Source organism: Eleutherodactylus coqui, chromosome 1, assembly GCF_035609145.1.
Source record: "Eleutherodactylus coqui strain aEleCoq1 chromosome 1, aEleCoq1.hap1, whole genome shotgun sequence".
NCBI lineage: Eukaryota > Metazoa > Chordata > Amphibia > Anura > Eleutherodactylidae > Eleutherodactylus > Eleutherodactylus coqui.
This window is the reverse complement of record NC_089837.1, coordinates 222,403,200-222,475,288: the sequence shown is the minus strand read 5'-3', so window position 1 is coordinate 222,475,288 and position 72,089 is coordinate 222,403,200. Positions and strand designations below refer to the sequence as shown.

Genomic DNA, 72,089 nt, shown 5'->3' with positions numbered 1-72,089 from the left:
TTGCATTGCCCATCACAGCTGAGGTAATAAATTCATGTTTAATGCAGGTGGGCTTCGGCCCACACTGCATGCCGCAGTCAGACTGGGGTTCTTTAGAAGTGGACACATGTAGTTACAACTCCCTGTGGACCCACAGCATGGGTGGCTCCCTGGAACCCACCGGCGGTACATAAATATATCCCATTGCATTGCCCATCACAGCTGAGGTAATAAATTCATGTTAAATGCAGGTGGGCTTCGGCCCACACTGCATGCCCCAGTCAGACTGGGGTTCTTTAGAAGTGGACACATGCAGTTACAACTCCCTGTGGACCCACAGCATGGGTGGGTGCCAGGAAGCCACTGGCGGTACATAAATGCATCCCATTGCAGTGCCCAACACAGCTGACGTAACGTCAGCTGTAATGCACGTGGGCTAAAAATTAATTTGATTACACTGTAGGTGAGGGCCCCCAAAAATTGGTGTACCAACAGTACTAACGTACCTCAGAAAAATTGCCCATGCCCAACCAAGAGGGCAGGTGAAACCCATTAATCGCTTTGGTTAATGTGGCTTAATTGGTAACTAGGCCTGGAGGCAGCCCAGTTAAAATAAAAATTGGTTGAGGTCAAAGTTTCAACGCTTTAATGAGCATTGAAACGTATAAAAATTGTTTAGAAAAATTATATGACTGAGCCTTGTGGGCCTAAGAAAAATTGCCCGTTCGACGTGATTATGTGAGGTTTCAGTAGGAGGAGCAGGAAGAGGAGGAGGAATATTATACACAGATTGATGAAGCAAAAAGGTCCCCGTTTTTGATGGGGATAGAGAACGATGCTTCCATCCGCGGGTGCAGCCTACGTATTGCTTAGGTTTCGCTGCTGTCCGCTGGTGGAGAAGAGAAGTCGGGGGAAATCCAGGCTTTGTTCATCTTGATGAGTGTTAGCCTGTCGGCACTGTCGGTTGACAGGCGGGTACGCTTATCTGTGATGATTCCCCCAGCCGCACTAAACACCCTCTCTGACAAGACGCTAGCCGCAGGACAAGCAAGCACCTCCAGGGCATACAGCGCGAGTTCAGGCCACGTGTCCAGCTTCGACACCCAGTAGTTGTAGGGGGCAGAGGCGTCACGGAGGACGGTCGTGCGATCGGCTACGTACTCCCTCACCATCCTTTTACAGTGCTCCCGCCGACTCAGCCGTGACTGGGGAGCGGTGACACAGTCTTGCTGGGGAGCCATAAAGCTGTCAAGGGCCTTAAAGAGTGTTGCCCTGCCTGTGCTGTACATGCTGCCTGATCTCCGCGCCTCCCCTGCTACCTGGCCCTCGGAACTGCGCCTTCGGCCACTAGCGCTGTCGTATGGGAATTTTACCATCAGTTTGTCCGCCAGGGTCCTGTGGTATAGCAACACTCTCGAACCCCTTTCCTCTTCCAGTATGAGAGTGGAAAGGTTCTCCTTATACCGTGGGTCAAGCAGTGTGTACACCCAGTAATCCGTAGTGGCCAGAATGCGTGTAACGCGAGGGTCACGAGAAAGGCATCCTAACATGAAGTCAGCCATGTGTGCCAGGGTACCTGTACGCAACACATGGCTGTCTTCACTAGGAAGATCACTTTCAGGATCCTCCTCCTCCTCCTCTTCCTCCTCCTCAGGCCATACACGCTGAAAGGATGACAGGCAAGCAGCATGTGTACCCTCAGCAGTGGGCCAAGCTGTCTCTTCCCCCTCCTCCTCATCTTCCTCCTCCTCCTCACCGCGCTGAGATATAGACAGGAGGGTGCTCTGACTATCCAGCGACATACTGTCTTCCCCCGGCTCTGTTTCCGAGCGCAAAGCGTCTGCCTTTATGCTTTGCAGGGAACTTCTCAAGAGGCATAGCAGAGGAATGGTGACGCTAATGATTGCAGCATCGCCGCTCACCACCTGGGTAGACTCCTCAAACTTTTCAAGGACCTGGCAGATGTCTGCCAACCAGGCCCACTCTTCTGAAAAGAATTGAGGAGGCTGACTCCCACTGCGCCGCCCATGTTGGAGTTGGTATTCCACTATAGCTCTACGCTGCTCATAGAGCCTGGCCAACATGTGGAGCGTAGAGTTCCACCGTGTGGGCACGTCGCACAGCAGTCGGTGCACTGGCAGATTAAACCGATGTTGCAGGGTGCGCAGGGTGGCAGCGTCCGTGTGGGACTTGCAGAAATGTGCGCAGAGCCGGCGCACCTTTCCGAGCAGGTCTGACAAGCGTGGGTAGCTTTTCAGAAAGCGCTGAACCACCAAATTAAAGACGTGGGCCAGGCATGGCACGTGCGTGAGGCTGCCGAGCTGCAGAGCTGCCACCAGGTTACGGCCGTTGTCACACACGACCATGCCCGGTTGGAGGCTCAGTGGCGCAAGCCAGCGGTTGGTCTGCTCTGTCAGACCCTGCAGCAGTTCGTGGGCCGTGTGCCTCTTATCTCCTAAGCTGAGTAGTTTCAGCACGGCCTGCTGACGCTTGCCCACCGCTGTGCTGCCACGCCGCGCGACACCGACTGCTGGCGACGTGCTGCTGCTGCTGACACATCTTGATTGCGAGACAGAGGTTGCGTTGGAGGAGGAGGAGGAGGGTGCTTTAGTGGAGGAAGCATACACCGCCGCAGATACCAGCACCGAGCTGGGGCCCGCAATTCTGGGGGTGGGTAGGACGTGAGGTCCCAGGCTCTGACTCTGTCCCAGCCTCCACTAAATTCACCCAATGTGCCGTCAGGGAGATATAGTGGCCCTGCCCGCCTGTCCTTGTCCACGTGTCCGTTGTTAAGTGGACCTTGGCAGTAACCGCGTTGGTGAGGGCGCGTACAATGTTGCGGGAGACGTGGTCGTGCAGGGCTGGGACGGCACATCGGGAAAAATAGTGGCGACTGGAAACTGAGTAGCGCGGGGCCGCCGCCGCCATCATACTTTTGAAGGACTCCATTTCCACAACCCTATACGGCAGCGTCTGCAGGCTGATGAATTTGGCTACGTGCACGTTTAACGCTTGAGCGTGCGGGTGCGTGGTGGCGTACTTGCGCTTGCGCTCAAACACTTGCGCTAGCGACGGCTGGACGCTGCGCTGACAGACATTGGTGGATGGGGCCGAGGACAGCGGAGGTGAGGGTGTGGGTGCAGGCCAGGAGACGGTAGTGCCTGTGTCCTCAGAGCGGGGTTGGCTCTCAGTGGCATGTTGGGGCACAGGGGGAGAGGCAGCGGTGCAAACCGGAGGCGGTGAACGGCCTTCGTCCCACCTTGTGGGGTGCTTGGCCATCATATGTCTGCGCATGCTGGTGGTGGTGAGGCTGGTGGTGGTGGCTCCCCGGCTGATCTTGGCGCGACAAAGGTTGCACACCACTGTTCGTCGGTCGTCTGCACTCTCAGTGAAAAACTGCCAGACCTTTGAGCACCTCGGCCTCTGCAGGGTGGCATGGCACGAGGGGGCGCTTTGGGAAACAGTTGGTGGATTATTCGGTCTGGCCCTGCCTCTACGCCTGGACACCGCACTGCCTCTTGCAACCTGCCCTGCTGCTGCCCTTGCCTCCCCCTCTGAAGACCTGTCCTCAGTAGGCGTAGCAAACCAGGTGGGGTCAGTCACCTCATAGTCCTGCTGCTCTTCCTCTGAATCCTCTGTGTGCTCCTCCCTCGGATTTACTGCCCTTACTACTACCTCACTGATAGACAACTGTGTCTCATCGTCATCGTCCTCCTCACCCACTGAAAGGTCTTGAGACAGTTGCCGGAAGTCCCCAGCCTCATCCCCTGGACCCCGGGAACTTTCCAATGGTTGGGCATCAGTCACGATAAACTCCTCTGGTGGGAGAGGAACCACTGCTGCCCAATCTGAGCAGGGGCCCAAGAACAGTTCCTGGGAGTCTGCCCGCTCCTCAGAATGTCTCATTTTCATGGAGTGAGGAGGCTGGGAGGAAGGAGGAGCAGCAGCCAGAGGATTCTGAGTTGCAGCAGTGGACGGCGCAGAACTGTGGGTGGACGATAGATTGCTGGAAGCACTTTCTGCCATCCACGACAGGACCTGCTCACACTGCTCATTTTCTAATAAAGGTCTACCGCGTGGACCCATTAAATGTGCGATGAATGTGGGGACGCCAGAAACGTGCCTCTCTCCTAATCCCGCAGCAGTCGGCAGCGATACACCTGGATCAGGAGCTCGGCCTGTGCCCACACCCGGACTAGGGCCTCCGCGTCCTCGGCCGCGCCCACGTCCTCTAGGCCTACCCCTACCCCTCAGCATGCTGTATTACCAGTAATGCAGAAACAGAACGCTGTAATTAAATGTGCCACTTATTGGCCTGTGGTTGGAGGCTTCGCTTACGGAACGCCAGGAAATAATTTGGCGCAAGCCTGCTGTAACACTTAGCTGGCTGCGTATGATTTTGTAGAACTACTACACCCAGCACACACAGACCCAGAACACTGAGCACAGTGACAAGCAGGCCAAATAGATTTTTTGCCCAATATTTTTTAGAAAAGGCCCACTGCCTATATTCAATGAATATGTCTTCTGTCCCTGCCTCCACACTTCTGTCCCTGGAGTATGTCACAGAACTGCAGAGTGTTGCACTATGGACTGCAATACAGCAGTGATTTCACAGCCTAGACAGAGCCAGGAAATAATTTGGCGCAAGCCTGCTGTAACACTTAGCTGGCTGCGTATGATTTTGTAGAACTACTACACCCAGCACACACAGACCCAGAACACTGAGCACAGTGACAGGCAGGCCAAATAGATTTTTTGCCCAATATTTTTTAGAAAAGGCCCACTGCCTATATTCAATCAATAATATTAATATGTCTTGTGTCCCTGCCTACGCACTTCTGTCCCTGGAGTATGTCACAGAACTGCAGAGTGTTGCACTGTCAACTGCAACACAGCGGTGATTTCAGAGCCCAGACAGAGCCAGGAAATAATTTGGCGCAAGCCTGCTGTAACACTTAGCTGGCTGCGTATGATTTTGTAGAACTACTACACCCAGCACACACAGACCCAGAACACTGAGCACAGTGACAGGCAGGCCAAATAGATTTTTTGCCCAATATTTTTTAGAAAAGGCCCACTGCCTATATTCAATGAATATGTCTTCTGTCCCTGCCTCCACACTTCTGTCCCTGGAGTATGTCACAGAACTGCAGAGTGTTGCACTGTGGACTGCAATACAGCAGTGATTTCACAGCCCAGAGCCAGGAAATAATTTGGCGCAAGCCTGCTGTAACACTTAGCTGGCTGCGTATGATTTTGTAGAACTACTACACCCAGCACACACAGAACCAGAACACTGAGCACAGTGACAGGCAGGCCAAATAGATTTTTTGCCCAATATTTTTTAGAAAAGGCCCACTGCCTATATTCAATGAATATGTCTTCTGTCCCTGCCTCCACACTTCTGTCCCTGGAGTATGTCACAGAACTGCAGAGTGTTGCACTGTCAACTGCAACACAGCGGTGATTTCAGAGCCCAGACAGAGCCAGGAAATAATTTGGCGCAAGCCTGCTGTAACACTTAGCTGGCTGCGTATGATTTTGTAGAACTACTACACCCAGCACACACAGACCCAGAACACTGAGCACAGTGACAGGCAGGCCAAATAGATTTTTTGCCCAAATTTTTTTAGCAAAGGCCCACTGCCTATATTCAATCAATAATATTAATATGTCTTCTGTCCCTGCCTACGCACTTCTGTCCCTGGAGTATTACTGCAGGGCGCAATGCTCTGCACGGCCGATATACCAAAAAAAAAAAAAGGTGCAACACTGCAAAAAGCAGCCTCCACAGTACTGCACACGGTTAGATGTGGCCCTAAGAAGGACCGTTGGGGTTCTTGAAGCCTAAAATACTCCTAACGCTCTCCCTGCCTAAGCACTTCTGTCCCTGGAGTATTACTGCAGGGCGCAATGCTCTGCACGGCCGATATACCAAAAAAAAAAAAATGTGCAACACTGCAAAAAGCAGCCTCCACAGTACTGCACACGGTTAGATGTGGCCCTAAGAAGGACCGTTGGGGTTCTTGAAGCCTACAATAACTCCTAACACTCTCCCTTTAGCAGTTCCAACACGATAGCACTTTCCCTCAGCTATGTCAGAACGCATCTGTGGCGAGCCGCGGGAGGGGCCGATTTTTATACTCGGGAGACACCTGATCTCCCCAGCCACTCACTGCAGGGGGGTGGTATAGGGCTTGAACGTCGCAGGGGGAAGTTGTAATGCCTTCCATGTCTTTCAATTGGCCAGAAAAGCGTGCTAACATCTCAGAGATGAAAGTGAAAGTAACCCGAACATCGCGTGGTACTCGTTACGAGTAACGAGCATCTCGAACACGCTAATACTCGAACGAGTATCAAGCTCGGACGAGTACGTTCGCTCATCTCTAGTGATGATCCTTATCAGCAGCGCAGGCTGATATCTTAGCCAGCAGCGCTGATAAGAGTCTCTCAGCTGGTATCCTGCTGGCAGTTCTCAGTTGGACACCAGCTGAAAGTGCAGAGAAGAAAGCAGCTGTATACAGAAGATAGCGCTCCTGCTGTTTTCAGTATACAGCAGGAGCCTTTATTTTCACATTAATAAGCTCTTAATCATACATTTTTAAAATTTAGACCTAAACCTGTCAAGAGAGAAAAAATTCCGTGGGGTACTTCGGATCTTCAATGTTCTTTTCTTCTAGACGACAAATGGCAGAAAATGCTCTTGAAAATCTCCTCCTATAAAGAAGGCAGTTTCTATAAGACCAAGTGTGAGAATCCTAGGAATGATGACATCATGTATTCCAGCAGTCCCCTAGGCTCAGACTTATTCCAGAGTTTTGTAAAAAATAATTTTATCCTGATAGGACAAGAAAATCCTGTCACTGAATCAGAAAGTATTAGTCACATTGGAAGTCAAAAATTCCCTTCTTCGGTGGCAGAAGCATTCAAATCTATTCAAATGGATAGAATGGATCCAGGAACCAGTTTTGACTATAACCATGAATCCAAGCAAAGAAGTTTTGGTGGGCTCAGTTTTTGGTCAGTATCTCCAAGCAACATGACCTCAAAAGATTGGAGGCAAATCCTCCAATTATCAAGAATTGAGGGTCGTTTGGGAAGTTTTAAAACATTTGGAGAATCCTCAGAATCATCATGTGAAAATATTTTCTGATATTACTACAGTAGCTTTTCTTCTACATCAAATAGGAACTCTCCCTCCAACATCTTGCAAAGCAAATCATCACTTGGGCAGAGAAAATAATCTGTTCTCTGTCTACAGTCCGTCTAAGAAGGGTAGAGAATGTTACAGCGCATTACCTTAGCCATCAAAGAATAGAGCAAGGGGAATATATACCCTAAGCAGAAAATATTTTTAGATGAGGTCTTCCCCAGATAGATCTCTTTGCTTCCAGGAAGAATACCAAAACTTAGCAAATCTCACTTTACCCGGAAGATCTCAGGAATAGAGGCCCTGCCTTGGACCTGGGACATGGATCTGGCCTATGCTTTTCCCTGATTTCCTGTAATTCCTCTGATTCTGAGGTTCTGAGGAAAATATATAAAACAAGACCACTATCATTTTAATAGTCCCATGAAGTGGAGCTGGTTTGTTATTAAATCTAGCGCTAGAGTCTGTTATGTGGTTTCCTCCTCGAAAGGATCTTGTTCATCAAGTTCCAATTTTATATCCAAAAGTGGGGAAATTACAACTGTTAGCCTGGATCCTGAGAGGCAAATGTAAAGATCTAGAGGTCTTTTAGATCAGGTAATGATGTTTCAAAAAAAGGAGGACACAAGTTACTTTCAGTATTAATAAAAAATATTGGACAAACTTCTGTAACTGGACTGGGCTACAAAGTAGAAAACTTAAAGAAACTCCATATTCCAACAATTCATGAATTATTACAAAAGGTTTTAGAGAAGCTTAAATTGCAGCACATTAAAAGTCCAGCTGCTGGCTTTATCTAGTTTCTATGATATTTCCCTAGCTGAAGATTCCTTAGTTAGTTGTTTCATTAAAGTGGCATACAGGATGAGACCAGCAAAGAAACTGGATATAGTCCTCTGGGATCTCAATATGGCTCTCTTAGGATTAACATCTTCCCCCTTTGAACCTCTAGAGTCAACAGAAATTTAGTATTTATCCTGAAAGGCTGTATTTTTAGAAGCCATTATTACTGCTCGTAGGGTGGGTAAAGTATTGGTCATATCCATTAAGGAGGCTTTCATGAAAATCTTGGATGATAAAATTATCATAAGATCGGACTCATCTTTTTATTCGAAGGTAATGTCAGATTTTCAACACATCATTCTTCCCTCTTTCTGTAATAATGAAAAATGAAGAAAAAAAGTTCCATACTTAGAGCATTCTGCTGGGATCTATGGTTTCCAGCAACACGGCTCCTGGATTGTTCCAGCCAGTCAATCCCCCAGGCCTGCTGCTCACATATCCTAGCTCAGCTAGTGGCGGCTGGTCTTTATTCTGTGTGCTCAGTATATTCAGTGTAAACAGTGTTAAATCCCTGCATGTCTGTGCATGTGGCTGGACATGAGATGCGAACAGGCATGTTCATTGCGTTTAGGTATGAAGTGTCATGTTCCAGCGTGTCTGTGCAGTTTGCCTTTTGTGTAGTGTGAACTGTGTCCTGCCATGTGATTGGCTGGAATCGGCACACGTGACGGGGTGGAGCTACGCGATGACGCGTAGAAGGGGGTGGAGCCAGAACGCCGCTGCTGCCAGACAGACCCGAAGGCAGAAGACCCTTCTGCGCAAGCGCGTCTAATCAGGCGATTAGACGCTGAAGTTAGACGGAGCCATGGAGACGGGGACGCCAGCGCAGGGAAGGTAAGTGAATAACTTCTGTATGGCTCATATTTAATGCACGATGTATATTACAAAGTACATTAATATGGCCATACAGAAGTGCTTAACCCCACTTGATTTCGCGAGACAACCCCTTTAAAGTCTGTCTGTGAAGTCTGTTTTGCTATTTCTGTGTTATGACTGAGTTCGCCTGTCGCCGAGTGTGATCTCTGTTTCTGAGTGTCCGTATTCTGTCTGAATTCTAGTTTGGATGTCTGGAAGACGTCACATAGTGAACATGATTTAGGTAGGAGGCATGTGTGTTAACAGAATATAATTGTACTCACGTATTAAGGGCATAACAGTACGCACTTTCAGGTGTCAGTCATGCATTTCATTTGGGCTCCTCCTCAGTGTGTGTGGTATGTCCAGTTCACTATTTCGGTGTTCTGTCCGAGTTCCCGTTTATGTAACAGAGTCTGAGTTCTGGTGTGAACTGGACATAGCAGAGAACGAATGTTGCAGGTGGGAGATATGTGTAGCATTTGTTCTGCTCCCTCTCCTTATCTGTCATTTGTGTTCGCTGCGTGCTCTGTGATCTGTTACTATGTGCTCCTGTGCGGTGCCAGGCCTGTATGGATAAGTCATATATGCTTTTGTCAGTCTGATTTATGTCTGTTTTCCGCCCTATGATCTGTGTGAACAATGAGTTGTTCTGTGGTCTGTTCTTGCGTCTAGCCTCCTGATGAAAGTCGCAGTCTTGTTGTTCTGTGGTCTGTCAGTTCTGGCGTCTTGTCCTTGGTGCTATTCGCAGTCCTGTTCTTATGTCTGTCCTTTTGCAGCAGACCCCTGTGTGTTAGGTATCATTGTCTCAGGAGACCCTCCTTTAAGGGGGAGGTACTGTAAGAGCGTTTTGCTAGGATCTGCTGTTCTACATGTTTCCCCAGCAGCACAGCTCCACAGGTGGGGTTGATTGAGCTGGCTGCGTATGGATTTCTCCAGCCAGCCAATCCTCTCCAAGTCTGCTGCTCATATATATATACCAGATCCTCTATGTGGCTGCTGGTCTTTTCTTTGTTTGTCCAGTGTAAAAAGTGTTATGTTCCTGTGTGTCTGTGCAGCTATCAGTAAGTTCAGTGTGAAGTGTCATGTTCCTGCGTGCATGTGGCCGGACAAGTAGTGTGAGCGGGCATGTTCAGTGCGTGTTTTGATTTGATCAGTGTCATGTTTCTGCGTGTCTGTGCAGGTTTCCGTACGGGTGGCGTGAACTGTGCCTTGCTGTGGATCCTTTATCGTCCAGGACGAGGTAGGTCCCTAGTATCCAGCCTGGTATCGTTCCTATCGGAACGATCGCCCCGCATGCAGGCAGGCTTTCCTAGGGTTAGTTGTCCCATTAGTGTAGGGACACACAAGACAACAAGGACCCGTGAAGTGGGCTCTTGGGCTTAAGTATCTTGGCCAAAATACGAACAAATAACCTCATACATGCTATAGTTACTCCATCTGGCTATGCGTGCAGGTATGCAGGCGAGTGTTTGTGTGCTTGGCAGTCTTTGATTAATGTCTGTTTCTCAGTTATGTCCGGGAGTACAAGTCTGTTTTGCAGTTCTGCGTTTTCACCTGAGTTTGCCTGCCGTTTGAGTTCTGTCAGTTCCGCCTGAATTCCTCAGTTTGGTAGTTTGGAAGACTTGACACTTTGGATCTAGTTCAGCCTGTTTCAACCTCCTTGTTGATCCAGAGGAAGGCAAAAAAAAAAAACAAGAGGCAGAAGCCCTTACGAGGTAAAAATTCCTTCCGGACTCCCTAATGGCAGTCAGACTAATCCCTGGATCAATCACTAATAGTTCCTACCAGTCTGTAAGACCCAAATCAACAACCCGCTGCTCACCTAAAATTTATATCCCGTAATATCCTTCCGCTCTAGAAATGGTGATGAAATTACCCATGCTCTTCAATGGTGTCCTTCACATTTGTGAGGTTTTCACTCATGCGATGTTGCATGAAAAAAAATCACGGCATGTCCTATCCTTCTGCGTTTTGCTTGTATCGCCCATGTTTTCATATGGAGCCAATCTGTTTACGCAACGCACAAATTTGCGATTTTCGTGCGATGCAGTTTTAACATTAGAATGTTTGTCTTTCTCATGAGAAAAATCGCAAGCGGCTGCAATGCTTTTGCAAAAAAAAGCAGCGCTAACGCTCAGGCATCTCATGAACAAAATTGCAATCGCCCATGTGAAACTACCTTTTAGCAGCAGTTCAAGAATCCTATCAAATTTAGAAAAATGAGAATCCCTGCCTCTTTAGGGTATGACTTCCTGATTTTCCTTTACTCCTAAATTCTTGATTTTGAGCACTGGCTTTCTTTCCTGAAAATTTTAGTTCCTGGAAGGGCTTTTTTTTCTCCTCTCCTTTTTCAAGGATTTTATCAAGTAGTGGCAAGATTCAGTTTAAAGGACGCTAAGGACGATTCACATGTTTTAGGGTGCATTCACACGAACGTATATCAGCTCGGTTTTCACGACGAGCCGATATACGTTGTCCTCATATGCAGGGGGGGGGGGGGGGGAGGGCTGGAAGAGCCCAGGAGCAGGAACTGAGCTCCCGCCCCCTCTCTGCCTCCTCTCCACCCCTTTGCACTATTTGCAATGGGGAGAGGCGGAACAGGGGCGGGGCTAATTCCCGCAATTTAGCCCCGCCCCCGTTCCGCCTCCTTTCATTGCAAATAGTGTAGAGGGGCGGAGAGGAGGCAGAGAGGGGGCGGGAGCTCAGTTCCTGCCCCTGGGCTCTTCCAGCCTCCCCTCCTGCACATAAGGACAACGTATATCGGCACGGCGTGAAAACCGAGCCGATATACGTTCGTGTGAATGCAGCCTTAAGGAGACTTTTCTGTTCATAGAGCCTCCCAATTGAGTAGTATCTTTATAGGGTAAAACATTTTTTCGCTACCTGTACATCATGGGTACTTCCTCCCAAATTCCCTTGTCAAAGACAGACAGGTTTTTAATTTCTTTAGGCATATTAACATGTATCTCTGGTTCTTTCTATTCAACTTGAATTCATTTTGTTACTGTGAACTGGAAAGACTCTTTCCTAAGGCCACATACTCTGCACAGACCCCTATTTCTTCACTTACTCTATAGCCTAGTATTCCTTACCGCTTTTTAAATAGCAAGTCGGTGTCATCAGAGAAAATATTTTCCATCTTCCTCTTCAATAATAGATGTCGCGTCCCCTTCTTCTAAATCATCTTAGGACGAAACCCCCGTATGGAAGGGTTTCCATTTACCTTACATAGCAAAGATTAAATGCCTTCTCACATTTGGCAACAACGAACAAACTTCCAGATCCAGCTAAACGTTCCCTGCCTGGAAGTGACATTCTATTGGATGTCTTGAACATTTGCTCTTGCTCCTTGCTGTAATCCATTGATATTATGTGCACCTGCGTGTGTGAGCACCTCTTCTGGTTCCACAAGCTATACGACATGCAGTTAGAACCGTAACTTGTGCACCTAGCTTGTCACTTAATGCCATCCACCTGAAAGTAGGATCAGGAACAGCTTTTCAAGTGGGAGAGACCAGCCCCTAGACCCCAGCTGACAGGTAAAACACATAAGAAAACTGTTGCCAGCGGCAGCACTCCCCAGCTCCAGCTCTTGTCTGTTGGTCCTCGCAGAAACAGGAAGACACTGGAGATGGGCAGAGCAGAGATGGGTTTTTAAACTCTTGTCTGCTTCCGTTCCCTAAGAGGCCAATCTCTGTCTGCTAGAGCTGGTATAGAGAATGATTAGGAAAATAATAGTTCAGCAGGTGTAAGAGTAGTTCTGGGAACTCTGTTACCTGGTACCTTATTGAAGAAAGTGCTCTGATCCTGGCTGCTGGTTCATCAGTGACCACTACACTAATTCCAATGTTGTGCTGATGCATATCCGACTTAAAATCTGCATGCAACATGCAGATTTCCCCCTTTCATTCTAAGAGGGGAAATCTGTGCTGCAGATTTTTTTGCAGCAACATGTGAATAGAATTTCTCAAACTTCCACTTATTTAGCTGCTGCTGTAATGCACTTGGGATTTTCTGGAAACAATCACATTGCGGAAAATTCAGTGTATCTGCCACATATGAACACACGCTTTGAACTCTTTCATACGGCCATATTTCCTGTCCATGTATTTCATGAACAGCACACAAATCCATTATAGCCTCTGAGGCTATTCAGATTTGTGGATTTTCACACAGACTGATGGTCCATGTGAGAAAAACAAAATTGCAGCATGTAGTATTTTGGTCCATGTGACAGACTAGAATAGGACATGCAATGTGTCCACTGTCTGCGGAGATCGGGTAGCACTCGCACATGGCCTAAGGGTACCAATTCACATTCAGGTTTTTCTGATGCAGTTTTTGAAGCCAAAATGAGCTGTGGATCAAGAAAAGACAAAGTATAAAGGGCAGACACCATTTTTTCTTTTTCTACATCCCCTCCTGATTTGGGCTTTCAAAACCGCATTTAAAAAACCTGATGAAAATCTGCACATTTTTAGGCAGTCTAATGGTGGCTTCACAAGTTTTGTGGCCGTTTTTGATTCAGTTTTTTGAGCCAAAGCCAGAATTTGATCCAGAAGGAAAGCGAAGTGTAAGTCCTTCCTTAATATTTCCATATCTTTAGCTCTCTTTGGCTAAAAAAACAGCATCAAAACTGCCACAAAAACCCATGTGTGAAACCACCCTACGGCATAAACATAGCCATATGTTTGTCCAATCAGTTGTCTGAAAGTACTAAGAATATAAAAAAATATACAAACCTGTTAATTTTTTTATTAAAAAAATATTTACATGACCAAGAAAAGAAAACATTTGTGCTATGACAACAGAACATTTATAAAACACATTCAATGAGTGAGAAGAAAACTTTTAACAGTTTCTTTGGTGCCCATAAAAGTAAAAAAAAAAAAAAAAAGTAAAATAAAAAAAAAAATTCAGACTATAAATAAACCACAAGCTCAAACAGAGGGTTTGCGTTAGTGCACATCATTACAGCTCTCTCCATAAGAGTATATGGGAATTACTTCACAAATAAATAGCACAGTTGTTTCAAAGCAGCAGGTCCAAGTCTTGTAAACAGTCCTTTTCTAAAAGCACAGAAATGTCTCTAAAAGCAGAGTCTTAACACTGTGATAGCCGACAAGTTAAAAGAGTTGTCCCTTTGTTGGTCCTGTGTGTTTGATCAAGTTACAGGTTTCATTTTTCTTTTCTAAAAAAGTTCCATGGTCATAAAATCTCAATGCAGAAGAAGTGGTTATTTACAAAATTTCTTTCCGGTTTTGAAATACACAAGGGTAGATCTGCTCTACAGCGGTAGCAACAGACTTCACATCCGGGCCTGAAGGGGGACAAAAAACTTCAATGAATAAAAAAAAAAAAAAAAACACAATATGCCATTTCCTCTCTTCTTTTTTTAAGAACAGCACCCCAATACTGGACCTCATTTTATAGCGGTCATTTTGATCCCATGCCCACATTATGCCATGCTTCCTCTTTCTGCTTTTATCCTAAAAAACTTCTAAAACAACTTTAAAATAACCAAAAACTTTTACTGACAGAGAAAGGCCCCGGGTACATTAGTGTGTTTGAGTCCATGTAAATTCATTGACAAAACATGGACCCATTAAAGCCTCTGCAGCTATGGACACCAACGATTTTTCAAAAACTCATGGCACGTCCTATTCCTGTCCGTATCACGGATGACGATTGGGACATGCAAATAAATGTACATCATGTGCGGACCATCTATATACTGGACAGCACATGAGCACACCTTGGACACACGGCAACTGTGTCATAGGGCTTAGAACACTAGAATTTACCAGGTAACACAAATTTACAATGTGTGTGGGAATATCTAGTTTTAGGTCATGAAAACTTAAAAGGGAATTACCAGGATTTAGAGGCAATGACTTTTGCTATTATCAGTACTTAAGGGGGTTGTACCAGTTGATCATTGGAGGGGCCTCATCATTAAACCCCCTGTCAATCTTGAGAAAGGGGGTCTCATACAGCAAGGAGGACAATGAGTGGAGTGGTGATCATGCAAGCACACTAGTGCTTAATTCACTTTCAAAGGGACTGCGAAAATAGTTGACCACGTGACGCTCAGCTATTTCAGTCAGTCCCATTGAAACGAATAGAGCACTGATGGTGGATGCTCGGCTGGTGCTCCATTCACAGTGAGATCACTGCGGAGATAGAAGTGGTTCCTGCAGTGTCAAGAGAGTGGGACATGGGAGTCCCATTCTGGACATCGGCGGTGAAACTTCCACTGATCACCAAGTTATGCCCCATCTTGTGGAGATACTTTGCAATTGTGGTCCAATCCCATTCAGAATAGAGGACTCAGGGTGATCAACTGATAGTGTCAAATCCCAATCTCAAGAAACCCTGGCAAATAGCTGATTTTACATGGGGAAGCCTGTGAAGGCCTATGCTTTGGATAGGCAGTATATGCATGATCAGTGGAGGTACAAACCTTGAGATCACCACACAAAGTAGAATGAAGAGGACACTTGCTGCATTTACCCTTTCTTAAGGCAACATTTACAGTACCTTCACATAGGCTGTATTGGCTTTGGGCTTCTCGCAGCAGAAAAATCAGCAGCAAATACGTAGCTGATCTGCAGCAGCCAAATCTCCTACACAGAGGATTTTAACCTTTGCATTACAAAATTTGGAATCCGTTGTTAAATGCAACAGCATAATACTGTTTCCCTGAAAGTAAAACCTACTCTGAAAATAAGCCCTAGCATGATTTTTAAATAGTGCCCAGGTAGCTATACATTTAAAAATGAAATATTTTGGAGCCAAATTTACTATAAGACTCTGTCTTATTTTCGGGGAAACACTATATGCTGCGGATGCCACACACAATTTTCCCCCTTCATGTGGATGAGATATTTTAAGTCTTGTTCACATAACTTGTGCTGTCAAGGCTTCGGATTTTTTGAAGCAAATTCAATTGTGGAAATTCAGCGGCATTTATGGTCTGTGTGAAGGCACCCTTAATACTAACTTTAAAGGGGTTGTCCTGCGCCGAAATGTTTTTTTTTTTTATTCAATAGCCCCCCCGTTCGGTGCGAGACAAACCCGATGCATGTGTTAAAAAAAAAAACCGTCCAGTACTTACCCGGATCCCCGCGCTCCCGCGACTTCTTACTTACCTTGCTAAGATGGCCGCCGGGATCTTCACCCACGGTGGACCGCAGGTCTTCTCCCATGGTGCACCGTGGGCTCTGTGCGTTCCATTGCCGATTCCAGCCTCCTGATTGGCTGGAATCGGCACACGTGACGGGACGGAGCTACAAGGAGCAGCTCTCCGGCACGAGCGGCCCCATTCAGAAGGGAGAAGACCGGACTGCGCAAGCGCGTCTAATCGGGAGATTAGACGCTGAAATTAGACGGCACCATGGAGACGGGGACGCTAGCAACGGAGCAGGTAAGTGAATAACTTCTGTATGGCTCATAATTAATGCACAATGTACATTACAAAGTGCATTAATATGGCCATACAGAAGTGTATACCCCCACTTGCTTTCGCGGGACAACCCCTTTAATGCATCTTCTAAGGGGTAATATTTCATCTTGTTAGAAACACTTTCCAATTTTGTAAGTTTTAGGGTATTAGCAGAAATGCTGCAGAATTTCCGCAGCTGAACTGACTACAGAAAATCTACAGCATTTTGCAGTACCAGCAATGTAGACGAAATCTCATGCACACGCTGCAGAAAAAATCTGCTGTGTAAAATGACCCGTGGTACAGATTTTTATTCTGCAGCATGCCAACTTAAGCTGCATATGTTCAGCATCAACTTCACCTCTTCAAATACGCACCAAAATCCACGAGTTGCAAGCAGATTTTCCACTAAAGAAAACCCCCAGCGTGTGAACATAGCCTTACAGTGAGCACACTCTTGAGATATATATGCACAGCCGCATATTACCTGTTACTGTAATACTTCCGGTGGAGAATATTTGTAGTGTTGTTCTTAAAGTCTTTATTCTATAGCAAACGGCAGGGTGAAGTTCAGGTTCATAACTGTACAAATACAACAACATTTCAGTTTAAAAAACAAAAAATGAGTGAAAAGGTAAAAAAGAAATAAGACAACAATTCAAAGTGCTTGCCTGGCGTGAGGTCTGTTATTTTTAGTAAATTCCGGTAGTCTTATTTCAAATGGCATAGTGCACACCGCCAGCACATTGACAACTTTAAACTCCGTAAATTTTACCTGTTAAAATACAATAGAACATACATTGTGAGAGATAAGCAGCAAGCTTTCAGTATACAGAAGTTATTACTGCCCTATAAGCACGCTCATGATGTCACATTGTGTATTACCAACCTAAAGGGATCTGGTCACATTAAAGCCTAACGGGCATTTAATTTTTGTTTACATGTCAAAATAAGCTGATTAACTCTAAAAGTATTTCTGCTATATAGTAGCCTTTTCTGTATATTATTACTAGAAGCCGCTGCTAGGGAAATCAGTCTTCAGCCATCTGCATATGCGAATACGAAGCTCTCTTCTTCACTCTCATCTCTAGTGCGAGCACAGCATTTCCATACTACCGTGCACTTTATTAATAATTGCGGCTTTTGTACGAGTACAATGTTTTACAGCCCCACACCCCCTTTCTTGGGCTATATAAGTAAATGGCTTTTCTATGAAGTTCCTAATTCCCCTCAGCTCATGTGAGAAACAAGTCATCTGCATAGCTATAACACTTCTCAGCGGGTTGCAGACTACAGACTGCCTTACAATCATCACCATCTATACTGGGGAATTTTGGATTCCTGCAGCTGAACACGACCGCTAGAATGTATTGTACAATGGAATCCATATTTCAGGCTACAATCTTTTCACAAACCCTACTTGTTGGTATAAAAGTTTCAAACAAAACTCTACAAAGATAAATACTATACCAAGAATCCAAGCTTCTGCAAACAACGAGCCAGCCTTCTGGCACCAAATTTGGCTTCTTCTTCACTGAAAGAGAAAAAAACAGTTGGTCATTATTTAGCACTTATGGTGCCATGTGCTTGTAGCAAAGTATTAGTAATGACTAACATTAATTAACCCAGCCGCATGGTTGTGTTATCAACTAAACATGTGCCAGTCCCAAGCCTGGAAAAATGGGGAGGGGTGAAGAAAGAAATGGTGACCTATTTCACTATGTACCACCAAGTACTTCATGTGTAATGGAAGGTGGGCGCCTCGGGCTGGAGAACGCCTACAACGTTACTGGGGAAGAGAAACAGCGAGAGGGAGAGAGATCTCCCCCCCGTTCCTCCTCCCTGCTCACCCCAACTGCTCCCCGCCCCCCCCGCCGGCAGCCGAATCTTTAGAGACGAGCGGGCAGATACTCGCTCGAGTAGTTTGCCTTAGCGAGTATGCTCGCTCATCTCTATTTACTACCGAGGAAATGAAAACATCCGAAGGAAGAGTGTTGCATTCATCGCAGACAAAAAGATTAGCAAAGCTGTCCATGGTTTCAGTGTCATAAGTGATAAAATGATAACCACCCGCATCCATGGAAAACCCTGCACCATACAAATTTATGGCCCTACTACTAGTGCAAAATTTTATGCTGCTGTCCAAGAAACCTTGCAGCAAATCTCTAAAAAAGACATTTTTATATTATCAGAAATTTCAATTAAAAAAGAAAGAACACTAATATTAGGGAACCTTGGCCTAGGAGAATTAAAATATGCTGGCATCCGACTTTTTCAATTTTGCCAAGAAAACAGATTAACGATGATGAACACATTGTACGCAGAACCAAAACATTGCTTGTACACCTGAATGTCTCCTGACTCACTGCAATCCCACCTATTACATCTTGTGCTCCCAAAAGTGGAAAAGTTCAGTTTTAGCAGCAAAAACGTTCCAAGACGCAGACTGTGGTTCTAACCACCAACTGCTTGTCACCAAAATCAAACTATATTTTTGCAATCAAACCAAAATCAAGAACTGTCTACAACCTCCACTGATGCCGCAAGCATACGGGTGGGTGGGATTCCACATGCGGGAGCCCACTGCAGAATATGACCCTGAGCCCAGCCAGCATTTGTGTGTACCTGTATTTTCTTCTTTTCTGTACTGCGGACGGTCCGCATGGCTCGCAGTCAGACATGCACAGCTTTAAAATATTTTTTAAACTTCTGCTTTTTCTGCGGAATTTGCAGAAAAATGGAGCATGGTGCGACTTTTCGTCTGCGAGTGGAAACTGCAATTGGTTTACACTTGTGTGCATGAAGAATCATTTTTTGCCTTGCACGCTATAGGCGGTATTTGCAGCGGAATCCAGAGGTGGTCGCCTGCTTCGGATTCCGCATTTCAAATCCGCCCATGTGCATTCACCCTTACTCTTTTGGGCTCTTCCTCCACTAGAAGAAGATTTTTTTTATGGTTTATACTACTTCCAAAATAAGTAGTATAAAAATCAGCCAAGCCTGGTGAGCCGTATTCTGTTCTAAAGGCTCTCAGAACAGTTCTTACCATGACAGCACAAGGGAATGACGCCTGAGCAATAGAAAGGCTTTTTCAGGTGGTTAGGCAACTATATGAATCCAACTCGCTCGTGTAATCCTGGCCTGAGACAACTGCATGCCAAGCTTTGCAGAAATCGACATTTCTATCTGGGAGCATTTTTTTGTGTGGCAATAACTGTACATACAGTAAAGCCAAGTGGAAAGAAGGGAATAATTAAAAGCACCAAGTAATTCCCAAATAACAAAGATACATAAATCAATATAAAGTAAACCCATAAGTTGTTATACCATTCCCAACGTGCATATCTTTCTCAGGGAGTCTATTATGTTGTACTTTTACTTTGTTACTCCCTCCCCCCCTTCCATTTGGTTTATGTGTATGTACATTAAGATCATGGGTTACTGTGCAGTTGCCATGACAGACGGGGGGCTTCCGAAAGCCCCCAGGGCTGCCACTGCAGATTGCCTATCAAGCCAAGCCATATTTGGTATTGCTGCGTCCTTAAAAGTCCGATCCATAAAAGCAACGCAATATTAACCCCGCATGGTGAACATCGTCAGACAAAAAAATAAACAATGCCAAAATTGCACCCCATTTACAAGAAAAATTGGAAATAAAAAGCGATCAAAAGTTGTATGTAGTCCAAAATTGTACCAATAGAGACTACAGGATGTCCCACAAAAAACAAACCCTCGCACAACTATGTCTATGGAAAAATAAACATTATAGCTGTCGGAAGATGGCGGCAGAAAAGAATTTATGGGGGGGGGGAGAATACAAAAGTAAAAAAAAAAAAAAGGGCCGCGTCCTTAAAGGGGTTGTCTCGCGGCAGCAAGTGGGGCTAAGCACTTCTGTATGGCCATATTAATGCACTTTGTAATATACATCGTGCATTAAATATGAGCCATACAGAAGTTATATACTCACCTTCCCTGCGCTGGCGTCCCTGTCTCCATGGTGCCGTCTAATTTCAGCGTCTAATCGCCCGATTAGACGAGCTTGCGCAGAAGGGTCTTCTGCCTTCGGGTCTGTCCGGCAGCAGCGGCGTTCTGGCTCCGCCCCTTCTACGCATCATCACGTAGCTCCGCCCCATCATGTGTGCCGATTCCAGCCTCCTGATTGGCTGGAATCAGCACACGTGACGGGGCGGAGCTACGCGATGCCGCGGAGAAGGGGGCGGAGCCAGAACGCCGCTCGTGCCCGAACCGACCAGAAGGGAGAAGACCCTTCTGCGCAAGTGCGTCTAATCGGGCGATTAGACGGCACCATGGAGACAGGGACGCCAGCGCAGGGAAGGTGAGTATATAACTTCTGTATGGCTCATATTTAATGCACGATGTATATTACAAAGTGCATTAATATGGCCATACAGAAGTGTATAACCCCACTTGCTGCCGCGGGACAACCCCTTTAAGGGAGTTAAAGGCATAGGTGAAAGCTTTAATGGAGAAGCACAAATTTTACCTGGTTGCTCCTGTACAAATTATTTTTCCTGATGACCAGATTGTAGCCGTTATTCTGGGTTTTCTTAGTTTCATCAACACCTTCTAAAATGTAATTTAAAAAATACACCGTTAATGCCAAAACAGTATACAATGGGTTAAGTGAGCCAATAATTTCATTCTTCCACCCAATCTGATATGCGACTGTAAGACCTGGAACTGTAATAATAAGGAATCTTTGCCAGCTACTTACACCAACTTCACGCTTGTATATGACGTTTGCCCCCTCTAATGCAATCTTCCGCAGGTTTAAATGGCATCTCGTTCTGAACACGCAGACGACATTGGTAATTAAGATATCTAGTGCCACATCACTCTCTGCATCCATTGAGGTGGCTTACTTGCAGTTTGCACCCACCATGAGAATATGTTCTGGGGAGGAAATGGAAGATGAGTTAATCTATCCACAGGATTTCAAAACCCCTTTTCATAAGCCCAATTAGAGAACAAGACTGATAGAGGAGGCCTCGGCTCGCCCATGCAGTAGTACTTCGGTGGGCCTTTGATTTAAATCTAAATGCCATCCAATTGGGAGCCATGTAAAGGCCCATTTACACTGGACGATTAGAACAAAGGATCTGAGCTCGGCTTATGTAAATGGGCCTTTACACTTTATATATTATCAGGTTAAGTCGCCACCCTGGAACCCAAAACACAAAAAGTGGTATGGGGGAACATATGGCGGGTAAGGCTTTGTCTACTTCTGCACTTAGGTTTCAATCATAGGAGCCAAAGAGCAAAAATCAAGTTTCTAGAGCAGATACTGCAAACAGTCGCTGTTAGGAAACCGCTAGTGTAAAACACAGATGCCATGAAATTTTAGTGTGACCGCCACACACTGCTGTAACATTCTGACTGCGCTGCAGCTACAACAGCAGAATATGGGTGACCACAAACAACTATTTTCTAAGCAATTCCACTAAATAGATCACTCACTATTACTGTACTACTGGGTTTCTCTGAAAATAAGACCTACACTGAAAAAAGCCATATCCTGATTTTTCAGGATTTTCAAGGAGGGTTAAAATATAAGCCCTACCCTGAAAATAAGCCCTAGCTAGACTACATAAAAAAGGAATACATTACCTAGCTTGGGTCACTCCCGCTGCTCTCCGAAGCTCCGTCTCGCTTCTTGCACTCCTCGGCCGCTGACAAAAGATCACTTCCTGGTTGCGGGATTCATAAATCCTGCCTCAAGGAAGCAATGGCTTTGATTGGTTCAGCGAGCACTGCTCAGCCAATCAATGCAACCAACGTGACGGCTGGGATTGGATTTTTGACCAAAGAACCAAGGACAGCCATGACATTGTGGAGGCGGCATTTATGAATTGACCAGTCAATGCCGTGGCTCCCCAATTCATAAATGGCACCTTCACAATGCAACGGCTATGATTGGCTCTTCGACAGGTGCTCAGCCAATCAATGCGGCGGTCAAAGAACAAATCACAGCCATCGCATTGGTTCATTGAGCGTTACATCGATTGGTTTAGCGCACGCTACTCAGCCAATCAGAGCCATCGCTTACTGAAAGTGGGATTTATTTAATGCCGTAACCAGGAAGTGATCAGTGGTCGAGGAGTGCAAGAAGCGCAGCAGAGCTACAGAGAGCAGCAGGAGGGACCCAGATCTCGCCTGCTAGGTAAGTAAAATAGGAGATTCCCAGAAAATAAGATGTAGTGCCTCATCGGGGGCAAAAATGAGCATAAGATGGGTCTTATTTTCAGGTAAATACGGTATATGGCACTAAAGGGATTAATAGGAATCTGCCAGAATGACAGATTCTTTTAGCCCCTAAAAGACGCCACACTTTTTTTCTTTCAGCATTTTCGGTTTTTCCTCCCCGCTTTTAAAAACTTTTATTTATCCATCAACATAGATGTCTGAGGGCTTGTTTTTTTCCGGAGCAAATTGTATTTTTCAACAGTACAATTTAATGTATCATGTAATATACAGGAAACCTTTATAAAAAAAATAAGAAATTCAGTGAAATGGAGAAAATAACAAAAAATTCTGCCATCTTGGGGGAGAAAAGGGCTTTGTTTCTACGGTGTACACAGTGCAGTAAAAGTGACATAACTTTATGCTATGGGTCAATCCAATTACTACGATACCAAATTTATATATTTTTTTTCCAAAGAAATATTTTATTTTTTAAGTAGTACAGAAAAGGGAAACTATTTTCTGTCACCATAACATTTTTATTTTTCTGTCAACATAGTTCTTTGATCGCTTTTTATTACATTTTTTCTTGAAGATGGGGAGAACAAAATGCACAATTGTGACCTTGTGAAATTTTTACTTCTGCCTACGTTCACCATGCAGGGTAAATGTGTTACTTTGATACAAATCGGAGTTTTATGGATGCAGCAGTACCAAATATATTTTGAGATGATAGATAGATAGATAGATAGATAGATAGATAGATAGATAGATAGATAGATAGATAGATAGATAGATAGATAGATAGATAGATAGATAGATAGATAGATAGATAGATAGATAGATAAACCGACTCGCCACTAATTCTCTAACTTCCTGATGTCATACAAACTTGAAATTTGGCTCGACCATTCTTTAGGCTGAAAATGAAAAGTAAAGGTGTTGCAACTTGATTATTCAATTCTAAGCATGAAAGTAAGTGACTCCATATGTAATGTAACTAATAACACACATCTGTACTGCACAAACGTGAAGTTTGCCACAACCATTCTTTCATTCTAAATAGGAAAAATAAAGGAGTCACAACATCAATATTCAATTCTAGGTGTGAAAAACTGCAAAAATCCGTGATACATGAGAGAGTTCTTTTCTCAGAAACCATAAAGGCTAGACCTCACCTCTATGTGCATATATACTGAGGAGGGTCTACCTCACCTCTATGTGCATATATACTGAGGAGGGTCTACCTCACCTCTATGTGCATATATACTGAGGAGGGTCTACCTCACCTCTATGTGCATATATACTGAGGAGGGTCTACCTCACCTCTTTGTGCATATATACTGAGGAGGGTCTACCTCACCTCTTTGTGCATATATACTGAGGAGGGTCTACCTCACCTCTATGTGCATATATACTGAGGAGGGTCTACCTCACCTCTATGTGCATATATACTGAGGAGGGTCTACCTCACCTCTATGTGCATATATACTGAGGAGGGTCTACCTCACCTCTATGTGCATATATACTGAGGAGGGTCTACCTCACCTCTTTGTGCATATATACTGAGGAGGGTCTACCTCACCTCTTTGTGCATATATACTGAGGAGGGTCTACCTCACCTCTTTGTGCATATATACTGAGGAGGGTCTACCTCACCTCTTTGTGCATATATACTGAGGAGGGTCTACCTCACCTCTTTGTGCATATATACTGAGGAGGGTCTACCTCACCTCTTTGTGCATATATACTGAGGAGGGTCTACCTCACCTCTTTGTGCATATATACTGAGGAGGGTCTACCTCACCTCTTTGTGCATATATACTGAGGAGGGTCTACCTCACCTCTTTGTGCATATATACTGAGGAGGGTCTACCTCACCTCTTTGTGCATATATACTGAGGAGGGTCTACCTCACCTCTTTGTGCATATATACTGAGGAGGGTCTACCTCACCTCTTTGTGCATATATACTGAGGAGGGTCTACCTCACCTCTTTGTGCATATATACTGAGGAGGGTCTACCTCACCTCTTTGTGCATATATACTGAGGAGGGTCTACCTCACCTCTTTGTGCATATATACTGAGGAGGGTCTACCTCACCTCTTTGTGCATATATACTGAGGAGGGTCTACCTCACCTCTTTGTGCATATATACTGAGGAGGGTCTACCTCACCTCTTTGTGCATATATACTGAGGAGGGTCTACCTCCCCTCTTTGTGCATATATACTGAGGAGGGTCTACCTCACCTCTTTGTGCATATATACTGAGGAGGGTCTACCTCACCTCTATGTGCATATATACTGAGGAGGGTCTACCTCACCTCTATGTGCATATATACTGAGGAGGGTCTACCTCACCTCTATGTGCATATATACTGAGGAGGGTCTACCTCAGCTCTTTGTGCATATATACTGAGGAGGGTCTACCTCCCCTCTTTGTGCATATATACTGAGGAGGGTCTACCTCACCTCTTTGTGCATATATACTGAGGAGGGTCTACCTCACCTCTATGTGCATATATACTGAGGAGGGTCTACCTCACCTCTATGTGCATATATACTGAGGAGGGTCTACCTCACCTCTATGTGCATATATACTGAGGAGGGTCTACCTCACCTCTATGTGCATATATACTGAGGAGGGTCTACCTCAGCTCTTTGTGCATATATACTGAGGAGGGTCTACCTCACCTCTTTGTGCATATATACTGAGGAGGGTCTACCTCCCCTCTTTGTGCATATATACTGAGGGTCTACCTCACCTCTTTGTGCATATATAGTGAGGAGGGTCTACCTCACCTCTATGTGCATATATACTGAGGAGGGTCTACCTCACCTCTTTGTGCATATATACTGAGGAGGGTCTACCTCACCTCTATGTGCATATATACTGAGGAGGGTCTACCTCACCTCTATGTGTATATACTAAGGAGCATCTACCTCACCTCTATGTGTATATACTGAGGAGGATCTACCTCACCTCTATGTGCATATATACTGAGGAGGGTCTACCTCACCTCTATGTGTATATACTAAGGAGCATCTACCTCACCTCTATGTGTATATACTGAGGAGGATCTACCTCACCTCTGTGCGTATATACTGAGGAGAATCTACCTCACCTCTATAGGTATATACTGAGGAGACTTTTCTCACCTCTGTGTATATACAGAGGAGAATCTACTTCAAATCCTATACATTAGAAAACCCCCATGAATCACCCGATTTTAAAAACTGCACCCCTCAAAGTATTGAAAATGGCAATGAGGAAGTTTATTAACCCTTTAGATGTTTCACAAGAATTAAAAGAAAAGTGTATCAGAAATTAGAACTTTTTTTTTTCTGCAGATTTCGAATTTGAACCCATTTTTTCTATAACACAACAGGAGTTGGCAGAGAAACAAAACTCAGAATGTATTACCCGGATTCTGTAGTTTTCAGAATTGCCCCATACGTGGATGTAAACTGCTGTTTGGGCACATGGTTGGGCTTAGAAGGGAAGGAGCGCTATTTGGCTTTTGGAATGTAAATTTTGTGGAATAATTTTGAGACGCCACATTGGGTTTGCAGACCCTGAGGTGTCAGTACATTGGAAACCCCAAGACCTAACCCCATTTTGGAAAGGAGATACCTCCGGGAATTCATCGAGGGTCTAGTGGTGTTGTGACCATACAAGCATTTTGTAAATTTTAACATTTTGATATGAAAACATCAAATTCCAATTTTTCCAGTAATATGTAGGTTTAACCCCAGATTTCTAATTTTTGTCAGGGGGCAAAACGAGAAAAAGTACTCCATGATGTGTTACCCACTTTCTCCTAAGCATGGAAATGCCCCATATGTGGATGTATAGTGCTGCGGTAGAACGCAATAATAGAATTAAAATTCCAGGGACGTGTGGTATATCCTTCATGCACAGGCCGGGTTGTGTGAAGCACATTTCACAATCATAAATGGGGTCCTTCCTTATCCCTCGCTTGTAACACACGCTGCACCTTTTTAGGGCCTTCCCTCCTACCAGTGGCCACTAGGAAAGTGTTGCCCTAGTACGATACGTGTGGCCTTGCTTCCAAAAGTACCGGGCTCCCGCCATCCTGGTCCTCACATATTAGGGCCTTGATGACTTCCTCCTGAAATTTAAGAAAGTTGCCCCCCTGGCCAGCACATCGATATAATATGTAGGCATTATACAGCGCCACCTATATGACGGGCACAGACAGTTTTTATACCACACCCTTGTTTTCTGCGTGGCATTGTACGGGTGGAGTACTTGATCAGACAGGTCAACCCCTCCCAAGTACCTATTGTAATCAAGGATGCAGCCTGGCTTGGGGGTCTCTGTACTGGTACCTCGTACTGGGAAGAGGGCACTGCTGCGGTTCTGCATAGTGCTCTGTATGAGGACCTCTCTCTTGTCCTTTTACCCGACACGCAATAAGTTGTCGCTGTAGAGTGTCAACCGTCACCCCTATTGAGAGTTTGCCTCAGCAGCACTTAAGAAGGCTTTTATGTTGTTTTTTTTTTTAACAATGCCACATGCCGCAGTTCTTCTGGCAGCGAGGTTGGAATAGGGGGCACACTGGTGTACAAATTACCCAGGTAGAGGTGATAACACTGGTCTAGTAGTGGTGGCACCAATTCCCATACTATAACTCCCAGGGAGAAGGGGCATTCTAGCAGCTTCTCGTCATAGATCTGGAACGTATGGGTGTACAGCGTGTACATTTTCACACTATACCGCCCATCTCACTGGAAAGGAACTAGTGGAATTCAAGCCTGCCTTAGAAATGTACCAGGGACTCATGTACAGAAATGTTTCTCTCAAGGGTGTACACCTGGGCAAACTGAGCATTATGCTCTATTACAAGCCTGATCATAATTGGGGTCATCGCTATGGAAAGGGCAATAAAAACTGAAACCGAAAAAAAAAAAAAAAAAAACTAAATAGTTCACCCCTCTGAGCCCTGTTGTATCAAATTGTATCCCTGAGTTTCCAGCAAAGTCAGGGATCTGGGGTCTGAGCATCAAATGAATCAGGGTCCCCTGAAGTGGCAGTCATCCTCACTGGCTGAGTCCGACTCTACGCAATTATTGTGTAAGCCTCCTCCACCGTAAGCTTCCTTCCTGCACGTCATACTATTGATATATATATTATGCCCCCCCTTCCCCGAAGGAACAAAAAAAAAAACGGCATTTTTTTTTTTATTGTGTGGGTGACCACAGGAGAGTGGGATGGGGTGATCACAGCAGGAATTTTTGTTTTACACTGACTGACCTCAGGATGAGCGACTATGGTATAGGGACGCAAATGCAGCAGGAACGTTTTTTTTTTTGTCTTCGTGTTTTTTGTTTATACACTGTCAGGATCAGACACTATACCGACTGATCACACTTTACACTGGTAATACAGACACCCCTCTACGTTCGAGTTACAAACTTCGCTAGATACGAACAAGCTTGTCTGTATGTATGATATAATGCCATAGCATTACAATCTACTGTGCAGCAATCGAACAGGCATTCTATCCAGCCGTGCAATAGGCATTCTGCATAGGCAGCCCTGTGGCCTTTCAGAAGGCCCCCCGGCTGCCGTGGCAACCGCACGGTATCCCAGGATCTTATTGCGGAAGGGATCCTTGAACGTCGGGTGCAGGCTGCTTCTTACAGCCAACACCTGGCCGCAGCAGCTCCAACAAGCCGCGCTGCTCATCAGAACCGGTAATACTTTAAATGCCGCCATCAATTTTGGCGGCGCCATTTATAGCGTTAACAGCACCTATGAGCAGCGCGGCTTGTTGGAGATTTTGCGGCCGGGTGTTGGCTGTAAGAAACAGCCTTCCCCCCACGTTGTACGGAGCGGGATCCACCCGCAATCCCCCTCCATACAAGCATGTGTTCGGACATACGAACAGCTTCCTGGAATGGAACCTCTTGGTTAGTAATCTGTATACTGATCACACCAACAGTAACACTAACAACAATCGCTATCATTTTTTTTCTTTTTTAACACAGGCTGCGGTGGTTGGAGGAAGATTGCACTGTAAACAGTACAAATTCTGGCTGCTGCACTGTGATTGGTCATTCAGTGCTGACCAACCGATCACATTGATCGCTGGAGCAGAACCACTGTGATTTGTTCCTTTGGCAAGTAGTCACTTGGGGTCACTTGATGGTTTAACTCCAAAAGTGATGTGAATGCCGACCTGTGGTACCATGTTCAGCAGCTGATGTACCACCAGCTGCCACGGCATCCCATTGTTTCCCCATCATCTCGTCACGGGAGGGATGACTGGGGTCAGATGAAGCCCCCCTTGTTCGGCCATTTCAATGGTGCTGTCAGCTTGACAACAGTGTCTAAACATTTATTTACCAGAATTGGGATTCTTTCTGACCCAACACGTATGGAGTGTGCTCGGTCTCCAGGCCCAGCCCAAACTAACGCCGTGCAAAAAGGTTACTCACCAAGAATATGCAGTTTTAAGTGTGCTCTAAAAACTCCTTTCTTTAGGCAGGCCTATCACATTCTGTGATCTAACTCTTCCCTGCTTACCCCTCTAAGGCAGCCTGCATGCGGCTGGGTCAGATTCGCAAGAGGGATCCTGCAGCGAAATCAGACCCTGTGCCCAACTGGTGACCCCCGCGTAACTGTCCGCCGTCTTCTAATCTGTGCTGTGGATGTGCTGGCTGGCACGCCGATGCACATACCCAGTACAGATCATACTGTGTCGTCGCTAGGTGAGGGCGCAAATCCCACAACCTTTCCAAAATGAGGATAGTAGAAGGGTCGCGAGGCATGGAAGCTGCAAAGAAGTGCAGCATGCTGCGATTTCCCCTCCACAGGTGGAAAATAGCAATCGATTTACACTCGTGTAGAGGAAATCGTGTTTTGCCAAAGCATGCTATGGGCGGTATCTGTAGGCGGACGCCCACTCCGGATCCCGCAATGCAAATCCATCCGTGTGCAGGCGGCCTTATACATCCCCCCTTTATCCCCAACACACTTCACATCCGGTCCTACACCAATACTGACCGGCGACGGCTCATCCAGCTGTATGTATACTACCCAGATGGCTGAAGCAGTGTACAGAACAAGTACGTTTACCTCTTGTATCACCTTATAGATTGCAAGCTCTTGTGAGCAGGGCCCTCATCCCTCTTGTCTATTAGGTTACTACGGCACGTAATGTCTACTTTTGCCTGCACACGTACACTCTGTAAAGTGCTGTGAAAAAGGTTGGTGCTATATAACTTAAGATAATTCTGTAAATGCATGAAAATCCTGGTGTTTTCTACAAGCTGCACTGATAGTGGAGGGTAACTGGAGAATGATCATTTGTGATCGCTGGGGATAGAGCACACTTGTTACCCAACTATGGCGCTCCTCTGCCGCTCAGATTGTGCTGGTCCCGTAGCAAAGTGCCCTGCAGCCAGCTGTAGGACCCTAGGAGGACTTTCCTAGTCTCATCTGGTGTTTGAAAGCATGAGGTCATGTTCACACAGGAGGGGGGCTGGGAGGATCTTCCGTGGGTAAAATCTGCTTTAAAAATCAGTAACTACAGTTTTGGGTTAGTGATGTTTTTTTCTTTAGAAAATCTGCCCTCCAAATTAGAAGTTACTGTTGCAGATTTTGGCCTCTCCATTGAAGCTTATGGAAAACAATGACATTTTCTGCCTCAAATCCACTACTGAAATTGACATACTGTGGATTTTAAGCCGCTTTCACACGGGCGACAAAATTGTGCAATTTTCTCGCAATGCGACAGCACTACAAATTGCATGTATGTGAAGCTATGCTTTCCAATGGGTTCCTTCACATTAGTGATGCTTTGTGGGCTGCTACATTGCGAGAGAAGAAAAACATTACGGCATGCTGAATATTGTAGCGATTTGCGATGTTTTGTAACCACGTTTCCCTATGGACCCTTCCTTTGTGTTGCATTGCATGAAATTGCAGTTTTCATGCGGTGCAATGCAACTTTTACAGTAGGAAGTCCTACTGTTTGTCCCAAAAATAAGCCCTAAGTGCATAAAAAAAAACAATACATTACCCAATAGCTGCTGTCCGCTCTGTGCACTCCTCCTCTGCAGCTCGGACGTTTGTTTGCAGTGTACAGCCAGAACTTCCTAGTGGTATTATTGTATCTTGTCACCATCGGATGCTAGGGGGTTTGACAGGGCTTGGATGGAGGAACGCCCCTGTCATACCCCTAGCTCCCGACTGGCTGTAGAGTGTAGATTGGGTTCCCCGCTACCCCACATGCCGTACATGTGCCTCGCGTCCCAGTTCCATGGATTGGGTTCCCTGCTTCTCCACATGCCGCAGGTTTGCCTTGCGTCCCTGGTTTGTGGGGGTCAGCCTGGTCCCATAGCCACTGTGTTCCCCCTGGGGAAACGTATGGGTGGCGCTTGTGCCAGCAGGGCTATCCACCCGCTGGCCGACTGCAGCGGACATACCAGGCAATCAGCTCTTGGGGGCATGAACGGGCTGCCAAGTCAGTGAATTCGCTCCTGGGGGGCATTAATGGCCTGTCAAACAGCCTTATCTTGTCACCACCCACACTTCTGGTGGTGCCAAGATACAATAATACCCTTCCTGTTCAGGGAGTTTAAAACCCCCACCTCCAGGAAACACTGGCTCTGATTGGTTCTTGAGCGCCATGGCTCAGCCAATCAGAGTCATCGCTCGATGAACCAATCATAGGCATCACATTGAATGGCTGTGATTGGTTCATCGAGCATTGCAGTGACTGGCTGAGCCACAGCATTCGAGCACCAATCAAAGCAAACGCTTCCTGGAGGCGGGTTTTTTGAACCCTCTGACCAGGAAGTGCTTGCTGGCTGTTGACTGCAAAAAAGTGCTGCAGAACTGCTGGAGGAGAAGGGCGGTGGACTGGACAGTGCCCGTTAAATAATGTATTAGTTTTTTTTAATGTAGCCAGGGCTTAGTTTCAGAGTAGGGCTTAGTTTCAGAGTAGGGCTTATATTTTACACCCCCTTTCTGAAAACCCTGTAAAACATTACGTGACATCGTAGCGCCACAAAATCGCGATATTACAAGAAAATGCAGCAATATCGCACAGATCACACGGCCAACCGTGTGGGAAAGATTTTGAACATCTCATCGATACTACAGCTAATGTAAATGCAATGGATGATGCATGCCTTAAGGAGGTTTAGACGGGAGATGGTTTAGGACTGAGCTGTATGATAGGCTTCACACCTGTGTGTTCAACTCCCTGCGTTTCCAGAAAAGTCCTAAACTGGCTCCTGTCTGAACCTGCACTTTAGAGTCACACTTTCAGGGTACGGTCACACCTCGCGGAAATGATGCAGATTTTCTACAGTAGAAAATTCAGATTAAGGCCGCCTGCAGACGGCCGGGTCGGATCCCGCTGCAAGAATTCTCTTAGCGGGACCCGACCCGCTGTAGGGACCAGTGCGGTGCTCACCTCTCCCGAAGTTTCGGGTCTTTGATGTGCTGGGCCGGCGCATGCACAGAGCGGAGCGGGGGCGCCGGGAGAGACATTTCTGTGCAGGCCTCTGCGAGACCCGCATAGAGATAGAGCATGCCGCGATTTCACACGGACAAATCACGGCCGTCTGCATAAAATTACGTATTGTAATGCAATCCTATGCAGGCTGGGAGGGGTGGAAATTCTGCGGGAAATCCCACCCGTGTGCAGGGAGCTTTAAAAATCTCAACTTTTTTGTAGATTTTAGTGCGGATCCACAACATATTTCACCCCTTCTATTAAAAGGGTGAGATCATCTGTGGCTCTGCACGGCTGGTGCGGCTTTTGACAAGGAAATTACCCAGATTTACCATTGCGGAAAACCTACATCATTTCCGCCACATGTGAACGCACCCTCCAACAACGGCTGATGCTGATGAGACTAGAGGGATCCTAGTCAGGGTCTACAGCGGGTGCTCACATTACTGGATGTGGTATAAGCTTCCTGCAGGATAGGGCCCCGGGGCCACACATTGGCACAGCCCCTGTCATACTGCACCAGCTTCCTGGTTACTTTTTTTTTTAAACTTTCCGTTTATAGCGCCTAGAGACATTGCGCATATAAGCCGCACATACGTAATGTAATTGCGTACGTATAGCATTTTTGTACAGACCCAGAGGGCTGCGTCCTTTTTTACGCAATGAATATACACAAGTGTGATTGGATCAATGAAAATCAATGTACTCTTATTGACTCCAGCCACCGCATAATACGCAATTACATTGCGCCCGGCCTTGGTCAGCTGACCACCTGCCTGCAACCATTGGGATTTGGCATTAACCCTTCCCTCCTAGCAACATGACCTGTGGCAATCCCCAGCCTCCAGGGCTGCCATCTTACTACTCCTATATCAGTGAAGCAGAAGTAGTCTTGTCCCCTGCAGGAAGTCACCTCCTCACTTCTTCATTAGTAAAGGTAGTCATTTTTACCGTATATCCCAGACAAGCTGCGCACTATGGGAAGCAGGAGGGGTGCGCATGTTATTGTGGCCCTTGGTCCCGCAGAACAGTGCCGGTATATACGCAGATGTGGCCTCCCTCGTGGGGCAACTGTCACCTAACGGCAGGCTCATAAGCTGCACCATGGAGCGCAGCAGGGACAGGACTGGCTGGGGAGAAGCAGCAGCACACCGTGTAACCACTGGGCAGGATGACGAATCACAGGGGGCGGTAAGGAGACAATACAACGCACGAGCGTCGCAGCGCCACTTGTAGTCACGACATCCTGGCGCCTCCCCGACATACCTGCTGCCTGCACCGTCAGAGCCGGTACAGCCCGCTGCGCACGGCGATGAGAAAGGTAAATACGGCTGTCCCGGAAGTAGTGGCGGGACCTGCTAACCCTACAGGACACTTTCCTGCCGTCCCGCCCACCGCTGCAGTCACCACCAATCAACGAGCCGCGCACCGGCCACCAATGGTCTTCCTCGTATCACCCGTGTAGGCCTCTGTGCAGCATGAAAGAGAGCCTGTGATTGGCTGGCCGCGGGATGTGACAGTTGGAGGGAGATGCAGCCCGTGTGTTCTTTGTTTGGAGAAGTTGGAGCGTAGATAGATGCGGGGCTTCCTGGGAGGGACAGGCCGGGGCCCGGCACTGACTGCACGGCCAGCCGCTCTTCTGGATGCAGACAGGCTGTTTACTGGACACAGGGCCCTACTTCACACGACTGTACTAATAAAGACATTGCAGAGGGACATGAAGGGTGTTTGTCCTCTCCTTATGCAGAACCGCCAAGGACATGAGTAGGACAAGCTTATGTTATGCGAGGAAGCTACTGTCCAATAGGTGGCGCCCTTCTACCATCTCTCACGTGCATAGCTTTTCCACCGGGAGTGTTGTGTGGCCTCTAATGGTAGATGGAATAATGCCTCTACAGCGCCACTTATGACAAGGCAGCAGTACTGCAAGTCAGTGGCAGATCTTTTAACCCCTTAAGGATGCGGCCCCTTTTCTCCCCATTTTTGGTTTTCCCTCCACCCTTTTATTTATCCGTCGCTGCCTGAAGGCTTGTTTTTTTTGCAGAACAAGTTGTATTTTTTAACAATACTATAAAATGTACCATATAATGGACTGAAAAACGTAAAAAAAAAATCTAAGTGGAGTGAAATGGAAAAACCAACAACATTCTGCCCTTTTTGAGTGCGTCTTGTTTCTATGACGTACACACTGCAACAAAAATGACCTGATGCTTTATTCTATGGGGCAGTATGATTGCTACCATACCACACATATATAGTGGGGATTTTTTCTGTACTAATTTTATTTTTTTTCAAAGATATTTAAAGTTTTTTTAAATTATTTTCTGTTACCATCTTCTGACCGCAATAACTTTTTAATTTTTTCGTTAACATAGTTGTGTGAGAGCTAATTTTTTGCAGGACGTCCACAGCGAAACAGCGAGTGCCACAGACAGGCCACCGCGGTGCAGGGAATAGCGGAGCCCTGCGACCTGTCAGGACAGGGAAGGTGTTCCTCCGGCCGCCAATCAGCAGCTGGGGCGTTCCATTTCCCTCAGGCTAGCCAACCCATGTCTCCATCCATACTTCTGGTGTTGACATGTTAAACTAATACCGTCTCTGCGCCAACCTCCGTGTAGTCGACGACGCTTGTAACTGCATGTATGGCTCTCATTGAAATCAACACAAGCTATGCCTGCAGTTACAACCACCGGCCACTACACAGAGATCGGCGCAGAGACCTCGGCTCCGACCTCTGTGTTATCGCACCGCTGACAGCATGTGCCCGCTCAGCTGATCAGTCAGGGGCCCGAGTCACTCACCTCAGCTGATCATCTATTAATTATCTATCCTATGGATATGTCATCAATAGTATTCTCCCTAGAAAACCCCTTTAATTAATAACTGTGCCAATGCATCATGGGATTGATTGAAAGTAAAAAAAATCTTAACATCCAGATGATGTCTAACTAACGCCTTAATGCTACAGGGCTTAAATGTACATCCTGGCTGTGGGGTACTTAATGCAACAGGACATACACTTACGCCCTGGGGATAGCGTGAGATCACAAGAGATCCCGCGCTATCTGGTAGCGGGAGCCATCTGTCACCCATATCTGGCCTCCCCCTGCAACAGCGGGGTGCATCAGGACAGCGTTCCCCGCTGTTAACCCCTTACACGCCACGATCTATGTAGATCACGGCATGTAAAGGGTTCACAGTGGGAGCGCGCTACCTCTATGATGTCATCGGACTCTCGAGAGCCCAACAGGTTGCCATGGCAACAGGACGCTAGATACAGGCAAAAAGCGTTAAAAAAAAACGAGGCAAAATACTTTTTTTTTTTCATTTTGCCTCCCCAAAAACCAATAAAGGGCATCAAAAAAGTTGTATGTACCCCAAAAATAGTACCCATAAAAACTACAGCTTGTTATGCAAAAAACAAGCCCTCACAGAGCTCCGTCCATGGAAAAATAAAAAAGTTATAGGACTTGGAATGCAGCGATTTAGAAAAACAAATCATTTCCAAAAAAGGGTTTTTATTGCGGAAATGTGGAAAAACCTACAAAAAAAAAGATGTTTGGTATCGTAATCGCATCGTCCTGCGGAAAAAAAATATTGTGTCATTTATGCTGCATTTTTAACACTCTAAAAAAAAACTAAAACAATGACAGAATTGATGCGTTTTCTCTCCCTGCAATCATAAAGAAATGAATAAAAGTTTTACAATATAGTCAATGTTCCCATAAATGGTACCCTTAAAAACTACAGTTCGCCACGCAAAACACAAGCCCTCATACGGCCGTGTGGACGGAAAAATAAAAAAGTTATGGCTTTTGAAAAGTGGAGATTAAAATCCCCCCCAAATCATTGCGTACTCAACGCCAAAATAGGCCATGTGCTTAAGGGGTTAAAGGGATTGTCCCGCGAAAGCAAGTGGGGTTATACACTTCTGTATGGCCATATTAATGCACTTTGTAATATACATTGTGCATTAAATATGAGCCATACAGAAGTTATTCACTTACCTGTTCCGTTGCTAGCGTCCTCGTCTCCATGGTGCCGTCTAATTTCAGCGTCTAATCGCCTGATTAGACGCGCTTGAGCAGTCCGGTCTTCTCCCTGGTGAATGGGGCCGCTCGTGCCGGAGAGCTGGTCCTCGTAGCTCCGCCCCGTCACATGTGCCGATTCCAGCCAATCAGGAGGCTGGAATCGGCAATGGACCGCACAGAGCCCGCAGTGCACCATGGGAGAAGACCCGCGGTGCATCGTGGGTGAAGATCCCGGCGGCCATCTTGGTAAGGTAAGTAAGAAGTCGCCGCAGAGCGGGGATTCGGGTAAGTACTAAACCGTTTTTTTTTTTAACCCATGCATTGGGTTTGTCTCGCGCCGAACGGGGGGCCTATTGATTAAAAAAAAAACCCGTTTCGGCGCGGGACAACCCCTTTAAGCATCAGCCACAACCCAAGGAATTGACTGTAATACACAGAAGACCCTTCCAGTGTGTTATAGGCAATTAGGTGAGGGAGGCAAGGATGGAAAACCTATATAGTAAAGTAGCCCTTTAAAGGGAACCTGCCACATCCCCTACAGCACTAATAAACTTATAGTTAGGGGAGGTGAGAGGGAGCCGGGTGAGGAATTTGTTATACTTACCTGCTACCGCAATCACCTGGTGAAATCGGTACTCTGTACAAAAATCGGACTCTTTTTTTAGAGTCCCATGCCGATGCTGTCCTATACAAGTCTATGGCAGAATGTGGGCACAGGACCGTAAAAAGAGGCAGATTTTCATTCCATGCACCAACTACAGAGAACAGAGCTGGATCGTGGGAGTAGGCAAGTATTAAAAAAAAAGCACATCAGCGACTCCCTATCACGTCCCCTAACAGCTCCATAATTTAGTTTATGATGCTGCAGGGACGTGACAGGTTCCTATTAACAATGACTGAGAATATAAGCCAAAGGTTTTCCCAGGCAGGAAAGATAACATACACATACAGACTATTTCAGAGCTTCTGCCCCTCATCAGTGTGCAATAGGTTTCTGGCTTGGCTAGTGAGAGGCCTGTAGATATGGGTCAGGAAGAGCATGGTTTCTCCTTAAGGAGAGCACCTAGAGAGGATAACCTTATAAGTCTCTTCCCGATGGAGAGACCATACCCTTCTCAATCTCTTTTTGTTTACTTGGAGCTCTCCACAGGGAGACCCAGTACTCCTTATGTCCACAGCATAGTCTTCTCACCCTGCTCTGGCCCAACTCTTCTACAGATGGGTGTTTATCTGTATGCAGAAAGCTATGGCTTGGTTTATTTTCTTAAAGGGGTTGTCCCGCGAAAGCAAGTGGCGTTATACACTTCTGTATGGCCATATTAATGCACTTTGTAATGTACATTGTGCATTAATTATGAGCCATACAGAAGTTATAAGAAGTTATTCACTTACCTGTTCCGTTGCTGGCGTCCTCGTCTCCATGGTGCCGTCTAATTTTCAGCGTCTAATTGCCCGATTAGACGCGCTTGCACAGTCCGGTCTTCTTCTTTTCTGAATGGGGCCGCTCGTGCCGGAGAGCGGCTCCTCGTAGCTCCGCCCCGTCACGTGCCGATTCCAGCCAATCAGGAGGCTGGAATCGGCAATGGACCGCACAGAAGACCTGTGGTCCACCGAGGGTGAAGATCCCGGCGGCCATCTTCACAAGGTAAGTAAGAAGTCACCGGAGCGCGGGGATTCAGGTAAGCACTATCCGTTTTTTTTTTTTAACCCCTGCATCGGGTTTGTCTCACGCCGAACAGGGGGGCTATTGAAAAAAAAAACAACCCGTTTCGGCGCGGGACAACCCCTTTAAGTATTTTACAAGGCACACAAAAACACATGCGCTAGTCAGAAGTTATTTGCTGTAGATTTTGGTATAGATCTGCAGCAGATTTCACCATTGAATTTTTTTTCAAAATGAAGGGGTGAAATCTGCTGCAGATCTGCACCAAAATCCACAGCAAATCAGTGATGTGTGAACGCAACTTTATACAATTTGATAAATCTCCCCCTATGGGTGCATTCAGACGACCGTATATCGGCCGGGTATTCACGCCGGCCGATATACGGCATCTCTCTCTGCAGGGGGAGGAGCCTGGAAGAGCCAGGAGCAGTGCTCTGAGCTCCCGCCCCCTCTCTGCCTCCCCTCCACCCCCTGCACTATTTGCAATGAGAGGAGGTGGGACGGGGGTGGGGCTAAGTTACGGGAATTAGCTCTGCCCCTGTCCCGCCTCTCATTGAAAATAGTGCAGGGGGGTGGAGAGGAGGCAGAGAGCGGTGGGAGCTCAGAGCACTGATCCTGGCTCTTCCAGCCTCCTTCCCATGCAGAGAGAGATGCCGTATATTGGCCGGCGTGCAAACCCAGCCGATATACGGTCATCTGAATCCACCCTAAGTCTATTGAACAATCGCACCACTCAACGAGGTGGACTGCACCTGTGACATTGATATGCAACTGTCCTAAAGGCTTGTGTTCATTGTTCGGGAATATTGGTGACCGGGTTTATTTAAACAATATCAAAGGGCATTTTGGGAACAATCATGGTAAAGGAAGAGTACCATCAAAATCTCACAAATTGGTGAAAAAATTTGTGACAACTAGAATTGCCTTGACTCAATGAGCAGGAGACTGCAAGGCATCTGAACGCACGGTATATGATGTGAGGGATTGATTACTGGTATCTCCAAGAAAATCCTTCACAGCGGCAAATCCGCCTGTGACCGCTAATCCCGGGATAAGCCAGCCATGTGGATGAGATTTGTAATAATCTCGTCCACATGGGACGACCAATCCGTCACGGCAGAAGCCGGCGCGGATTCCCTGGATGCAGCATGTCTATTTTTTTTACCGTTGCAGCTGCGCTGCTCTCTATGAGAGCGTCAGCCACAACAGAAAAGCATGCGGGTTTTAAAGCTGCGCTTTCCTGACGGAAATCTTGCGGTTTTTCACTGCTGCAAAACCGTGAGATTTCCGGCAGGATTCCGCCCTGTGAGAACCCATCCTTACAAGTAAAGGCTGGTTTACATGTGCCGATGATCGCTCAAGATCGCTTTTTTTTTTTTTTAGCAATCACCGGCTGGTATAAATGGGCCTTAACTGGCATTCCTTCTTCTATGTGTCAAGTAGCTGCTACATAAGTGAAGTTGCGCACATATCATACATCCATAAACCAGGTTGCTTCCAATGGATTTGGATAAACATGTATGATATTGTTTATGGCTCCAATGTTTAACTGGAGAACATCTAAGGTTTTGGACATTACATGGTTTATGGATGAAGCCTTCTGAGTGGCTACATAAACTTACAAAGCACGCATGTATAGGCAGAAGAAATGAAATTCATACAGAGCCATTACATTTAAAGAAAATTGGGGCGTTGTGTTCTGCAGATGAATCATCGGCCCCATATTCTTCGCTCAAACTGTTACCACAGAAGTACTTGAATATATTCAGAAAATTTGTGAATCCGTTAGCAGCTGATGAATTAACGGAAGGCTTTGAACAAGATGGTGCAATGCACCACACATCTAATGCAAGCATGATGGGAACTGAAAGTTATTTCAGTGACTGATTCATTTAGAAAGATCTATGGCTATGGAGATCACTAGACCTGACGATACCTGCCGGTTCCCTCTTGTGGGGTTTTCTAGAGGGCTGTGTATACAGCAGTAAACTGTGAACAATTGATACTCTCAGGCTGGGTTCACACGGGGCGTATTTGCCGTGGTTTTGCTGCGGTTTGACGTTGCATATCCGCGCTGAAAAACCGCAGCAAAACCACGGCATATCTGCCCCGTGTGAACCCAGACTCAAAGATGCGATACACCAAAAGGAATAATAATACTCTATACTCTTTCCTTACATGCTCCCATCAGTAATATCGTCTTCTTAGCTTAGCTGAACTGTTATGCCTCTCTCATACAGGCATTTTTTGCAGCGCTTAGCAGGCGTTTCCAACGCTCGATAAAAACGAGGCACTAAACCTCCATTCATTTCAAAGGGGCCACTCAGGCGAGCATTTTAGCGCAGTAGTTTCAATGGACACTAAAATGACCGATTTATGTTCTAGTTTCAGTGTTGAAGCGCGTTTCTGACGCCCTGCATCGCCCATTAAAATGAACGGGGTGCGTTAAAAACGCATTTTACCATGTTTTTAATGCTGCGTACTATGCCACCGGGAGGAGAAAAAAATGCTAATGTCATCAGCTTGCTTTGCCTATATTGTTATTGCACAGAATATGCAGTAACAATGCAGGCAAATGTTCACTAAAACGCAGTAAAACGCTGCATGAAAAAAAAACGGTTGTGTGAGAGTGGCCCTAAGTTTACAGTATGTACAGGTTTACAGTACAGAGTTTACAGTAGCACCAAAGTGAATGAGATTTTAAAAATCTTTCTCTAAGGGTGCATTCACACGACCGTATATCGTCTGGGTTTTCACGCCCAGCCGATATACAGCGTCTCTCTCTGCAGGGGCAGGAGGCTGGAAGAGCCGGGAGCAGTGCTCTGAGCTACCGCCCCCTCTCTGCCTCCTCTTCACCCCCTGCACTATTTTCAATGGGGAGAGGCGGGACAGGGGCGGAGCTATTTCCCGGAACATAGCCCCACCCCCGTTCCGCCTCCTCTCATTGCAAATGGTGCAGAGGGGTGGAGAGGAGGCAGAGAGGGGGCGGGAGCTCAGAGCACTGCTCCCGGCTCTTCCAGCCTCCTCCCCCTGCAGAGAGAGACGCCGTATATTGGCTGGGCGTGAAAACCCGGCCAATATACAGTTATGTGAATGCACTCTAATGCTGAGGAAAAAATTCTGCTGTGGAAACGGACATGAGGTGCGAATTTAAATCCACAGCCCATCAATTATAGCACCACATTTTCGGTGTGGATTACACCTCTTCAAATTAGAGGGTGAATTTTGCACCAAATTTCATGTCAAAATCCGCACACAAATGGTTTGGTTTTTGATGCGGATTTTGCTCTGTGGATCTGCTACAGAATGGCCGCATCCAACAGGAATCTGAACGGGTAATGTTTAGTGTAAATGCATGCCCCAACTAAACAACAAATTAGAACTCATTTGTTTATTGTTCGTTGCTCAACTTTTGCAGAAAATAGTTGTCCCAAGTAAAAGGGCCCTAACACCCCAGGTAGGATAGGACTGAAAGGTAACACCACTATGTAGATAGCAGAGGATGCATCATTCACAATAGTTATACATAAGTTGTGACTTTCTACTTCCTTCCCTTCTAATTAACCCATGCACAGGTCACAGAGCATATCTAGAACAGTCTACCATACAAGTCAATGGGTCCCCTCCTGTACATTGTGTGCATGGCCCATGAGGCAGCTGTAAGGCTTATCCTCTAAACGCTGTTAGATGTAGCTCAGGAAAGATAGCAGCCCCCACAGTAATGTATAGACAGCAGAATAAAAAATTCTACAATCAGAAAATAAAAAACAACAAAATTGAAAATGTTTCACTATCTGGTTTTAATTAATACAAAAAAAATTGTTAGTGGTATAGTGCCTTCTACCCTTTCCAATCCAATTTCCCTGCCACTCGCACACTCCCCAGCTCTTATTTATTTTGGGTGGGAACACGTGTTGTGGATTCCTTGGAATTACTCAACAGAAGCACATAAAAATGACCCGTTATGATGATTTCATTAGCAATTTTTTGAAAATTAAATGTGAGAAGTCCTGAATCATATAAGACCTGATATATCACTGGAGGACAAAATGACCAGACTTAGACTCACGTATTTTGGCCATGTAATGAGAGCAGAGTCGCTAGAAAAATCTATAATGCTTGGACAGATCAGAGGCAAGAGAAGACCTGTCCGCCAAAGGACACAATGGCTGATACTGTCAAAGCTGATACTGGCAACCAAAAACATGGAGGGAGGGAGCCTTTAGGGTCGCCGAGGTCCGTGACTGACTAACAACACACAAAAATATCTATCTATCTATTACGTATAATACCAGTTTTCCCAAAAATAAGCCCTAACCTTATTTTTGGGAGGCTTTAAATATAAATCCTACCCCCAAAATAAGCCCTAGTTACACTACATAAAAAAAATACATTGCCTAGCAGGCTCAGTTCAGTTCCCTTCCGCTGCTCTCTAGAGATTCGTCGCGGTTCTCACAGTCCTCAGCCGCTCGTACAACATCACTTCCTGATTACGGGATTCATAAATCCCATCTCTAAGAAGCGATGGCTGTGATTGGTTCTTCGACTGCTGCTCAGCCAATCAATGCAGTGCTTGAGGAACCAATGCGATGGCAATGATTGGCCATTGCTCAGCCAATTCATAAATCCCACCTCTACAGCGTGACGGCTGTTGATTGGCTAAGCAGAGGTGGAAGACTGAATCAGCCATCGCATTGGTGAATCGAGCGCTGCATTGATTGGTTCTTCAACCACTGTTCAGCTAATCACAGCCATCGCTTCCTTGAGGCAGGATTTATGAATACCGTAACCAGGAAGGGATGTTGTATGTGCCGCCGAGGACTGCGGGAAGTGTGTTGGAGCTGTGGAGAACAGTGGGAGGGACCTGGACCAAGCCTGTTGGGGAAGTATAAAAAATGAATATAAGACAGGGTCTTATTTTAGGGAAAGCACGGTATACGTATGCATATATATATATATATATATATATATATATATATATATATATATTGCACTATGCAGGAGAGAGGACCTCGGCCCACAATACTGAGAGGATTAACTACATGCTGTGCTCAAGTTGCAGAAGATAAGCAGTGATTTTCTGAAAAGTACACAACCTAATAAATAACACAGCGTTGCATCCAGTGCCTCTGTCCCTAGTTTATGCTGCTCTCCGGAAGGGAAGCATAAACATGGTGACAGATTCCCTTTAATAATATTCCTCTCAAACCAGACACCAGATCAACTCCAAACACTCAGAAAATGTTCAATCCAGATGATGGCAGTAAAGTATGCTTTGCTGGCACCCTGTAAACTCAGCTGGTAGACACTTAAACATTACACTGACAGATACTTTGTTTGCAGTCTGGAAAAGGTTTGCAGCTGGCTAAATTACATCACTGTAGGACTCTATACGAAGTGTCCTTCAATGTTGCAATGCTGTTTCCTCTTCCCCCTCAGTTACAACTTGGAATAGTGTGCATTTCACACTTTATCCAGTGCTAAGATTCTTGCCACAGTTTAGCAAGAGATGCAGTTGAGAAATCTGCTTTCTTGCAGGATCTTCAAGAAATTTTGCTCATAGGGAAACAACAAAAAATAACAATGTCCAAGAAGGTGTATAGACATCAGGTGAAGTATCCAATAAAACTCTTGGCAAAGACTCCTCTTTCAACCATAGTTAGCCCGATCATCCATCCTCTTAAAGGGGTTGTCCCGCGGCAGCAAGTGGGTCTATACACTTCTGTATGGCCATATTAATGCACTTTGTAATGTACATTGTGCATTAATTATGAGCCATACAGAAGTTATAAGAAGTTTTTCACTTACCTGCTCCGTTGCTAGCGTCCTCGTTTCCATGGAGCCGACTAATTTTCGCCGTCTAATGGCCAAATTAGCCGCGCTTGCGCATTCCGGGTCTTCTTCTTTTCTCAATGGGGCTCCGTGTAGCTCCGCCCCGTCACGTGCCAATTCCAGCCAATCAGGAGGCTGGAATCGGCAATGGACCGCACAGAAGCCCTGCGGTCCACCGAGGGAGAGGATCCCGGCGGCCATCTTCAGCAGGTAAGTAAGAAGTCACCGGAGCGCGGGGATTCAGGTAAGCACTCTCCGTTGTTCTTTTTTAACCCCTGCATCGGGGTTGTCTCGCGCCGAACGGAGGGGGGTTGAAAAAAAAAAAAACCCGTTTCGGTGCGGGACAACCCCTTTAAGGGTTCCCACACACTTGTGTTTTTTTAATGCTGCAGTTTTTTTTTTTTTGTGAATGTCAATAGGACTTTCTAATGTTAAAAATGCATCGCAGGGGGGTAAGGGGAGATTGAATGTAGCAGTCATATTGCCAAGCCAGATTGTGGACCTCCAGCCCTCCATCAGAGATAACGACTCACCCCATCCAACGCTCGAAGCACCACCCAGTCCCTGACATCCTTCCACAGTAGACACCAGGGATCCCAAATGAGTATAAATTTTTCATGCGTGCCCCTTGACCAGCTAGTGAGTTCCTCAAGATTGTACAGAAGGTCCACTTTATCAATCCATTGATCTAGTGTGGGGGGTGATTTTTGAAGCCATAGACGCGGAATAAATGCCTTTGCAGCATCCAATACAAAAGCTACCAGTCTGTGTTAAAAAGGATGAAAATGCTCAGGGGGCCGCCAAAGGAATACCATCTCAGGAGTAATGGTAAAGTTATGAGAAGTGAGTTTCCGCAGAATCCCCTCCACTGACCGGCAAAAGAGGGACAACTCCGGATACTCCCACCAGATGTGGAGGAAGGATCCCACATCAGATTCACATCTCCAACATCGGTTATGGGATGCCATTTTGTGGTCAAATAGCCACTGCAGGGTCATATACCATCTGACCAATAGTTTATAGTGATTTTCTTGGGATAAAAAGCAGAATCAGTCCTGAGTCCTTTGTGGAAAGGGAAATATGAAGCTCCCTCTCCCAAGAGACGAGGAAGGCAGGCTTAGAAATGACTGACGGCAGCACAAAATTTTTCCTCAAGGATGCAATTTTACTCAGGTAAGCTCTTCTATCTCCTAATATTTTCTCAAAAGAGGTTAACAGTCTGGAAGATTTATGGAGCTCCAGGAACTACCTAAAAACACCAGAAATGTGAGTTATCTGTAGAAAAGAGAGGGTTTGGTTTGGCAGCAAAGTATTAAGAATTTCTTCTACCTTTAGGTGCGCTAACGCTTGGAGGTTCATAAGTTGATACTTATTAAATTTACCCCAAAGAGAGGAGGTGCAAGGGTCCCCCTCCCTGCCTAGAACCTTGTTAATTAACCTTAATGGAGTAACTGGGGAGGGTGAGAGGGCTAAAGATTCCCTCAGGGCGTCCCAGGTCTTGCAGGGGCACCGGAGCAAAGGGCTGAACAACCTTCCCCCATATCTGCATTTGGAAGGGTACCATAAATCCTCTAGCAGGGCTTTATCGTGCGAGTCCCATACAAGGACCTGGAGAAGCTGGTCCTTAATCGGGGCAGTCAATTCCAGCCAGTAACTGAGCTGTGAGGCTCTATAGAAGTCATGCACGCACGGCATTCCAATCTCCCCTTCCTTATTTCTCTTTCTCATGAGACTGAAAGCCAACCTCGGCCTCTTCTGTCTCCAAACGTAGCCGCAAAAGCTTGAGCGCAAATTTTTGAAAAAACTCACGGGGAGTTGTATGGGGAGCATACGGATTTTATATAAAATCAGCGGTAAAACGTAAGAGTTTAGTATATTTTGCCTACCAAACCATGAGATTAGGGGATGGTCATATTTTCTCAACAAGTTCTTAACACTTGACAGTAAAGGGAGAAAATTCACTGTGTAGAGATCCTCGAGTTTTTTAGTTAACCTGATGCCCAGTGAATCCCTCGGACCATGCAAATGGTGAATTAGTTTTAATAATTCTGCAACGGGACTCGGGAATAAAAACATTTAGAACAGTGGATTTCTCCCAATTAATTCTAAAATTAGAAAATGAACCAAATTCTTTTATTAGAGCAGTGAGACGCGGAAGACCTTTTTCAGGATTGGTGACCAGAAACACTATGTCATCTGCAAAGGCTGCTAAGGAGAGCTGTCCCCAAGAGCCAGGCTCTGAATACCCGGGTCCTGTCTAACCTTCTGGAGTAAGGGCTCTAATGCTAGAATAAAAAGTGTTGGAGAAAGAGGGCATCCCTTGCGTGTGCCATTTCTTATGTCAAAGGGAGGTGAGAGAATTTCGTTTACCTTTAGCCTTGCATATGGGCAAGCGTATTGGTTAAATACAGTAGATACGAATTCCTCTGGAATATTATAGTGTAAGAGAGCAGCTTTCATATATTGCCAATCAACACGGTCAAATGCCTTTTTGGCGTCCGTACTAAGAAGAGCCAGAGGAACTTTGTGAATCTGTGTATAACGCATAGCATGGAGTAAACGAAGGCAATTGTCCCTTCCCTCCCTACCCTTCACAAATCCAGTCTGCTCACAGTGAACTAATTTCGGGACGAATTCCTGGAGCCTCGTAGCTAACAATTTGACCCACAGTTTAACATCGAGATTGATAAGAGAGATAGATCTGTAGTCTCCGCAGCTCTCAGGGTCCTTATTATCCTTATGTATCAAGGTGATGTGTGCCTCCTGGGCCTGTTTCGGTAGTGGCTCTCTCTGCAAAAGGGCATTAAATAGCTCTGCTAGTCGAGGCACCAACAAAGCCTTAAATGTTCTATAATATACCAGAGAAAGGCCATCAGGGCCAGGACTCTTGCCTGAGGGACATGAAGCTATAAGCTCCTCCACCTCTGCTACAGAGACCGGCTCTATTAGGGTGCGTGCCCCCTCTTCTCCTAATCTGGGCAAATTCAGGGAATTTAGGAAGGTTGATAAGTATGATTCTTGGTATCGCTCTCCAAAGGGGAGTGCTCTTTAAAGAGTTTAAAGTAAAAGTATTGGACTTCTTTGGCGATATCACTTGAGGAGGTCTGCAATTTCCCTGAGTGAGTGAGCAGGAGATTTAGTTCTTTTCTTAGAGCCGTTAATCTGTCTATATTGTCCCTTACCAGGGATAGTTTCACGGCTGACTCCAATTTTGCTATCTGGGAGAGTTTGTCATCAATTTCTCTTTGCTGAGCTCTTTTAATTCTAGAACCCAAAGCTATGAAATGGCCCCTGATATAGGCTTTGTGGGCCTCCCAAACAATAGCCTGCCTTACCTTCCCTGAGCCATTTAATTCAAAGTATTCCTCCAGTAGCTTTTCTAACTGAAGCTTATCGTCTAAGGAGTCGAGAAGGGATGCATTCAAGCGCCATCTTCATTCCCGAGGGGAGATCTTAAGTGGAGATAGGTCTAAATGTATGGGTGCATGGTCTGAGACAGTCACCGCATCTACCCGCGCTCTCTCAAGATGAGACAGAAATACCAAGGAGACAAAGAGGTAGTCAAGTCTCTGGTAGGAGTTGTGGATTTGGGAGAAATGCGTGTAATCCTTAACTGAAGGGTTTAAGAGCTGCCATGCATCCACCACCCCCAGCTCCACCAAGTGAGGGTTAATCTTCCGTAATCTAACCTGCGAGACCTGAGATTTACCCGTAGAGGAATCTAGCTAATGGTTGAGAGTAATATTGAAATCCCCACCAATTATGATAAGGCCAACAGAGAAATGGTGGTTGAATGTCCAGTTGCTTGATAAGCCAGGAGACTTAGTCCGAATTAGGTGCATATAAATTGACAATAGTCACTAACACTATCCAGCGTTCCTTTGAGATAAAGCACTCTGTCCTCCTCGTCTCTATATTGGGCCTCACAGATAAAATTTACGGATCTGTGAATCAGGGCAGATACTCCCTTAGAGGCGGATGTGGGGTGCGAACTGGGAAACTCTATGTAAATTGCTTCCCAGGCAGACTCAAGCATCTTCCTCCCTTAACCCCTTCCCGCTCCTGGACGTACCTGGTACGTCATGGTAGCGGGATACTTCCCGCAACATGACGTACCTGGTACGTCATGCCATTAAAGTGTCGCCGCGGTGACAATCGCGGCGACACAGCAGCGATCCTGGCTGATATCGTCGGCAGACAAGTGAGGCATCCGGGCTGGGGACCAATCAGAGCGGTCCCTCCCCCACGATCGCTGTGATTGGTCAGGGAAAAACTCCCTGACCAATCACAGCGCAGCAGCGGACTTCGCGCTGTTTACAGTAGGGGCTCCATGTGCAAGCACCGCAGTGTGTTTCCGGTGCTTGTACAGAGAGCACCTACTGTCATATCTGTGAATATAAAGTGCAATTAGAGTGTAGATTAGGCAGGGAGTGAGTGTAGTGTAGTGTAGTGTAGTGTAGTGGAGTGTAGTGTAGCAGAGTGGAGTTAGTGATCAGTGTAGTGGAGAGGAGTTAGTCATCAGTGTGGTGTAGTGGAGTGAGTGTTAGTGATCAGTGTGGTGTAGTGTAGTGAGTGATTGATCAGGCAGTGTAGTGTAGTGAGTGTAGTGAGTGATTGATCAGGCAGTGTAGTGTAGCAGAGTGGAGTGAGTGATCAGAAGTGCAGTGTAGTGTAGTGAGTGAGGGATCTGTAGTGTGTGATCAGAAGTGTAGTGAGTGAGCTGTAGCGTGCGATCAGCAGTGTAGTGTAGCGCAGCGTGTAGTCAGTGTATCCCTTGGTGTAAAAAAAAAAAAAAAAAAAAAAGTTCCTGTTGTTCCCATTTCGTTACCTGTCCCGTCACCCGTTATTAGTTAGTGTAGCGTTTAGTTAGTCCGTCTAGTGTGTAGTGTGTCGTTAGTCCGTGTACTGTCAGTGTATTCGTCTGTGTAAAAAAAAAACCAAAAAAACAAAAAAAGTTCCTGTTGTTCCCATTTCGTTACCTGTCCCGTCACCCGTTATTAGTTAGTGTAGCGTTTAGTTAGTCCGTCTAGTCTGTAGCGTGTCGTTAGTCCGTGTTGTGTCAGTGTATTCGTCTGTGTAAAAAAAAAACCAAAAAAACCAAAAAAGTTCCTGTTGTTCCCATTTCGTTACCTGTCCCGTCACCCGTTATTAGTTAGTGTAGCGTTTAGTTAGTCCGTCTAGTGTGTAGCGTGTCGTTAGTCCGTGTTGTGTCAGTGTATTCGTCTGTGTAAAAAAAACCCCAAAAAAACAAAAAAAGTTCCTGTTGTTCCCATTTCGTTACCTGTCCCGTCACCCGTCATTAGTTAGTGTAGCGTGTCGTTAGTCCGTCTAGTGTGTAGTGTGTCGTTAGTCCGTGTTGTGTCAGTGTATTCGTCTGTGTAAAAAAAAAAAAAAGAAAAAAAAAAAACACTTACGTGAATACACCACATAAGTTTCCGCGTTCTTTCCGACCCCCGTCCCGTGGTCACCCCATCCCGCAGTGTCCCATCTAATAAAACTTTTTCCCCGTGTGCCCCATTTTATATAAATATGGCCCGCAGGAGGTACACTTCAGAGGAACTGTATGCAATCATTGCATCAGACTCGGACTCAGGTAGTGGTGATGACGACCCCACTTTTTTGGCATTCTCGGACTCCTCATCCTCATCCTCATCCAGCGAGTCTGAGCTCCCTGCACCCCCGAGAAGGCGTCCAAGGACCGCCACTGACCCCAATGCATCAGATGCTCACTGGAGTACCCCGGAACATTACAGACCCCAGATCCCTGATTTTATTGGGAACCCAGGGATTCAATTTGATCCGGAAGGGCTCAGAGGGTTTTTTTTTTCAGAAGAGTTCATTGCCCACATTGTTACCCAGACTAATTTGTACGCCCAGAATTTTATTCAACAAAATCCCACCTCCAGCTATGCCAGACCCGATAAGTGGACCCCTGTGGATGCACCAGAGATACAAAAATTTTGGGGGCTTATACTAACCATGGGGCTAATAAAGAAGCCAACAATCAGGGCGTACTGGTCTACCGATATTTTGTACCACACCCCAATGTTCCGCATGGCGATGTCGAGGACGCGCTTTGAGTGTATTTTAAAATTTCTGCACTACAATGACAACCAGCTGTGCCCCCCCAGCGATCACCCCAATTACGATCGGTTGTATAAGATCAGGCCCGTAATAGACCATTTTAACGCCAAGTTTGCCCAGGCGTATGCCCCACAGATAAACATTGCAGTAGACGAGTCCCTGGTACACTTCAAGGGGAGGCTAAAATTCCGCCAGTACCTGCCCAGTAAGCGGGCACGGTATGGTGTGAAGTTGTACAAGCTGTGCGAAAGTACATCAGGGTACACCCACAAGTTCCGTATTTACGAGGGGAAGGACACTAAAATTGAGCCCCCAGAATGCCCCCCCGTGCTGGGAATAACAGGGAAAATAGTGTGGGAACTGGTGCACCCACTATTAGACCAGGGTTACCATCTGTACCTGGATAACTTTTATACCAGTGTCCCCCTGTTTCAGTGCCTCGCTTCCAGAGGAACAGTGGCATGTGGCACTGTTCGGAAAAATCAAAAAAGCCTCCCTAAGACGCTGCTTGGGCAACTGCTCAGAAGGGGTGAGAGCCGGGCCCAATGCAGCGACAATGTATTGTGCGTTAAATATAAGGACAAGAGGGATGTCCTTATGTTGACGACAATACACGGCCACAGCAGTACCCCCTGCCCAGTACGAGGTACCAGTGCAGAGACCCCCAAACCAGACTGCGTCCTCGACTATAATAAGTACATGGGAGGGGTCGATCTATCAGACCAGGTACTGGAGCCCTATAGAGCCATGCGGAAAACACGGGTGTGGTACAAAAAACTGGCCGTGCACCTCGTACAGATGGCACTGTATAATGCCTACGTGCTGTTCCGAGGTGCAGGCCACAGGGGGACATTCCTTGAATTTCAAGAGGAAGTTATCAAGGACCTAATATTTGGGGACCAGGAGGTGGGGGAGAGGCCCAGTACTTCTGGAAGCGAGGCCACAAGAATTGTACCAGGGCAGCATTTTCTCAGTGAAATTCCCTCCACTGCGACGAAGGGAAGGCCCCAAAAGAGGTGCAGAGTGTGCTACAAACAGGGGATAAGAAAAGACACCAGATACCAGTGTGAAACGTGCCCCACACAACCCGGCCTCTGTATAAATGAGTGTTTTAAGATCTACCACACGTCCCTGAAATTTTAATTTTTTTATTGCCCTGACGTTTTACCCTGATGTACTTCGCACAGCTTGTACATAAAGCCACATGCTAAGTCCTTCCCTTCTGAGCCCTGCGCCCTAAAAACAGTTTAGATTCACATATGGGGCATTTCCCTATTGGGTAACATCATGGGGTACGTTTTCTCCTTCTGCCCCTGGTAAAAAATAAAAATCTGGGCCTAAACTGAGCATTATTGGAAAAATGTGAATTTTTCGTTCTCAACTCAAATTGTTAAAAAAAATTCCTCAAATACCTGTGGGTTCAAACCGCTCACTACACCCCTTAAAAAATTCCCTGAGGGGTGTAGTTTCCAAAATGGGGTCAGTTGTTGGGGGTCTCAAATACACTGGTACCTCAGGGGCACTGCAAACACTACACGGTGTCTGAAAATTATTCCAGCAAAATCTGCATTCAAAAAAAGCGCTCCTTTCTTTCTGAGCCCTGCCATGTGCCCAAACAACAGTTTACATCCACATATGGGGCATTTCCGTGCTCGAGAGTAATTGGGTAATGCATTATGGACTATGTTTTCTCCTTCTGCCCCTGGTGAAAAATGAAAATCTGGGCCTAAAGCTGAACATTATTGGAAAAATGTGAATTTTTCGTTCTCAACTCAAACTGTTAAAAAAATTCCTCAAATACCTGTGGGTTCAAACCGCTCACTACACCCCTTAAAAAATTCCCTGAGGGGTGTAGTTTCCAAAATGGGGTCAGTTGTTGGGGGTCTCAAATGCACTGGTACCTCAGGGGCACTGCAAACACTACACGGTGTCTGAAAATTATTCCAGCAAAATCTGCATTCAAAAAAAGCGCTCCTTTCTTTCTGAGCCCTGCCATGTGCCCAAACAACAGTTTACATCCACATATGGGGCATTTACGTGCTCGAGAGTAATTGGGTAATGCATTATGGACTATGTTTTCTCCTTCTGCCCCTGGTGAAAAATGAAAATCTGGGCCTAAAGCTGAACATTATTGGAAAAATGTGAATTTTTCGTTCTCAACTCAAACTGTTAAAAAAATTCCTCAAATACCTGTGGGTTCAAACCGCTCACTACACCCCTTAAAAAATTCCCTGAGGGGTGTAGTTTCCAAAATGGGGTCAGTTGTTGGGGGTTTCAAATGCACTGGTACCTCAGGGGCACTGCAAACACTACATGGGCTCTGAAAATTATTCCAGCAAAATCTGCATTCAAAAAGCCAAGAAGCGCTCCTATCCTTCTGAGTCCTGCCATGTGCCCATACAACAGGCTACGTCCACATATGGGGCATTTCCGTGTTCGAGAGCAACTGGGTAACGCATCATGGGGTACGTTTTTTCCTTCTGCCACTGGTAAAAAATATAAATCTGGGCCTAAAGCTGAACATTATGTGAAAAATGTGGTTTTTTTGTATTGAACTCAAACTGTTAAAAAAATTCCTCAAATACCTGTGGGTTCAAACCGCTCACTACACCCCTTAAAAAATTCCCTGAGGGGTGTAGTTTCCAAAATGGGGTCAGTTGTTGGGGGTTTCAAATGCACTGGTACCTCAGGGGCACTGCAAACACTACATGGGCTCTGAAAATTATTCCAGCAAAATCTGCATTCAAAAAGCCAAGAAGCGCTCCTATCCTTCTGAGTCCTGCCATGTGCCCATACAACAGGCTACGTCCACATATGGGGCATTTCCGTGTTCGAGAGCAACTGGGTAACGCATCATGGGGTACGTTTTTTCCTTCTGCCACTGGTAAAAAATATAAATCTGGGCCTAAAGCTGAACATTATGTGAAAAATGTGGTTTTTTTGTATTGAACTCAAACTGTTAAAAAAATTCCTCAAATACCTGTGGGTTCAAACCGCTCACTACACCCCTTAAAAAATTCCCTGAGGGGTGTAGTTTCCAAAATGGGGTCAGTTGTTGGGGGTTTCAAATGCACTGGTACCTCAGGGGCACTGCAAACACTACATGGGCTCTGAAAATTATTCCAGCAAAATCTGCATTCAAAAAGCCAAGAAGCGCTCCTATCCTTCTGAGTCCTGCCATGTGCCCATACAACAGGCTACGTCCACATATGGGGCATTTCCGTGTTCGAGAGCAACTGGGTAACGCATCATGGGGTACGTTTTTTCCTTCTGCCACTGGTAAAAAATATAAATCTGGGCCTAAAGCTGAACATTATGTGAAAAATGTGGTTTTTTTGTATTGAACTCAAACTGTTAAAAAAATTCCTCAAATACCTGTGGGTTCAAACCGCTCACTACACCCCTTAAAAAATTCCCTGAGGGGTGTAGTTTCCAAAATGGGGTCAGTTGTTGGGGGTTTCAAATGCACTGGTACCTCAGGGGCACTGTAAACACTACATGGGGTCTGAAAATTATTCTAGCAAAATCTGCATTCAAAAAGCCAAGAAGCGCTCCTATCCTTCTGAGTCCTGCCATGTGCCCATACAACAGGCTACGTCCACATATGGGGCATTTCCGTGTTCGAGAGCAACTGGGTAACGCATCATGGGGTACGTTTTTCCTTCTGCCACTGGTGAAAAATGAAAATCTGGGCCTAAAGCTAAACATTATGTGAAAAATTGGATTTTTTCGTATTGAACTCAAACTGTTAAAAAAAATTCCTCAAACATCTGTGGGTTCAAACCGCTCACTACACCCCTTAATAAATTCCCTGAGGGGTGTAGTTTCCAAAATGGGGTCAGTTATTGGGGGTTTCAAATGTACTGCTACCTCAGGGGCACTGCAAACACTACATGGGGTCTGAAAATTATTCCTGCCAAATCTGCATTCAAAAAGACAAGAAGCGCTCCTTTCCTTCTGAGACCTACCATGTGCCCATACAACAGGCTACGTCCACATATGGGGAATTTCTAAAAACTGCGGAATCTGGGTCATACATTCCAAGTTTTGTTTCTTTGCTAACTCCTACTGTTTTATATTAAAAAAAAGGTTTTATATTGAAAATCAGTAGAAAAAAGGAACTGTTCTAATTTTTGATGCACTTTCCTTTAGTTCCTGTAAAACATCTAAAGGGTTAATAAACTTTCTAAATGCCATTTTGAATACTTTGAAGGGTGCTGATTTTAAAATGGGGCAATTCATGGGGGATTCTGATATACAGGCTCGGCAAAACTATGTCTGAACTGCATTGGTCCTTAAAAAATTTAGATTTTGAAATTTGCTAGTAAATGTGAAAAATTACTGCTAAATTTATATACTTTGTGGAGTCTGCAAAAAGTAAAATAACACTTAAAAAATGATTGCTGTGTAAAGTAGGCCTATGGGAAATGTTAATTAATAACTATGTTGTGGTGTTTGACTTTCTATCTTACAAAGAAAACAATTCAAAGTTTGAAAATTGTGAATTTTTCCAAATTTTCAGTAAATTTGGATTTTTTTTCCAAATAAGGACAAAATTTATTGCTGAAATTTTTACACTAACATAAAGTACAATATGTCACGAAAAAACAATCTCAGAATCACCTTGATAAGTAAAAGCATTCAAAAGTTATTAGCACAGAAAGTGACAGATGTCAGATTTGAAAAATAAGGCTTGGTCCTTAAGCTCAAAATAGGCCATGTCATTAAGGGGTTAACTCACTAAATAAAAGAGAAGTTGAATATTTCATCCTATTGTCTCATGACTTTTATTGGAGAGTTGCGCTAAGATACCAGTTTTCTGTATTCACATATCATCAGGAGCCACGTCCACAACGCAAAGCAGGGAAAGATCTATGCCTGTTTTGTAGATTTTAAAAAAGGTGTTTTACTCCATGTGGCACCCAGGCCTATTCCTAAAAATACTGGAGAGCAAAATAGGAGTGAAATCGTACAATGTTATCAGAAGCTCCTATACTGAAAATAGATGTAGCATAAGGGTGAATGGGAAAAGATCAGCTTATTTTCAGCAGAACTGAGAAGTCAGACAAGGCTGCAGCCTGCGCCCAACGCTCTTCAACATCTACATCAATGAACTGGCCATAGCCCTGGAGTCCTCCTCCACACCAGGTCTCGCCCTCCATGACACCAAGGTGAAATTCTTACTGTGGGCAGATGACCTCCAGCTACTATCACCTACTAAGAGAAGACTCCAAGACAATCTACAAATTTTGGAAAAATTAAGCACCATGTGGGCACTGCCCATCAAGCCTAAGAAAATCAACATCATGGTGTTACAGAGGGTAAACACAAAATCAGCAAAGCAACCTACTTTCATGCTGAACAACTGCCCACTTACAGCATCTGACAAGTACACCTACCTGGGCCTAGAAATCAACCAATCAGGTAGTCTCAAATTAGCCATATAGACTCTTAAAGATTGGGCATGAAGAACCTTCAATGCCATCAGAAGATGACTCTACCATCTTAAACCACCAGTGACAGTCTGGTTCAAAAGCTTTGACAGTATCATTGCCTCAATCCTCCTGTAGGGTAATGAAATCACAAATACCCAGAGCTGTCAGAGTGGGATGTCAGCCTGATAGAAGTATTCCACTTGGAATTCTGCAAACACCTTCTCCATGTCCATCGGAGAACATCAAACAGCTGAGGTGGGCAGATTTCCCCTTCAGCTAACAATCTAGAAGAGGGCACTATCATTTCAGGCCCAAATACAAAGCAGCAGTCCAAGCTCCTACCATCACAAAGCCATGCTACACCAAAGGGCCCACAGCCAAACCGAGCCAGACCAAATCACCACTCAGCACCACCTCACAAAAGCTGAAATCAAGAAGGGATAAACAAGAGTCAAGAGGAGTATATCAGTAACTCTCTGCTGTTAGAGCCTATCCAACGTGTCACCTCATGCAGTACTGGCTTTAGCCAGCATATAGCGCCATTGTACAACAGCAGGAAAAGAGTAAGCCCCCTAGGAAAACCAGGATACAAATTGGATTGGAAAGGGTTAATGCTGCTTTCACACCTGCTTTAGGTCTCAGTTCAGGGTCTCCATCTCTCTGTCACAGACTGACTGCAGCCAGTTACAAAACATGTGTATTAAGAGCAAATATCCACCTAAATTCTTTTTGCGCAAAAAGTCATTTCCGGTTGCCTCCTCTTGAAATAATAAGTACCCAATTAATTCCTCGAATCTTTAAGAGGCTACTACATATCACAAGCATGGAACTGTGTAAAGTGGTGAGATATTGTTTGCAGTTGAGAAGGATCATCCTCAATTGCAGCTTCATTAATCCTTAATTCACGTATTTGTCTGCATAATTCTCAGGAAGTCAAGCCAACATATTTGAGGTTACAGGAACATGAAGCCAAATAAACAACTCCCAATGTAGTACATGTAATGCATTAGGGAATAACATAATCTTTTGTATCAGATGAATCAGAAAAAATCTTAGTCTCCGTGTTAGGGAAGGCCATGCACTTATCTATAATGGATTAAGACAGCCAAAGGCTCTATGCAAAGAATTCCAGGGTGATAGCTTCTCACAAACAAGTCCCTTAAGTTCTGAGATCCTTGGAATGTGATAGAGGGTTTGGCTGGCAAGTATGGTTTAAGGCTTTGATCAATCATTAAAAATTCCCAATACTTCATAAGGGGTTAATACACCTCCTTATTTTTAGGACTGTACTTAGTGACAAACCTCATCTGCATATCATCTGACAATTTCGCCCGAAAAAATATTTGAAGTTGTTATCGGTTAGTATTCATAGGCTATTGATAATAACCCACATGAATAGATCATGCACTGTTTTCCATTATTTGAAGCAAACCTTCAAAGCATCTACCTGTTTCTCAAAGTGTGAAGGCCCTTTTACATACAAAGATAATCCTTCAAATGACTGAAAGAATTTGAGGTCTATTCGCATAAAGTGTTAATGGATTTAATGGCCATTAACACTTTATCATCTTCATTTGCATGTAAAGGGACCTCCAGGAGTTGTTCACAGAGCTTGTGATTAAAAAAACACGTCCAGCTGTGCAAACAGCTGCCGACACATTCCATTGTTCTCCTCCTGGCTAGTGTAAACATGCCGCGGGGAGAGCATCCAGCAGTCTTTTGAAAGATGAGTGAAACACATTCAAATGGAATGTATTTGCTCAAGTCTTTCAGCAAGTGAACGATGGATTTTAAGTGAACTAAAATCCATAGTTCAAACGAAAAGTGCACGATGCCCGCGTTTACATGTAACGATTATTGCTCATTTTTGTCTGTTTGGACCAAGAATCATTCCAAGATACATCAATTTTTTTTTATCAGGAGAAGGCATTATGTAATCTCTTAAGGGATGTGAGTGGATTGTGGTGTACTATTATTACTATCTATATACATCACATTTAGATATACCATCATAATGTGTCACTTAGACACGTTTGTTATATATAAACTTGGGAGTTTTAATGTAATGGTGGAATTTATAGCAGCAGATTGGTAATCGTGATAACCTGTCTGGTGTGTGAACTTTATATATCATGGACATTTAATGGTGCACATGGATGTCTTATGTAATTGTTTTGCCATTACAATATGGATCATATGACATTCTTGATATAACCCTAATACTGAAAATTTAACAGGAGGAGTCCCCTTTTGCCTTCTCCATTCTTTTTTTAATTACAATATGGGACACATGATACACTGTGAGAGATGAGATGTAGTATCGGGAAATTCACATGTCTAGTTCTATCATAGAGTAGTATAATTCGTGCAAGTATATTTTGTTTGTTTATCATTACAATATGGAACAAGCGTTTGTATGGCATTGTGACACTGGAATATGGGGTTCAATGTAATATCCTATTTATTATCGCTATACATTTTCCATTTTTTGTTTACCATTATTATATGCAACATTCAATATCACTGAGGTGAAGTGACAGTGAAATTCATATTTTTGCTCCAGGTCTACTATTGGAATACTGCATGGTATAATGTATGTGAATATGCTGTTTGTTTGTTATTACAACATTTAACAAACGGCAGTTGGGATATTATATAGCATTGTTATACTGATATATGTGGTCTTATTATAACATCATATCTAACTTTTTTTTAAAATTGCATTTCCTGGAAATATGACATTTTTTCTTTCAGGGCTGCTGTACGTCTCAAATGACTGGAATGTTGGCAATATTACATACATAGCATATATGAGTATATTTTGTGAATATATCTTGGTTCTCTCCATCGTTTATTGATATCTGAAGTGGTGAAGTAGAAATTATGTGTTATTGGGAGCCAACTAGAGATGAGCGAGCATGCTCGTTTAAGGCTAATGCTTGTCCGAGCACCATGTGGGTGGGGGGGGGGGTGAGCGGGGAAGAGAGAGAGAGAGATGTCTCTCTCCCCCTGCGGCCCCCCTCCCCCGCATGGTGTTCGGACGAGTAATCAGTTACTCAAAAAGACCGATGCTCGCTTAAGCATCAGCCTTAACCCCTTAAGGACATGGCCTTTTTTGGCGTTGAGGATCAAGCGATTTTTCGTATTTTTCCATCTCCATTTTTCAAAAGCCATAACTTTTTTATTTTTCCGTCGACGCGGCCACATAAGGGCTTGTTTTTTGCGTGGTGAACTGTAGTTTTTATTGGTGCCACTTTTGGTTACGTAGACTATATTGTAAAACTTTTTTTTTTTTTTTTTATGATCGTAGGGAGAGAAAACCCATCAATTCTGCCATAGATTTTTTGTTTTTTTTTAAAAAGCGTTAATTATGCAAATGATACAACACATATTTTTCTGCGGGCCGGTACAGTTACAATGATACCAAAATTCTTATATTTTTTTAGGTTTTTCCACTTTTCCACAATAAAACCCTTTTTTTTGGAAATTATTATTTTTTTCTAAACTCACTGCATTCATAGTCCTATAACTTTTTTTATTTTTCCATGTATGGAGCTCTGTGAGGGCTTATTTTTTGCGAGACGAGCTGTAGTTTTTATTGGTTTTGGGGTCCATACTTTTTTGAAATCACTTTTATTGCGTTTTTTGCATTTTGCCTCAGTTTTTTAGCATTTTTTTAACGCTTTTTGCCGTGCAGGATGAAAAGCACATTCAATGTATTGTACGCGTCGTTACGGACGCGTTGATACCAAATATGTGGGATTTTTATTTTTTTTTACTTTTTTATGCTAATATGAGAAAAAGTATAAAAAAGGGTTTTTTAACATTTTGTTTTACATTTTTATTTTTTGCACTTTATTTTTTTACACCACTTGTGTCCCTCTGAGGGACTTTTACTGCAGGACTTCAGATCGCTGCGATAATGCATGGCAGGACTTCTCTCCTGCCATGCTTTATCGCTTACTATAGCGATCTAAGCTATGGCAATACAGGACGCCGGTATCTGGCATCCTGTTGCCATAGCAACCAGCTGGGCTCTCGCGATGTTATCACGAGAGCCCGGCTGGAGTCACAGGGAGCGCACTCCCTCTGTTAACCCTTTCCCTGCCGTGATCTACTTAGATCGCGGCAGGGAAGGCGTTAACAGCGGGGGGGGGGGGGGGGGGGGGCGCATCTCCGATGCCCCCCGCTGTTGCAGCGGGACGCCGGCTACTAGTGACAGCCAGCTCCCGCTGTGGGATAGCGTGAGATCTGCTATGATCTTGCGCTATCCCCATGACGTAAGGGTACGTCATTTTGCGGGAAGTACCCGCCTCCCATGATGCACCCTTATGTCATGGGGAGGGAAGGGGTTAAACAAGCATGCTTGTTCATCTCTAGAGCCTACTCAATTTGAGATTTGATCCATTATTATTTTCTGATAGTATTGTATTTGAAGATCTATAATATCTGGTTATATATTTTATGTTTGTGACATTTGCTACTGAGTGATGATTTCTGATGAGCCCTTTAAAATTAGGGGTGACACACATAGGGTTAGAGATGTATTCTGTATTGTATGATGTCCTGAATATTTGATGTTAAATATATTTTTTTTGTATCTTTTTGTGTTTTTTCATTTTGGTGGTGGCATTTTTTGTTGTTATTTTTTGGAATTATTTCATTTTTTTGAATCGGGTCTCCTTTTTTCCTGACCTGGGTATCCAGCATCTCTTCCTCCTTTTATATTGGACATTAATAAAAATGCATATTCTTTTAAATGTTATTATTAATTGTTCGTGCTGTGGTTGGTTTTGGTGTTTGATTTTGCTGATTGACACGGAGAGCACTGACTCAAAAGTTTTTTAGGTGTGTCAAAAAAATCAAAATAACCCACAGAAAACCATAAGTTCTTTTAGATGCAATTTTTCAAACTGCCTATTCTGCGTCAAAATGACGCTTGTGTGAAAGAGGCCTTAGGGCTCCCACACACTTACGTTTTTTTAATGCTGCGTTTTTTCTAATGTTAAAAACGCATCGCACAGGGGCGGAGCCTAACAGCTGAGCGGGATGGAAGCATGACGGGATAGCTCTATCTGAGCGGCACTAAAACAGGCCACTACAGCAACTAATAGCAGCTTCAGATGGGCAAAACTAGCAAGGACCGAGGGAGAGAGATACAAGGAACCCCCCGACTGCAGTGAGGACAAGCCGGTATGCAGCGCTACCTGAAGGAGAGGAGCACCCGATCACCACACATGGCACACGAGATGGCGCCACTGCAGGAGAGGAGCAGCGTACATAGTAAGGAGTTGGAGGAGGAGGGAGCTTCTTCAGAGGGAGAGCCTATATCAAAGGGGTTTATGAAATCTATAATACTAACTGCCCTGCACCCTGTACTGGCTGACCTCTCAGAGATTAAAGAGGAGCTTAAGCACATGTGACGCCGGGTAGACGACCTGGAGTCCTCCTCTGCCAGCATCACAGCTCACGCTATTGGAGTGGCCCAGGCTCTTAAAGGACAACATACTCACCTGAATAGAGCGCTTCTGATGCAGGAGGACTTAGAAAATCGTAACAGGCGATGTAACATCCGCATTAAGGGACTTCCAGAATCTTGGGCTGCCGACGCACTCCCCTAAGTGGCTGCGGAAATTTTCAGTTCCCTGGTGGGCCCAGACAAAATGGCGTCCATCTTAATCGAGCGCATACACAGAGCGCTTAGTCCGCAGCCAGCAGCCTCTGACCTCCCGAGAGATGTGGTCTGCAAAATTCTGTCCTTTCCTGATGTGGTAGAAATACTGCGTGCGGCAAGAAGCTGTAAGGATTTGCGCTATGAGGATGCACCAGTTCAAATCTTTCAAGACCTGGCTCCCTCTACCTTAGCCAAAAGGCGCATACTTCAGCCATTGCTGGGGGCTCTAAAAGCTAAAGACATTAGATATTCATGGTTGTTCCCCTTTGGCCTGGGGATAACTTATAAAGACAGGAGAATTATTATACGCACTCCAGAGGACCTGCAGAACAGCTGGAAACTCCTAGACTTAAGCCCTATCGATATTTCGAGCTGGCTTCCTCTCCCCGACTTCCCAACACTCCCTACATTAACGATGCCCGAACATTGGACCATGGCGGGGACTTCCAAATCACCGAGGGGAAAAAAAAACAAAAACAAGGACGACACCCCGGTGGCTGATACTTAATCTGACTCAGCTGAGTTGGATTGTTTTACAAGTGGTTTCAGCAGTACCGGCTTAGATGGGTCCGACTTGTTATTTACAGGACCCATTATTGGTCTTTTCCCAGGCTGACCTTGCTTAGGATCAAAGGCGGACGTCATTGCTGAATCATTCATTATGCTGTGGGACTGGACTCGGGGGACTATCTCCAATACCTCCTATGTCTCGTTCCGTCATGTTAATATTTTCGCTTGCTTAGACCTCATTGGGTCCTTCTAGTTGTTGTTAGTTTACGTTGATATATCTTATCTCAGGAACATGAGACCTGATTTCTCTGGTTCTGAAACATTAGTGGTCTAGATTGTGCCAGTTAGCTTAGGCTCAAGCGTAAATTTAAATTTAGATTTAAGTACATTTTGTGTATACAGCCCCATTATCTCGCATTCCACCTGGGTGCAGGCGCCTGGGTTTCCTAATTTGTGGGCAGCCTTAGGGGGGTCCGAGATATTGCTTTGCGCAAATTTAATTGACTGTTGTGATTGTTCTGTTTTTTTTTTTGTTTCTGATCCCTTGTGTCTTTCCCTGTGTGCCCCTCCCTCCCTTCCACCCTCCCAATATACCTAGTCCTCGACCTGAGATCAACTTCTAGTGTATAAATTTGGCCAACTAATAATAATCCTTTTTTCTATTTTCTGTGACACCAGGGGCTTCAGACAGTTTACTCTGCCCAGCCCTCACGATGGGAGACCTCGTTCAACGTGAGAGGCCTCAATTCACCCTGCAAAAGGCACAATGTGGCTAGTCTCGCGCAAAGGTACGGCACCAAAATCCTTTTTCTACAGGAGACACATTTTAAAAGCCAGCAAAAGATACATGTTTCAGGGTGAAATCCTTCATCAGATTTGCTGGGCGGGGCATCACTGTTGGGAGTGGAGAGGTATGTACCCAATGTGCTGGTGACACTAGGAACATAGAGAGCCGGGGCAGTGACACCAGGAGGAAGAAGCAGATATTAACCCCTTCATGACATGGCCTATTTTGGGCTTAAGGACGCAACAATTTTTGGCGGATTTTCTTCTCCATTTATCAAAAGTCATAACTTTTTTATTTTTCCGTCGACGCGGCCGTGCGAGGGCTTGTTTTTTGCGTGGCGAACTGTAGTTTTTATCGGTGCCACTTTTGGGTACATAGACTATATTGTAAAACTTTTTTTTTTTTTTATGATAGCAGGGAGAGAAAACGCATCAATTCTGCCATAGATTTTTTTTTTTTTTTTTACAGCGTTAATCATGCAGCATAAATGAGACATTCCATTTTTTCTGTGGGTCGGTACGGTTACAATGATACCAAAATTCTTACATTTTTTTTAGGTTTTCCCACTTTTCTGCAATAAAAACCCTTTTTTTGGAAATCTTTTTTCTATTCTAAATTGCTGCATTCAAAGTCCTATAACTTTTTTATTTTTCAATTTATGGAGCTCTATGAGGGCTTATTTTTTGCGAGACGAGCTGTAGTTTTTACTGATACCATTTTGGGGTACATACGGCTTTTTTGATCACTTTTATTGCGTTTTTAGTGAGGCAAAATGCTAAAAATTAGCATTTTGCCTCAGTTTTTTAGCGTTTTTTTTAGCGCTTTTTTGCGTGCACAGTCAAAAGCATGTGCAACTTATTGTACGCGTCGTTACGGACGCGAAAATACCAAATATGTGGGGTTTAATTTTTTTTTTACCTTTTTTTATGCTAATCTGAAAAAAAGCATAAAAAAGGGGTTTTTTTTACATTTTTTTTTTACATTTTTCTTTTTCTTACATAACTTGTGTCCCTCTGAGGGACTTGCAGCACTGTGCCTATGATCGCTGTCATAAGGCATGGCAGAGCTACTGCTCTGCCATGCCTTATCGCTTATACAGGGATCATAGGCATAGGCAATACAGGACGCCGGTGTCTGGCGTCCTGTTGCCATGGTGACAGGCCGGGCTCTCGCAATGACATCGCGAGTTCCGGCCGGAGACACAGAGGGAGTCCGCTCCCTCTGTGAACTCTTTCCCTGCCGCGATCTACTTAGATCGCGGCAGGGAAGGGGTTAACAGCGGGCGGCGCATCTCCGATGTCCCCCCGCTGTTGCAGCGGGACGCCGGCTGTGACTGACAGCCGTCTCCCGCTGCGAGATAGCGCGGGATCACATATGATCGCGCGCTATCTCCAGGACGTAAGTTTACGCCCTGTTGCGGGAAGTACCAGGCTGCCAGGACGTAAACTTACGCCCTGCAGCGGGAAGGGGTTAACAAAAATGTATGTTCTTTTACATTTTATTCTTAAAGCAAAAAAAGCGTTAGAAAATGTCTAAAATATATCATAAATATTGTTCAAAGCAAGTAAGACTTTTTTTGATAATTTTCAATAGTAAATCTGCCACTTTGTGTCCTGCAGTTAATGGGTCAGCTTTATGTCAACTGTCATGTCAACTGTCATAAAGACAAATTGCCTTTCTTTCCCATAGCAACCAATCACAGCATAGCTTTCAGTTTGAAGAAAAGCAGAATACAATATAAAATCTGCTCTGTGATTGGTTGCTGTGGGCAAGAGAGACTATTTTTCTTTTTGACAGTAATAGTGTCTGGTCATCCTGTGTGTGTGTCCTTCTATGAATGTGGCTCAGTTGCCTTTCAGTGCTGGGGTCCTAGGTTCAAATCCCATCAAGGATAACATCTGCATGGAATTTGACAAACTCCATCTAGAAGTTGCTGTTGGTCAGAGTTGAACCTACAACTACGGCACTGCAAAGTAGCAGTGCTAACAGAACTGTTAGACCTGTACTTTCTCCTTTAGAGGAGGAGAAGGAGAGAAAGAATAAGCACAAAGAGAACATAAAAACAACATCCAGATGTTACCCTTGGAAAGATTTGATCCTAGAATCCCAGAAAGGCAATAGGAAGGAAGTATCTTGGTGGCTCAACGGCTAGCACTATTGCCTTGCATTATGGACAACATCCGCATGGAGTTTGTATGTTCTCTTTGGTTTTATTATTATTATTATTATTGTTCATTCTTCTCTCTTCTCCAGAAGAGGGGAAGATGAAGAAGTGTGGTGGCTCAGTTGTTAGAAATGCTTCTTTTCAGCACTGGAAATTTTTTATTCAAATCTGACCAAGGGCGACATCTTGATGTTGTTATGTTGTCTTTCAGTTTTCTTCCTGTTCTTCTTCTCCTCTGGAGCAGAAAGGACGGATGTGGTGGCTCAGTTGCTAGAAATGCTGCTTTACAATGCTGCATTCGAAGATTCAAATCTGACCTATGGCAGCATCTGGATGAAGTTTTTCAAATTACTTACACAGACTTTTATAAAGTCAGGTCAGGAGTTGCAATATTTCACTAACTGCACAACACTACACAGAAATCTGCCCCATTACTTGCAGGACACAGAGCGTTGTCAGTGTGCTGGTCATATGACCTGGAAGGGAATGAGCTGCAAAACTGGATTCTTCACAGCAGATGGCAGTGATATTGCAATGGATTTCCCCAAAATAAAAAAAGCCTACATGAGACACTTTATATGACATGTTCCTTTAAATAAAACATTATCAAAGCAGAACTAATAAATAGAAAATTCTTTATGCTTGGCTTCAATTTCTTGTTCAACGAGTGAGTAAAAATACAGACAACTTCCCACTAGAACTCTTTTGGGTTACACTGACCTCTACTTACTTCCTGGCATTACATGTCTTCTTGCTACTTTGAAAGTTGGAAAGGAAAAATAAAGCCTTGATGTTAGGAATTCGGATATAAAAATTGTACACACTCCCACCTCCTGAAATGAATGTTCTCTTATAGGTCTAGCTTTTCCCAGACTGAGGTTCAACATAACAGTCACTTCAAAACTTCAGCAATTATCACAAACACTCTTCAAGTTTATGGCTCAATTTGTTATTCCACCTATCTTATCTGCCAACAACAAACTGCAGCTGATGGGGGCATAGGAACACTGACTTCAAGTTTGTTTATTCTCATGAAATAGTTGCAAAATCTTGTATGTTGTAAACTTCTGATGTGAAGGTGACAGCATACATTCGGAATCTACCATCTGTTAATCATTTGTAATGGCTTCCATTTTCTAAGTCAGCAACAAACAGCACAGAGAATAAACACTACCCAAGATTTGTGCTATTTAACGAGAATGCTTCCTCTAAAGCCTGATTCAAACGAACGTATGTGTATTTATCTGCGCAAATGCGGTGCGTTTTTGCAGAATGGGCATTGCATATTTGCATGTTCAAGTGCGTGTTTTACTCTACTGTTTGCACGTGCAAATCATACGCATTTGAATTGGTAAGTAAGCAGGAAACCATGCTCCCATTTATTGAAATGCACAATTAAGTTAATTAGTTCAATATGTGCTATTTTTGTGCACAAATGTACAGGAAAATATAGCATGCTGCGTTTTTTTTTACACAAACACAATGCGCGTGTGAAATACACAAATTTGAACAACCCATTGAAATCAATGGGTTTTATTCTCTGCATATTGCACGTGCAAATTTTGCATTCGCAAATACGTCCGTGTGAATAAGCCCTAAGCCTTTGCAGCAGGTGAGTGGAAATGGGAAATGTGCACATTCTGCCTAATATGGGTGAACTGAAAACCTAGTTGGAGATTATGACATTATATATCAGTACAGCAAGTCAAACTGGAACACATATCTTAGGGCTCTTTCCCACGGCCGGCTGATATACATTATCATCTGGGCATAGAAACTCATGAACGGGCGCACAAATCAAACATTTGAGCGCCCATTCACATGGCATGGGCCCTGGGAAATATGCGCCGAGGTCACCATGCTGTCACCCCTTTCCTCTCTCTTCCCGTCACAGGCTCACCTCTGCTCTCCTACCTGCTCATTCTTTGCAATTGGAGGGGGTGGGGCGGAGCTAAGCGCCATCCTGTCCTGCCCATTGATGGCTATGGACAAGGGGCGGGAAGATGGTGGGAGCTTAGCTCCACCCATGTCCCGCCCCCTGTCCGCATTGGACTCCAATGCATCAGATCACAGCGTATATAAGCCGGCCGTGAAAACAGCCGGCCGGTATATGCTCATGGGAAAGACCCCTTAAACGGTTTATCCAGACTTTTACTATTGATGACTTATCTTCAGAACAGATCATCAATAGTTGATCGCCAGTGTTCCTTTGCTAAGGATTCCCGACGATCAACTGATTACCTGGCCCGCTGTCAGTGCAGTGAGCCCAGATGTTGTCATTGGGATTGGAGTGGGAAGTCAGTTTCAATTCAGTGATTTCAATGACAGTGAAGCCATCTATTAAACCTTTCCAATCCATTTATTTTTTCTCATCCATTCTCCCCAGCTCCAAATAAATTGGAGCTGGGGAGAATGGATGAGAAAAAATACATTTTCCCTTCACCCTTCCGCATTTCCCCCACGGTGCAGGCTCCCGGCTCGGCATTCATGTGACCACTGGGGGTCAGGTAACACCGGCGGTCACATGATCACTGGCCGGAATCTCTCTGCATTACATAGTGCTAATTGAGCGCTATGTAATGTGTAAAGGAGAAGGCAGAAAGGGTTAAAAATAGAGATGAGCGAGCACCAAAATGCTCGGGTGCTCGTTACTCGAGACGAACTTTTCGCGATGCTCGAGGGTTCGTTTCGAGTAACGAACCCCATTGAAGTCAATGGCGACCCGAGCATTTTTGTATATCGCCGATGCTCGCTAAGGTTTTCGTTTGTGACAATCTGGGCAATTCAAGAGAGTGATGGGAACGACACAGCAATGGATAGGGCAGGCGAGGGGCTACATGTTGGGCAGCATCTCAAGTTCCCAGGTCCCACTATTAAGCCACAACAATAGCGGCAAGAGTGTCCCCCCCCCCTCCCAACAACTTTTACTTCTGAAAAGCCCTCATTAGCAATGCATACCTTAGCTAAGCACCACACTACCTCCAACAAAGCACAATCACTGCCTGCATGACATTCCGCTGCCACTTCTCCTGGGTTACATGCTGCCCAACCCCCCCCCCCCCACGACCCAGTGTCCACAGTGCACACCAAACTGTCCCTGCCCAGCCTTCAGCTGCCCTCATGCCACACCACCCTCATGTCTATTTATAAGTGCGTCTGCCATGAGGCGGAACCGCAGGCACACGCTGCAGAGGGTTGGCATGGCTAGGCAGCGACCCTCTTTAAAAGGGGCGGGGCGATAGCCCACAATGCTGTACAGAAGCAATGAGAAATATAATCCTGTGCCACCGCCATCAGGAGCTGCACACGTGGACATAGCAATGGGGAACCTATGTGCCACACACTATTCATTCTGTCAAGGTGTCTGCATGCCCCAGTCAGACCGCGGTTTTTTATAAATAGTCACAGGCAGGTACAACTCTCCAATGGGAATTCCGTGTGCACCCACAGCATGGGTGGGTGCCTGGAAGCCACCGGCGGTACATAAATATATCCCATTGCAGTGCCCAACACAGCTGATGTAACGTCAGCTGTAATGCAGGTGGGCTAAAAATTAATTGGATTACACTGTAGGCGAGGGCCCCCAAAAAGTGGTGTACCAACAGTACTAATGTACCTGAGAAAAATGGCCCATGCCCAACCAAGAAGGCAGGTGAAACCCATTAATCGCTTTGGTTAATGTGGCTTAATTGGTAACTAGGCCTGGAGGCAGCCCAGTAAAACTAAAAATTGGTTGAGGTGAAAGTTTCAACGCTTTAATGAGCATTAAAACGTATAAAAATTGTTTAGAAAAATTATATGACTGAGCCTTGTGGGCCTAAGAAAAATTGCCCGTTCGGCGTGATTATGTGAGGTTTCAGGAGGAGGAGCAGGAGGAGGAGGAGGAATATTATACACAGATTGATGAAGCAAAAAGGTCCCCGTTTTGGATGGTGATAGAGAACGATGCTTCCATCCGCGGGTGCAGCCTACGTATTGTTTAGGTATCGCTGCTGTCCGCTGGTGGAGAAGAGAAGTCTGGGGAAATCCAGGCTTTGTTCATCTTGATGAGTGTAAGCCTGTCGGCACTGTCGGTTGACAGGTGGGTACGCTTATCCGTGATGATTCCCCCAGCCACACTAAACACACTCTCTGACAAGACGCTAGCCGCAGGACAAGCAAGCACCTCCAGGGCATACAGCGCGAGTTCAGGCCACGTGTCCAGCTTCGACACCCAGTAGTTGTAGGGGGCAGAGGCGTCACCGAGGACGGTCGTGCGATCGGCTACATACTCCCTCACCATCCTTCTACAGTGCTCCCGCCAACTCAGCCTTGACTGGGGACCGGTGACACAGTCTTGCTGGGGAGCCATAAAGCTGGCAAAGGCCTTGGATAATGGTCCCCTGCCTGCGCTGTACACGCTGCCTGATCTCTGCGCCTCCACTGCTACCTGGGCCGCGGAAATGCGCCTTCGGCCAATAGCGCTGTCGGATGGGAAGTTTACCATCAGTTTGTCCACCAGCGCCCTGTGGTATAGCATCATTCTCGAACCCCTTTCCTCTTCGGGAATGAGAGTGGAAAGGCTCTCCTTATACCGTGGGTCGAGCAGTGTGTACACCCAGTAATCCGTAGTGGCCAGAATGCGTGTAACGCGAGGGTCACGAGAAAGGCATCCTAACATGAAGTCAGCCATGTGTGCCAGGGTACCTGTACGCAACACATGGCTGTCCTCACTCGGAAGATCACTTTCAGGATCCTCCTCCTCCTCCTCCTTCTCAGGCCATACACGCTGAAAGGATGACAGGCAAGCAGCATCTGTACCCTCAGCAGTGGGAAAAAGCTGTCTCTTCCCCCTCCTCCTCATGCTCCTCCCCCTCCTCCTCCTCCTCCTCCTCCTCCTCCTCCTCTGGCCATACACGCTGAAAGGATGACAGGCAAGCAGCATCTGTACCCTCAGCAGTGGGCCAAGCTGTCTCTTCCCCCTCCTCCTCATGCTCCTCCCCCTCCTCCTCCTCCTCAACGCGCTGAGATATAGACATGAGGGTGCTCTGACTATCCAGCGACATACTGTCTTCCCCCGCCTCCGTTTCCGAGTGCAAAGCGTCTGCCTTTATGCTTTGCAGGGAACTTCTCATGAGGCATAGCAGAGGAATGGTGACGCTAATGATTGCAGCATCCCCGCTCAGCATCTGGGTAGACTCCTCAAAGTTTCCAAGGACCTGGCAGATGGCTGCCAACCAGGCCCACTCTTCTGTAAATAATTGAGGAGGCTGACTCCCACTACGCCGCCCATGTTGGAGTTGGTATTCCGCAATAGCTCTACGCTGCTCATAGAGCCTGGCCAACATGTGGAGTGTAGAGTTCCACTGTGTGGGCACGTCGCACAGCAATCGGTGCACTGGCAGATTAAACCGATGTTGCAGGGTCCGCAGGGTGGCAGCGTCCGTCTTGGACTTGCGGAAATGTGCGCTGACCCGGCGCACCTTTCCGAGCAGGCATGACAAGTGTGGGTAGCTTTTCAGAAAGCGCTGAACCACCAAATTAAAGACATGGGCCAGGCATGGCACGTTCGTGAGGCTGCCGAGCTGCAGAGCCGCCACCAGGTTACGGCCGTTGTCACACACGACCATGCCCGGTTGGAGGCTCAGCGGCGCAAGCCAGCGGTCGGTCTGCTCTGTCAGACCCTGCAGCAGTTCGTGGGCCGTGTGCCTCTTATCTCCTAAGCTGAGTAGTTTCAGCACGGCCTGCTGACGCTTGCCCACTGCTGTGCTGCCAAGCCGCGCGACACCGACTGCTGGCGACGTGCTGCTGCTGACACATCTTGATTGCGAGACAGAGGTTGCGTAGGAGGAGGAGGGTGGTTTAGTGGAGGAAGCATACACCGCCGCAGATACCACCACCGAGCTGGGGCACGCAATTCGGGGGGTGGGTAGGACATGAGCGGTCCCAGGCTCTGACTCTGTCCCAGCCTCCACTAAATTCACCCAATGTGCCGTCAGGGAGATATAGTGGCCCTGCCCGCCTGTGCTTGTCCACGTGTCTGTTGTTAAGTGGGCCTTGGCAGTAACCGCGTTGGTGAGGGCGCGTACAATGTTGCAGGAGACGTGGTCGTGCAGGCCTGGGACGGCACATCGGGAAAAGTAGTGGCGACTGGGAACCGAGTAGCGCGGGGCCGCCGCCACCATCATGCTTTTGAAAGCCTCCGTTTCCACAAGCCTATACGGCAGCATCTCCAGGCTGATCAATTTGGCAATGTGCACGTTTAACGCTTGAGCGTGCGGGTGCGTGGCGGCGTACTTGCGCTTGCGCTCAAACAGTGGCGCTAGCGACGTCTGGACGCTGCGCTGAGAGACATTGCTGGATGGGGCCAAGGACAGCGGAGGTGAGGGTGTGGGTGCAGGCCAGGAGACGGTAGTGCCTGTGTCCTCAGAGGGGGGTTGGATCTCAGTGGCAGGTTGGGGCACAGGGGGAGAGGCAGTGGTGCAAACCCGAGGCGGTGAACGGGCATTGTCCCACCTTGTGGGGTGCTTGGCCCTCATATGCCTGCGCATGCTGATGGTGGTGCCTCCCCAGCTGATCTTGGCGCGACAAAGGTTGCACACCACTGTTCGTCAGTCGTCAGGCGTCTCTATGAAAAACTGCCACACCGTAGAGCACCTTGACCTCTGCAGGGTGGCATTGCGCGAGGGGGCGCTTTGGGAAACAGTTGGTGTATTATTTGGTCTGGCCCTGCCTCTACCCCTGGCCACCGCACTGGCTCGGCCTGTGCCCACACCCGGACTTGGGCCTCCGCGTCCTTGCCTGCGTCCATGTCCTCTAGGCCTACCCCTACCCCTCAGCATGCTGTATTACCAGTAGTGCAGAAACAGAACGCTGTAATTAAATGTGCCGCTTATTGGCCTGTGGTTGGAGGCTGACTTCGCTTACGGAACGCCAGGAAATAATTTTGCGCAAGCCTGCTGTAACACTTAGCTGGCTGCGTATGAATTTGTAGAACTACTACACCCAGCACAGACCCAGAACACTGAGGACACTCACAGGCAGCCCAAATAGATTTTTTCCCCAAATTTTTTTTGCAAAGGCCCACTGCCTATATTCAATCAATATGTCTTCTGTCCCTGCCTAAGCGCTTCTGGCCCTGGAGTATGTCACAAAACTGCAGAGTGTTGCACTGTGAACTGCAATACAGCGGTGATTTCAGAGCCCAGACAGAGCCAGGAAATAATTTTGCGCAAGCCTGCTGTAACACTTAGCTGGCTGCGTATGAATTTGTAGAACTACTACACCCAGCACAGACCCAGTACACTGAGGACGGTCACAGGCAGCCCAAATAGATTTTTTCCCCCAAATTTTTTTGCAAAGGCCCACTGCCTATATTCAATCAATAATATGTCTTCTGTCCCTGCCTAAGCACTTCTGGCCCTAGGGTATGTCACAGAACTGCAGAGTGTTGCACTGTGAACTGCAATACAGCGGTGATTTCAGAGCCCAGACAGAGCCAGGAAATAATTTTGCACAAGCCTGCGGTAACACTTAGCTGGCTGCGTATGAATTTGTAGAACTACTACACCCAGCACAGACCCAGTACACTGAGGACGGTCACAGGCAGCCCAAATAGATTTTTTCCCCCAAATTTTTTTGCAAAGGCCCACTGCCTATATTCAATCAATAATATGTCTTCTGTCCCTGCCTAAGCGCTTCTGGCCCTGGAGTATGTCACAAAACTGCAGAGTGTTGCACTGTGAACTGCAATACAGCGGTGATTTCAGAGCCCAGACAGAGCCAGGAAATAATTTTGCGCAAGCCTGCTGTAACACTTAGCTGGCTGCGTATGAATTTGTAGAACTACTACACCCAGCACAGACCCAGTACACTGAGGACGGTCACAGGCAGCCCAAATAGATTTTTTCCCCAAAATTTTTTTGCAAAGGCCCACTGCCTATATTCAAGCAATAAT

At 45.6% G+C, this 72,089-nt stretch overlaps 1 protein-coding gene across 1 annotated transcript; it reads right to left on the bottom strand.

Moving 5' to 3' along the window:
* Positions 1–13,568: 13,568 nt before the first annotated feature.
* TBPL1 (TATA-box binding protein like 1) lies at positions 13,569–33,370 on the bottom strand. Its single transcript, XM_066605746.1, has 7 exons — positions 33,240–33,370; positions 21,013–21,191; positions 20,782–20,864; positions 17,748–17,811; positions 16,949–17,052; positions 16,765–16,859; positions 13,569–14,153 (listed from the first exon to the last, which is right to left on the bottom strand). The coding sequence occupies exons 2-7, from the start codon at positions 21,145–21,147 to the stop codon at positions 14,074–14,076; spliced, it is 561 nt and encodes a 186-aa protein (XP_066461843.1). The 5' UTR covers positions 21,148–21,191; positions 33,240–33,370; the 3' UTR covers positions 13,569–14,073.
* Positions 33,371–72,089: the final 38,719 nt, after the last annotated feature.

Bases quoted from the DNA above. Each gene is read 5' to 3' on its own strand.
- TBPL1 (XM_066605746.1), bottom strand. From the start codon at position 21,147: ATGGATGCAGAGAGTGATGTGGCACTAGATATCTTAATTACCAATGTC. The intron at 20,865-21,012 runs GTAAGTAGCTGG...ATTACATTTTAG, and splicing joins TATACAAGCGTGAAGTTGGT to AAGGTGTTGATGAAACTAAG. The intron at 17,812-20,781 runs GTAAAATTTGTG...TTTCTCTTTCAG, and splicing joins ATTTGTACAGGAGCAACCAG to TGAAGAAGAAGCCAAATTTG.